This window comes from Xenopus laevis, chromosome 7L (genome assembly GCF_017654675.1).
Source record: "Xenopus laevis strain J_2021 chromosome 7L, Xenopus_laevis_v10.1, whole genome shotgun sequence".
In the NCBI taxonomy this organism is placed as follows: domain Eukaryota; kingdom Metazoa; phylum Chordata; class Amphibia; order Anura; family Pipidae; genus Xenopus; species Xenopus laevis.
In genome coordinates this window covers 133,180,331-133,240,865 of record NC_054383.1, presented here as the reverse complement: position 1 = coordinate 133,240,865, position 60,535 = coordinate 133,180,331, and the positions used below count along the sequence as shown (strand labels likewise).

Sequence of the window (60,535 nt, the reverse complement as noted above, 5' to 3'; positions counted from 1 at the left end):
AATTGACAATATGTCTAGCCCCATGTCAGATTTCAAAATTGAATATAAAAAAATCTGTTTGCTCTTTTGAGAAATGGATTTCAGTGCAGAATTCTGCTGGAGTAGCACTAATAACTGATGTGTTTTGAAAAAAAACATTTTTTTCCGATGACAGGATCCCTTTAAAGCTAATTTAAAGGTGAAGAACCCCTCTAAATCTCTTATCCACCATCTGCATAGATGCTAAAATGGCAGTGCTGCTGTGTAGCCACATGATACTCCTGCCTTTTCAGCCTGTCTGTGGGCACCACATGAGGCAATATCCTGGCTAATAGCCCATTGGAGCAAACTAAGTGACCTGCACATGGCTACCTTGTGTAAGCTACCCTTGTTTCTCAGTCACCCACTGATCGGAAAATTATTCTCAACTCAGGATGCCCTAAACGTAACGGGCGAATATGAAACAATTCACTCACTGCAAAACAACACAGTGCAGTAACCCATGAATCCCTGGCAGCCAAGAACTAAATGGCTTTAGAGTAATAATCGGCAAGTGGGCCTATAGTTGTTGTGTATGAATCTGCTTGTAAAGTAACACTGGGCGTTATAGTTCAGTAAGACTTGGGCTCATCCCTGTCCCTCTATAATAAAACATCACTAGAGGGCAGTACAGAGTACAATATCTTTTATAAGAGAATTACTGACACAAGGTGGAGTTGTGTGTGAGAAAGACATCATTAGTGATTACACAGCCTGCAGTACTGTAAAGGCATGCTGGGAGTTGTAGTTCTGTATCATCAGGAGACTGCTGATTGGACAGCGCTGATATAAAGCTGTGGGGCACACCAGGATTACCAGGTTGGCAAGTTTACAACCAAATTGGGATGTTTTTAAAACATAGTGGCGGGTTTTAAAGGTCCAAACCTGCCAACGTACAGATTTGGGCAACTTTTGGATGCATTAGAAATGGCAGCGCAGTTTTCACTTGGGTGAAAATGAAGCGCTCCGAGTGCCATCCTGCCTGCGATTTACATACTAGCCGGCGGGAAGGCTTTTCAGGGAGATTAGTCGCCCGAAGAAGAGGCGATTTGTCGCTGGGCGACTAATCTCCCCGGAATCTTAGCGTGTCACCACCTTTAAGCGATTTTGCTTGTCTATAAAATCTGTCCCAATTTACAGGGATAATGTAGAAATGTCCTCTTTAATGTAAATGTAAATTCTAGACACTTTATTGATTTGATACCCTTATTATTTTACTTTATTTTGTTTTCAGTGTACAAATTGGGCTACTTTTAAAATAGCTTTTGGCTATTTTTTTGGCTAGTTGTGAAATGTAAACCCGGCAACCCCGGAGCTCACCCCCTCCTCTCTCCCTAACTGGGACTTGTGATATCTCTATTTACACCAGTGGGGCCACGGGCAGATCCTCTCCTGGGTGCCCTATAGCCTGTGTCTCTCAGCAATCTGCAGGGCATTCTGGGAGCTGTAGTACAATCCCTTTCTCCCACATACCCTGAACAGAGCTACTCAAATACATATAAAGAATAGAGAGGACACACAGGGCATGCTGGGAGCTGTAGTACAATCCCTGCCTCCTATATCCCCAGAACAGAGCTACTGAACTACATATAAAGAATAGAGAGGATACACAGGGCATGCTGGGAGCTGTAGTACAATCCCTGCCTCCCATATCCCCTGAACAGAGCTACTGAACTACATATAAAGAATAGAGAGGACACACAGGGCATGCTGGGAGCTGTAGTACAATCCCTGCCTCCCATATCCCCAGAACAGAGCTACTGAACTACATATAAAGAATAGAGAGGACACACAGGGCATGCTGGGAGCTGTAGTACAATCCCTGCCTCCCATATCCCCAGAACAGAGCTACTGAACTACATATAAAGAATAGAGAGGATACACAGGGCATGCTGGGAGCTGTAGTACAATCCCTGCCTCCTATATCCCCTGAACAGAGCTACTGAACTACATATAAAGAATAGAGAGGACACACAGGGCATGCTGGGAGCTGTAGTACAATCCCTGCCTCCCATATCCCCAGAACAGAGCTACTGAACTACATATAAAGAATAGAGAGGATACACAGGGCATGCTGGGAGCTGTAGTACAATCCCTGCCTCCTATATCCCCTGAACAGAGCTACTGAACTACATATAAAGAATAGAGAGGATACACAGGGCATGCTGGGAGCTGTAGTACAATCCCTGCCTCCTATATCCCCTGAACAGAGCTACTGAACTACATATAAAGAATAGAGAGGACACACAGGGCATGCTGGAAGCTGTAGTACAATCCCTGCCTCCCATATCCCCAGAACAGAGCTACTGAACTACATATAAAGAATAGAGAGGATACACAGGGCATGCTGGGAGCTGTAGTACAATCCCTGCCTCCTATATCCCCTGAACAGAGCTACTGAACTACATATAAAGAATAGAGAGGACACACAGGGCATGCTGGGAGCTGTAGTACAATCCCTGCCTCCCATATCCCCAGAACAGAGCTACTGAACTACATATAAAGAATAGAGAGGATACACAGGGCATGCTGGGAGCTGTAGTACAATCCCTGCCTCCTATATCCCCTGAACAGAGCTACTGAACTACATATAAAGAATAGAGAGGACACACAGGGCATGCTGGGAGCTGTAGTACAATCCCTGCCTCCCATATCCCAGAACAGAGCTACTGAACTACATATAAAGAATAGAGAGGACGCACAGGGCATGCTGGGAGCTGTAGTACAATCCCTGCCTCCCATATCCCCAGAACAGAGCTACTGAACTACATATAAAGAATAGAGAGGACACACAGGGCATGCTGGGAGCTGTAGTACAATCCCTGCCTCCTATATCCCCTGAACAGAGCTACTGAACTACATATAAAGAATAGAGAGGACACACAGGGCATGCTGGGAGCTGTAGTACAATCCCTGCCTCCCATATCCCCAGAACAGAGCTACTGAACTACATATAAAGAATAGAGAGGATACACAGGGCATGCTGGGAGCTGTAGTACAATCCCTGCCTCCTATATCCCCTGAACAGAGCTACTGAACTACATATAAAGAATAGAGAGGACACACAGGGCATGCTGGAAGCTGTAGTACAATCCCTGCCTCCCATATCCCCAGAACAGAGCTACTGAACTACATATAAAGAATAGAGAGGATACACAGGGCATGCTGGGAGCTGTAGTACAATCCCTGCCTCCTATATCCCCTGAACAGAGCTACTGAACTACATATAAAGAATAGAGAGGACACACAGGGCATGCTGGGAGCTGTAGTACAATCCCTGCCTCCCATATCCCCAGAACAGAGCTACTGAACTACATATAAAGAATAGAGAGGATACACAGGGCATGCTGGGAGCTGTAGTACAATCCCTGCCTCCCATATCCCCTGAACAGAGCTACTGAACTACATATAAAGAATAGAGAGGACACACAGGGCATGCTGGGAGCTGTAGTACAATCCCTGCCTCCCATATCCCCAGAACAGAGCTACTGAACTACATATAAAGAATAGAGAGGATACACAGGGCATGCTGGGAGCTGTAGTACAATCCCTGCCTCCTATATCCCCTGAACAGAGCTACTGAACTACATATAAAGAATAGAGAGGACACACAGGGCATGCTGGGAGCTGTAGTACAATCCCTGCCTCCCATATCCCCAGAACAGAGCTACTGAACTACATATAAAGAATAGAGAGGATACACAGGGCATGCTGGGAGCTGTAGTACAATCCCTGCCTCCTATATCCCCTGAACAGAGCTACTGAACTACATATAAAGAATAGAGAGGATACACAGGGCATGCTGGGAGCTGTAGTACAATCCCTGCCTCCTATATCCCCTGAACAGAGCTACTGAACTACATATAAAGAATAGAGAGGACACACAGGGCATGCTGGAAGCTGTAGTACAATCCCTGCCTCCCATATCCCCAGAACAGAGCTACTGAACTACATATAAAGAATAGAGAGGATACACAGGGCATGCTGGGAGCTGTAGTACAATCCCTGCCTCCTATATCCCTGAACAGAGCTACTGAACTACATATAAAGAATAGAGAGGACACACAGGGCATGCTGGGAGCTGTAGTACAATCCCTGCCTCCCATATCCCCAGAACAGAGCTACTGAACTACATATAAAGAATAGAGAGGATACACAGGGCATGCTGGGAGCTGTAGTACAATCCCTGCCTCCTATATCCCCTGAACAGAGCTACTGAACTACATATAAAGAATAGAGAGGACACACAGGGCATGCTGGGAGCTGTAGTACAATCCCTGCCTCCCATATCCCCAGAACAGAGCTACTGAAACTACATATAAAGAATAGAGAGGACGCACAGGGCATGCTGGGAGCTGTAGTACAATCCCTGCCTCCCATATCCCCAGAACAGAGCTACTGAACTACATATAAAGAATAGAGAGGACACACAGGGCATGCTGGGAGCTGTAGTACAATCCCTGCCTCCTATATCCCCTGAACAGAGCTACTGAACTACATATAAAGAATAGAGAGGATACACAGGGCATGCTGGAAGCTGTAGTACAATCCCTGCCTCCTATATCCCCAGAACAGAGCTACTGAACTACATATAAAGAATAGAGAGGATACACAGGGCATGCTGGGAGCTGTAGTACAATCCCTGCCTCCCATATCCCCAGAACAGAGCTACTGAACTACATATAAAGAATAGAGAGGACACACAGGGCATGCTGGGAGCTGTAGTACAATCCCTGCCTCCCATATCCCCAGAACAGAGCTACTGAACTACATATAAAGAATAGAGAGGATACACAGGGCATGCTGGGAGCTGTAGTACAATCCCTGCCTCCCATATCCCCAGAACAGAGCTACTGAACTACATATAAAGAATAGAGAGGATACACAGGGCATGCTGGGAGCTGTAGTACAATCCCTGCCTCCTATATCCCCTGAACAGAGCTACTGAACTACATATAAAGAATAGAGAGGACACACAGGGCATGCTGGGAGCTGTAGTACAATCCCTGCCTCCCATATCCCCAGAACAGAGCTACTGAACTACATATAAAGAATAGAGAGGATACACAGGGCATGCTGGGAGCTGTAGTACAATCCCTGCCTCCTATATCCCCTGAACAGAGCTACTGAACTACATATAAAGAATAGAGAGGACACACAGGGCATGCTGGGAGCTGTAGTACAATCCCTGCCTCCCATATCCCCAGAACAGAGCTACTGAACTACATATAAAGAATAGAGAGGATACACAGGGCATGCTGGGAGCTGTAGTACAATCCCTGCCTCCTATATCCCCTGAACAGAGCTACTGAACTACATATAAAGAATAGAGAGGACACACAGGGCATGCTGGGAGCTGTAGTACAATCCCTGCCTCCCATATCCCCAGAACAGAGCTACTGAACTACATATAAAGAATAGAGAGGACACACAGGGCATGCTGGGAGCTTGTAGTACAATCCCTGCCTCCCATATCCCCAGAACAGAGCTACTGAACTACATATAAAGAATAGAGAGGATACACAGGGCATGCTGGGAGCTGTAGTACAATCCCTGCCTCCTATATCCCCTGAACAGAGCTACTGAAACTACATATAAAGAATAGAGAGGACACACAGCGGCATGCTGGAGCTGTAGTACAATCCCCTGCCTCCCATATCCCCAGAACAGAGCTACTGAACTACATATAAAGAATAGAGAGGATACACAGGGCATGCTGGGAGCTGTAGTACAATCCCTGCCTCCTATATCCCCTGAACAGAGCTACTGAACTACATATAAAGAATAGAGAGGACACACAGGGCATGCTGGGAGCTGTAGTACAATCCCTGCCTCCCATATCCCCAGAACAGAGCTACTGAACTACATATAAAGAATAGAGAGGACGCACAGGGCATGCTGGGAGCTGTAGTACAATCCCTGCCTCCCATATCCCCAGAACAGAGCTACTGAACTACATATAAAGAATAGAGAGGACACACAGGGCATGCTGGGAGCTGTAGTACAATCCCTGCCTCCTATAATCCCCTGAACAGAGCTACTGAACTACATATAAAGAATAGAGAGGACACACAGGGCATGCTGGGAGCTGTAGTACAATCCTGCCTCCCATATCCCCAGAACAGAGCTACTGAACTACATATAAAGAATAGAGAGGATACACAGGGCATGCTGGGAGCTGTAGTACAATCCCTGCCTCCTATATCCCCTGAACAGAGCTACTGAACTACATATAAAGAATAGAGAGGACACACAGGGCATGCTGGGAAGCTGTAGTACAATCCCTGCCTCCCATATCCCCAGAACAGAGCTACTGAACTACATATAAAGAATAGAGAGGATACACAGGGCATGCTGGAGCTGTAGTACAATCCCTGCCTCCTATATCCCTGAACAGAGCTACTGAACTACATATAAGAATAGAGAGGAACACAGGGCATGCTGGGAGCTGTAGTACAATCCCTGCCTCCCATATCCCCAGAACAGAGCTACTGAACTACATATAAAGAATAGAGAGGATACACAGGGCATGCTGGGAGCTGTAGTACAATCCCTGCCTCCTATATCCCCTGAACAGAGCTACTGAACTACATATAAAGAATAGAGAGGACACACAGGGCATGCTGGGAGCTGTAGTACAGTAATGGCAGCAGCAGACAAAAGTCCGAATCTGGAATCCCCCGAACATTGCTACATACACAGAGTATCGTACGGACACACAGTATGGTTACAGCTGTGAGGGAATAGCGCAATAATGGGCAAATATGTACATGTTAAAAAAAGGAAGAATGATTCAAACTCCCTCATCTGGTGTCAGTCATGTATTCCCGCCTCCACAGTCATTTCCGAGGCCGCTCTGCACTTAATCCCGCCTATAAATGGAACAGCCAATGCCTGCTTCCCAGAGAGACGGCAAACCATTTGCAGCCAATCGCCATCGTCGTATTGAGGGCGCCGAGTAATTATTGCATCTTAAAGTTTGTGGGTGGGGTTAATAGATGAGTGACAGGAGGTTTTACAGAGGAACTGATGAAGGGGAGCGTCACGTGGGGGTGGGTGGGCCTTGGAGGAGTCTAGTTTGGGAAGAGGCGCAGGGGGCGGGCAGATAACGGATAAGGCGTGGGCGGGATATAAAGCTGAAGAGCCTTCTTGGTTCCCGCTATTTTGAGAGCTGGGTTTGCGGGGTAGGGAAGAAAACGCTCTGCTGCTCTTTTACTCGATGTAACTAGTGAGGATGATGAGCTGGGCAGACGCTCAGGGGATTGTGTGGGAACAATAGGCGCCTATAGGCTTTCTTCTACACTCCTCGTGATATATAAGAGGGGCCTGCAGCTATTCGGATAGACGTAGTTCACTGTGCAAGGGCCTGTAAAAAATGTAGGGGCAGGCCTCGTGGTACTTGGTGCAATTAGGTGGCTGCTGAGGGAATTGGGTGCTATTAGGTGCCTGTATAGTGGGTGCTCAGGTATTCGGTTAGGTGCCTGTATAGTGGCTGCTGAGGGAATTGGGTGCTGGTAGGTGCCCATATTGTGGGTGCTGAGGTAATTGGGTGCTGGTAGGTGCCTGTATAGTGGGTGCAGGAAGTAGCTGTAACTTTTTCAGCTTTAATTAAAGCTGGATATAATAATATAGAAACAAGTACTGAGCAATTGCTGTGGAATTTGGGTGCGGCACAGGATTTCCCATACTGACTACTTTTAGCATAATAAACTATATGAGGGACAAGTGCTGAGGTGTTTGGGCAGACAAAGGAACACATCTGTCAGCTCAGCAGACATTTACACTTAGGGGCTATTTACTAAATTCTGAATGCTAAAAATTCGATATTTAATATATCCCGAGGATGGAAAAACCCGGCATCTCAGACCTGTCGAGGTTGTATATAAGTCAATGGAAGGTTCCTATCCTATTTGGAAGCTTCTGTGGACTGCGCTGGAATTGGCCCGAAAAATTCAACTATTTTGGGCTTTTTGGGCAAAAATCTGAAAAATTCTGGCATTTTGGAAAAAGACCAAAAAAAGTGAGCAATTTGGGGAAAAAAAATCCAAAATAATTTTTCCCCAATCCGATTAACTTGTGCTTTTTTTAATTATAAATACGGTCAAATAGTAGATTCTAGTTTGAGCAGACACAAAAATATAGGGACAGGCGCTGAGGCATGTTTTTGGTACAAATAGGTACCTGTATAAGGGTCTCATTTGATTCATTTACTATGAGAAAAGAGATTAGGGCCAGGTGCTGAGCTATGTCAGTGTCTCTGTTTCAGTGTTTTCTGTGTTAGTGTTTGTTTTAATCTAATTTATGGACAGACACTGATATGTTTTGGGTACAAGTAGGCTCCTGTACTAAAGTACTAAAGACTATAAAACATGTTCGTTATGGGCTCTAAGATGTTTGGGTAGAAGTAGGTTCCTGTACAAAGGGCTTCTTATACTCCTTTTTAATGTGAAAATAGAAATTCGGGACAAGAGCTACATTATTAGTGGTGCAAGTAGATACTCCCATATCTATCTGCTTTGCCGACCCTTATACAATTTATATAACTTTTTAACTAAGTTTAAAATTTGGGCAAAAATATAGAGGCATGTCTTTGGGTACAAGAAGGCTCCTTTAAAGGGTTTACTCATTCTTTTAACATGATTAAAACATTTAAGTACAGGCACTGAGTAGTTATGGGTGAATCTGACCCGTTTAGCTTCGCTGAAAATTCGTGAAAGGCAAAACTTTGCTAAACAGCTTTTTTGTTACTATACATTAGAGCCCATGGGCATTTTTTCATGGCAAAATGCAGCAAAATATTTAACTCATCAGTTGAGCGTTGAGCTATTTGGGTAGAAGTAGGACTGAAGAAGTATCTGCTCAGCAGACACTTATGGGCAGATTTTTCAAAGGTCAAATTTTGAATTTATGTGAATTTTTTTTTTACGCTCATAAATTCAAATATACTCACAACTTGAATGGGAATTTATTTAAGAAAAAACGTCTAATATTCAATCATATAGTCCCAACCCCAAAATTTGAATCGTAGTCCAATCGAGAATCTGAAAAAAACTTGACTGTCAGGAAGGCAATTAGCTGATGGTTTAATGGACCTCTACCATTGACTTGTAAATGAGCTCGACAGGTTTTAGATGGTAATATTAGAATTAGAACTGTGTCCTGGTCAAGGTGAGATAAATCTTACATTTGAATTTACATTTGAATTGGTTGATTAAAATTCAAATGTGTGAATATTTTCACCAAAAAAAATTTGAATTTACTATTCAACCATTAATAAATCTGTCCTTTAGTCTCTATACTTATTTTTTTAAAGGAGACAGACAAGGAAGGACAGGATTTGGCTGCAAGTAGGTGCCTATACAGTGAACTTTTTTTAAGCTTTTTTTTTTTAAAATGTGACAGGTGCTGAGGCTTGTTTTTGGGTACAAGTAGGCGCCTGTAAAAAGGACTATTTGGTTAATTATTGTTTTAACATGACAAGATTAGGGGCAGGTGCTAAGATATTTGGGTACAAGTCTGCATCAGTACAAATTACTTTTTTTAAATACATCTTTTTTTTAAATTAAATAATTTATATATTGTGCCTGTACCTTATACAGGTATGGTATCTATTATTTGGAAACCCGGATCTCTCATAGACTCCACTATAAGCATATAATTCAAATTTTTAAAAATGAGTTCCCTTTTATCTGTGATAATAAAACAGTAGCTTAGTAGCTTGTACTTGATCCGAAATGAGTGAATCCTTATTGGAGGCAAAATAACCTTTTTTTTTTTTTTAATGTTTACATTTTTTTTAGTAGACTTAAGGTATGGAGATCCAAATTACAAAAAGATCTCATATCTGGAAATCCCCAGGTCCTGAACCTGCACTAAATTTTTTAGCATGATAAAATAATTTAGGGACAGGATTTGAGGTATTTATATGGGTTCAAGTCGGCACCTGTAGAAAGGATTATTTTGAAACTCATTCTTTTAACATAAAAGAAAATAGGGATGGGCACCAAGGTATTTGGTTATAAGTAGGCACCAATAAAAAGTTGTGCTGAGGTATTCTGTGGGTGCAAGTAGGCAGGTGCCTGTCAATGGAGGTTTTTTTTTTTTTTTTTAAATCGGTTTATTTTAATTTAGGGACAAGCACTGATAAATATTTTTAGGATACAAGTAGGTACTTGTATAAAGGACTTTTTATACTTTTTTTGGGTGATAAAAAATGTATGGACGGGCCCTGATATATTTCTGTGAGTGCAAGTAAGTGCTCAATAATTTTTTTTAAACAATCATCAATAATTTTTTTTAAACAATCAAGAACAAAAAATACAATAAAATCACTACAATTAAAACACAAATTAAAAGTGAAAACAAAATATAAAAAAAATACAATAAAATTAATTGAATAATTATACAACAGGATCAGAAATAAGTCAAGAAAGCAAAGAAATAAAATGCCTATAGGGAAAAAAGTGTGTAAATGTGTGTGTGCTTGGCAAAGTTGTCTGTGTGTGTGTAAGTCTAGAAAAAAAATAGAAACATTCATCAAGTTTAGATGATTTTGTGGTCATTTTTGTTGTTCAGCTCAAGTTTTTATACTCCCGGACAGAGTTGGGGTGGAAGCTGATCCACTTGATTTGTTTCTTGTTTTTAGAAGAATTATTCTTTCTGTTTTCACAAGGGCATCATATACTGTACCATCCTCTTGATGTTTATATGGTCACTGTTCTCAATAGAAGCAAAGCCATAAGATTACATGTCTTTCAGATGCATGAAACAGTTAGGCGAAGGCCAACCAGCATTGTACATTGTACAATTCACAGCCTTTGGGCAAAAGGTCCATTTGACTCATGTTCCCAATCCATAGTCTAAACACCCTGCCCATGGCCTGGTAACCTCATACAGTCAGGATACAAATGTATTAGATATTCTGTAGTGGGGCTGAAAGAACCTGTACTCAACCCACTGCCTGTAGCAAATTTGCTCCATGACTCCTAGACTTTATGTTCTACATTTGTCTATCCTTCCCAGATTTAATTCCCAATATCAACACCTCATGGGGGCTACTGGTATATATCCAAGCCTAAACTCAAGTTCTCCCCCAAGGAACAGTTTTTTTTTTATAGAGAACCTGAATCCTTTGAATAGCCTCCAGTGCAACTCTTCACCATCTCAACTTATTCAGGCTTCAAATCATCTTCCTTTCAGCAATGCTTTTCTGTGCTTTTCTTCATGTCCCATACAATTTTTGGTAGGAAAATCTCAAAGAACCTTGAGAAATTATGTATTTTTTTTACAAACATGTTTGATTTTTTTCTGGAGATGTAACCATCTGCATTTTGAGAGAAGTATTTAAAAGAAAATTAAAAACAAATCAAGATATTTTGTATTCTTCTCCCTTAAAAGGTAGTCACGTTGCACAATATTAAGAGATCTTGCCTAATACCCTTGGAACGGCAAACCTTGCAGGCTCTCTAGGTATACCTTTTATTAAGGGTCAGTTGAATTTGATCAGTTTAACACTTCCCTACTATTTGGGCAACATTTTTATGAGGCATGCCTGGCACCTTCTCTTCATCTCCAAATCAAAGGACAGGGAGCAGCTGATAATAAGACTATTAGGGGTCTGGTATTGTTGCCTTGTAGACAAAATAAGAATATAAGATACAAATTTGTCAAAGTCTTGGCTGACTTTAAAAACCATAAATGTCCCTTGGCACATTGTCTTTCTACAAAAAAATAAATCCCTTCAACATATTTTTCTAATTTCATTCTCTTTCTTTTCTCTCTGACACCTGACCTTAAAAATAAAGCTAGGAACGACTCAAGTATACATTTTCTGTCATTCACTATCCCTTATTTTATCCACATCAATACTGGTTTTGGGGCCTATTTATTAAACCTAATTTTTTTCTGGTAGAGTTTTTAAAGAGGAAAACTTGAATTTTTAGGGAAAGGGAAAAGAAACTCAACATATTTTTTAAGATTTATTATATCTGAAAGTTGCTAAAAATCCAAATCCGAAAATACTCCAGTTAAAACCTGTCGAGATCATGTAGAATTCAATAGCAAATGTCCCTGAAGATGTTTCTTGACATTGTGATCTGCAATACTTTTTGTCCGATAATCCAATAAATTATTTGTCACGGAGCACGAATTTGTTGCAACCAACTTTTTCAAGAGATATTGATAAATTTAAATTGATGGGTGGGAGTTAGGTCAACTTTGTTGATTGTTAATAAAAAAATGCAATACATTTCAGTAGGTACCCCTCTTAAAATTTCTTGAATGTTGAAATTTTTTCAAGAATGTCAATCTTGGGTGATATTTGGACATTTTGTATAATTGATTGATTTTGGAAAAATTCAGTTAATAACATCATCCTCTTATTGTATGTACTTTTAGCATCAGGGTTTTCTATAAAAAAAACAAATGAATTATTTTCTATTGGTGGCAGCTGGGATACAGATGTTACAAGTGTTGAATACCTGTAAAAATTAATAAAATTGTCATGGCTCATAGGGGCCTAATTATTAAACCTCATTTTTTTTCTGGTCAGGTTTTTAAGGGGAAAAGGGATTTTTTTTAGAGGGGAATAAAACTAAAACTTTTAGATATTTCCTTTAAACCTAAACATAAACTGTTAAAAAATGTGAATTCGAAAATACTCTAAAACCTGTTGAGGTCATGTACAGAAGTCCCTGAAAACGTTTCTTGACATCTTGATCTGAGTTGGTTTTCGTATCCAATAAATTCAAGTTGTCGTGGCGACAATTCAATAAAGTCAAGTTTTCAGAGCAGCAACTTGAAAAATTTGTACGACTCAAAATGAAGCACGATTTTGTTGTGCTTCAATAATTATTGGTAAATTAAGGGGATTCAGGTTTGGGAGTTTGGTCGATTTTTTTTTGAGTGAGAAAAAGTATAATTTTAGTAAATACCCCCTACGTGTAACTTTTGCCAAGTACAAATGATTCACCTACAAGTGAAGATGTATCAACATATACTATGTCAGTATTGGTGGACATTTCCTCCAAAATTTGAAAATGTTTGGAATGTTGAGATGGAATCCCATTTTATGGGATGTTGCTGAAAGAGAAGGCAATTAGGCGGGGGGGGGGCAGAGAGGTCAACAATGATATTCTTGTAGGTTACGTGGCCCAGTTGTCATTGCTAGACCAGGAGAAAGCAAAGAATTTGTGCACATACCCTAGGCTCCTAAGAGAATTACTTTGCATGCGTGTGCCCAGAATCTCTTATTTTCTGAAATAAAAGACAGACTTTAACAGCTTCTAACTTATTTTAAAAATAATTAATGCTTAAGAATTACTCAACGAATCAAAGAATAAATCACTCATTGAAGGCACATTTTTTAACCTTCATTGTCCTTTAAAGAACAACTTATAGATTCTAATAGTTATCACCATTAGTGATGGGCGAATCTGATCCATTTCGCTTAGCAAAAAATTAGCGAAATGATGAAAATTCACCGAAATGCATTGAAGTCTATAGGCAACAAAAATGGTTTTGATAAGTGACAAATTGCGTGACAAATTTTTCATCCATTAGAGTCTATGGGCATAATTTTTGCAGCAAAACTTGGCACAAAATTTTACTCATCACTAATCACCATCTATGTCCTGTTCATCATGTAGTAATATTTAAAATTGTGATTTATGTTGAGCCACAACTCTTTGCTTCAGCATTCTATATTGGGGAGGGGGTGGGCGGAAGGAAACCATGTTGATAAAACCTTTACACATTTTAGTTAACCATCATCACTTCAAACTCCATAAAAGGTCTTCAGCGCATTGAACTCATAGACAATAGGAACAGCCCATCTTTTTTTGAATTGTGAAAAACAGTTTTTGTACCTTCAGCCTCAGTGTTTTTACATGGAACACAAACTACTGCCTGTTTCCAACCAAAATTGTTCTTCCATTCTATATATTCCAAAATGAAGATGTTCACATCTTTATTGCAGCTTATTACAATGATAGACTTCAAGAGTACCAGTATGGAAGTTCCTTGTCAGATTTTAAAGATCATTTGCTAGCAGTTTATTCTGCACAAATCTCGTCAGTCTGAAAGTAAGCAGGAGTTCATTTTTCAGCTACAAGTATTAGCATTTATCATGTTGCAAAATTGAACGATGCATTTTCTTTTTTATTTTACCATTCATGCAGGTTGGTGATGCGAAAAAATTCTTTCCATTTTTCCTTCGAAAGTTCAGCATCTTTGTTACATGTCTTTACAGACCACCAAAAATGATGTAGAATTTTGTCTATCCAAGCAGTGATTGTTTTTCACTATTTTTTTCTGTTTGAACCATGCAGTTTTATTGTGAAGGGATTTTGTGTAATGCCAAATATCCTATTGGTGATTGATGTTGCAATACTTTTCCCTCATCAATTTATGGACACTTGAGTGACGGTCTGATGAAAAAATACAATCATCTATGCCAATTGATTTTGGCCTCTTCATTATTTCAAATCCAGCTTTATTCATTCCAGCTGAGGATCCACATTGTGTACTTTGCACACCTTCTAAATCCACAATTTTATCTGTAACAACATCTATCTAACATTGTGTATAAACTGTATTTAGCATTGTGTCCGGGATAATCACATTGTCCATCACCCATTAGACAAAGAGGCTTTCCCTTCTATTTGTCTCTTGATGTTTTCTTCATTACTTTCTGTGACGTCACTAACAGGGAAGCAGAATTTTTTTTAATACAATACAATTAGAAGTTTATAAGATCTGACATGCTCCTTAAATTTTCATTAAATTCCTGAACGTTCTGATAAATTAGAGGCACTAAAAAGTAATGTGGCTGCAAGTGGCACATTCCTACAAATTTGTCAAAGTCTTGGCTGACTTTAAAAACATAAATGTCCCTTGGCACATTGTCCTTCTACTAAAAAATAAATCCCTTCAACATATTTTTCTAATTTCATTCTCTTTCTTTTCTCTCTGACACCTGACCTTAAAGGAGAAGGAAAGCTACGGAGGCATTTTATTGCCAATAGATTAGCTGCAATAGTGCAAGCTAGAATGCTATATTTATTCTGTAGAATGTTTTACCATACCTGAGTAAAAAGCTCTAGAAACTCTCTGTTTGTTTAGGATAGGAGCCGCAGTATTAATGTGGTGTGACATCACTTCCTGCCTGAGTCTCTCCCTGCTCTGGGCTCAGATTACAGTAGAGAAGGGGGGGAGGGGGGGGAGAGGAGCAAACTGAGCATGCTCTTGCCCAGGGCAATGAGGTTTAAGCTGAAGGCAGGAAGTCTGATACAGAAGCCCATGTGTACACAATAGAAGGAAAGAAATGCAGTGTTTCTTTTGACAGGAGATTCAGAGCAGCACTACTTTGGGGGTTTACTGGTATATTTACATGGACCTTTCTGATAAGGCTTACTTAGTTTTTACCTTTCCTTCTCCTTTAAAAGTAAATCTAAGCACGACTCAAGCATACATTTTCTGTCATTCACTATCCCTTATTTTATCCACATCAATACTGATTTTGGGGCCTATTTATTAAACCTCATTTTTTTTCTGGTAGAGTTTTTAAAGAGGAAAACTTGAATTTTCAGGGAAAGGGGAAAGAAGCAAAAACATTTTTTTTGAGATTTATTATATCTGAAAGTTGCTAAAAATCCAAATCCGAAAATACTCCAGTTAAAACCTGTCGAGATCATGTAGAATTCAATGGCAAATGTCCCTGAAGATGTTTCTTGACATTGTGATCTGCAATGCTTTTTGTCCGATAATCCAATAAATTAGTTGTCATGGAGCACAAATTTGTTGCAACCAACTTTTTCAAGAGATATTGATAAATTTAAATTGATGGGTGGGAGTTAGGTCAACTTTGTTGATTGTTAATAAAAATTTGCAATAAATTTCAGGAGGTACCCCTCTTAAAATTTCTTGAATGTTGAAATTTTTTCAAGAATGTCAATCTTGGGTGATATTTGGACATTTTGTATAATTGATTTATTTCTTTGGAAAAATTCAGTTAATAACATCATCCTCTTATTGTATGTACTTTTTTTAAGCATCAGGGTTTTCTATCACAAAATCAAATGAATTATTTTCTATTGGTGGCAGCTGGGATAAAGATGTTACAAGTGTTGAATAAAAAATTAATAAAATTGTCATGGCTCATAGGGGCCTAATTATTAAACCTCAATTTTTTTTCTGGTCAGGTTTTAAAGGGGAAAAAGTATTTTTTTTAGAGGGGAACAAAACTAAAATTTTTAGATATTTCCTTTAAACCTAAACATAAACTTAAAAAATCTGAATCCGAAAATACTCTAAAACCTGTTGAGGTCATGTAGTAGTTAATTGCATAAGTCCCTGAATACGTTTCTTGACATCTTGATCTGTGTTGGTTTTTGTATCCAATAAATTCAAGTTGTCGTGGCGACAATTCAATAAAGTCAAGTTTTCAGATCAGCAACTCTAAAAATTTGTACGACTCAAAATGAAGCACAATTTTGTTGCTAAGTTTTTTTCAATAATTATTGGTAAATTAAGGGGATTCAGGTTTGGTCGATTTTTTTTTGAGTGAGAAAAAGTAGAATTTTAATAAATACCCCCTACGTGTAACTTTTGCCAAGTACAAATGCTTCACCTACAGGTGAAGATGTATCAACATATACTATGTCAGTATTAGTGGACATTTCCTCTAAAATTTGAAAATATTTGGAATGTTGAGATGGAATCCCATTTTATGGGATGTTGCTGAAAGAGAAGGCAATTTTCTTTTTAACTCTATATGCACATGTTGAAATGTTTTCATCAATGATTTTGCCACCTTCTGCAGGAGATATTAGGAACCAAACTTCATTGATCTCATGTCATTTTTTATTACATAGCTTCCTAGTGTACAATGAGCTGTATGCATTTAGTGTTTAGTTGTTTTTGTCCTAATATATTCAGTAATGTTGTACTGTTTGAGGAATCATACTTTAATATGTTGAAGTGATGAAGGAAATATATTCAAGCTAACTCCAAGAAATGAGTCTTTCTTGCCACTTTTGTGATGACAGCCTTTAACAGTTCTGTTTGGCATTTTGTTTATCTGTAAAATGTGTTAAATTAATATCAATAAGTAAGGGGAATTTTCTTTTAATTTGCAGTAATTTAACATGATATGATTTGAAATGCTGCCAAAAATTCCTATACTCAATTCCCATATAAGTGTTGTTATTCTAAAGAAACCTAACATTAATTATGTGTTGTGATAAAAATACATTGATTTTTAACAGTACCTTTAGATTTTTTGGCAAGATAAAACCACCATAGTTCTGTAAAATAAAAGGTTTATTCATTTTTTTAAAAAAAAGAATTTGAAATATGGTAATATTAATACATATTTATTTATAAAAAGTACATGACTTTTACTGTCAAATTAAAGATAACTGCTTTTCAAAATGTGACATTTTTTATATGTTACATATAAAATCGTATACATAAAAGTCATATATTCAGTTATAACAAATATATAAGCGATTTTTTCAAATTTTTTCACTGTGTGATGCATTGTGCAAATATCCAGTGAATGGAATGTGCTTTAAATTGAATACTGGCACTCTATTTAAGAGGGACATGTGGGTGGAGGCACATAGGTGCAGGGAGTACGTACCAATAATGATTGTACCAATAAAAACACAGTATAGGTTAGTTTTCTACTCTGAAGTTTTCTCAGGTCTACCATAAGACCATCAACTTAATGCCCAATAAAGGCGGAACAAACAAAAATAATTGGTGAACCATTTAGCGATGCACCCAATTCAGCCCTTTTCAGCAGGATCCGAACTAAATCCTTAATATCACGTGTTTCAAAAACAAGGAAGTAAAAACTTTTAATTGCATGCTTTTAGTTTTCACCCTTCCTCGCCCTAATTTGCAAAATGTAAATTTGGTTTTGGATTCAGTTCAGTATTTGGCCAAATCTTTCACAAAGGATTTGGGATAGGGTCGATTCCCAAAATTGTGGATTTAGCTGCATCTCTAAAACCATTTGATGGTAAGCTTCTTGAGGGTGTCTAAACATAGAGACATTAAGATCAACACTTACAACAATATTGCGGTGTACCCAAGTACCTCCATCAAATCAAATGTTTTGGGGGCTTCCCGCCCCATTCGTCAGTGATATAAATATGTACACAAACATGACCCCAACCCGAATGTCCTAAAATACCCATAAACCGCTACCTCCCCCATCATGTTCTTAGCATCTAATGTCAGATGCAAACATGCAGTCCCCGATCTCCATATTGCCAACCAATACCAGATGAATGCTTCCTTCTTGACAACCGGTACTTAATGGTTATGCGCTTTGACAATCCATTTCCTTACTAGTCCAAATGGAAAAATCTGGTGATTTGCTAAGATTAGGTTCATTATATATATACAATCAGACTGATGTACAAACTTACCGTGTTATTTACATTACATCAACTTAATATAAATAACATACATAATTTTGTACATCAGGTAATGATGTACAAAATACAATACCTGGATTTAGGTCTGGCCAATGCTTTATCATTGCGGTTAGCAATAGAATTATAACCAATTTTGAAACTGAAAAATTGTGATTTATATGTTACGGAATTGAATATATGCCCTACAGTCCATCACAGGCTCAAAAAGTCTTACAGCAGCTCCACTGATTGGCAGTGTGGCCCTGTTGTTTTGAAGGTTTGACCACTTTTCTGGGGGTTTTAGGGCCATTTTATAACAGTTTTGCTAATGAAGGTGAAATTGCCCTTTCAGCTGTGAGTCAGTTCCTCAAGAGATGTGCATATCTTAAATTGTTACAATTGTATCAGTGCAAGTGCTGAATATTTACTCTCTGCCAAAAGCCTCTCAAAAGCTGTCAAAATCAGGACTTTCCTGCAGAAAGTAGGACAGTTGAGAGTTATGGATTAATGAATAAACCATGCAAATTAGAATTTCACTTACCAAGCAACTAGCCCTCTGGCATTAATCCTAGATGAAAGCTGTCAAAAAGGCGTGATTACTGCAGAATGTATGCATTATGACAACTTCCAGGGAAGCCAGAGTTAACATGTATTAACTCGTAATGCGTTGGTGGGAGTCGCAGACCACCTGCACATTTATCGAATGAGTGTGTTTTCTGTTGCAAAATTGCTCTCCGCATAGGTGAAATGGGGTGAGCTGTATGGGCCTGCAGTCTATAGCTTCCAGGCAATTAGGCATCCCACCCAAGCAGTAGAATCCAGTCTTCACTTTCTGCCACTCAGAAGATGTGGGAAAGCATATTAGATGTGAGCCCTACTTAAATATAGCATTTAATACTGGATTTAGCATTCTGGCAAAACTGGGATGACTTATCCCAATCATACATGAGGCATATGGTTGGAAATTGCCGGTAGCACAAACATTTAAAAATGAAAGCAGACTTACAATGCCTGGTATTACTTGTGATCTTCCTGTCAATGGTTCCAATTCATTTGCGTTGTGAATTCTGCTTGGAACTGATAAAGCTGTTTAAAATTCAGAAAATTCTACACCGCTCTTTTCTCTGCCCTGTCAGCAAAGGCTACAGGAACCGGAAATAATGATGGGTAAAAATAGAAATGATTTATAGGGAAATGTCCTGCCTCTGAGAATTTTCTGGCGAAAACTTATTTAACTGCCACTTCAAAGGTTGTGATAAATTGCAAATATTATGGTGACATATTTATCTTTGGGCCACTTCACTGAATAGTAAACTTTCCGCTAAGTCATTACGTTGCATTAATTCCAGTGAGTGACGATCAAATAATTCTATGACGAAATATTAGCACGTACATTTATCTTCCTGACTCCTTAAAGGCAATTGGATTTACCCCCAGCATCAATGTATTTCTATTCAATCAGCTTTTATATCCTAAGAAAGGTGAGAAGACCTCTTTGAAGCCCAGTCCAATCTGCTTCAATGAAGGAAAATTTCTTCCTGACTCCTTAAAGGCAATTATACTTACTCCCAGGATCAAGGTATCTCTTTTCAATCTGTGTTTATATCCCAAGGAAGCTGAGAAGACCTCTTTGAAGCTCGGTCCAATCTGCTTCAATAGAGGAGAAAAATCTTCCTGGCAATCAGATTTACTTCCAGGATCAAGACATCTCTATTCAATCTGTCTCTATATACCAGAAATGTGAGAAGACCTCCTAGTATTAATGCATTTCCATTTAATCAGCTTTTATATCAGAGAAAGAAGAGAAGACCTCTGAAGCTCAGAACAATCACCTTCAATAAAGAAAAAATCTTCTTGATTCTTTAAAGGTAATCTGATGTATTGGCAGGATCAATGACTCTTCATTTAATCAGTACCATTCAAATCAGTTTTATATACTGATGAAATTGGAAAGACCTCTTTGACGCTCAGTCCAATCTGCTTCAGTATAGAAAAATTTCTTCCTGAATCCTTAAAGTGATATTGACAGGTTATCGCTAATATCTTCTTTGTATAGTTTAGGCCATTTTATATATTGGTCCCAATTTTTTTTATTATAATCACTGTTAAATAATGTTTGCAATGCCTACATTTTTCTTGATTTATTTCCATCAGAAACCACGACCTCCCTAAAGCTAACAATGATGTAGACCCTACTCTCCTCTGGAGAGCCGTTGCTTGACACGCATGCAGACAGCCTGCCCTTACACTGCATGCTGCTCCTTTGAAGTCATGTGATCTTCACTTGTCTAATCAGCCTCACTCCTCGTGATATCTCAGTCTTCAGCTGTTTGAAGAAGGAGCTGGAGGACTCGTGCACTTGCTGTGGAGAAAGGAATTCACGGCACAGCCTTAAATCAAACTTACTACAAAAGCATGTAAGTTTATCTTCATGGAGGACAAGAAGAGAGGGGGTAGGTGGGGTGAGATAAGGAGCTTCATTTGCCAGCTCGTCTCTGTAGGTTTATCTTCACAGAGGAGGAGAAGGGAGGGGGTGGCGTTACAATGTAAGCCAGTACAGGCATTTCCTATTGGATGCCTATGTCACATGATGCAGCGTAATGACGTCACGTGAGCATGAAGCATTAAGGGCAGAAGCGTTTCGAGTCAACAGATGCTTCAGATTGGCTGTTTTTTTTTTTTAACCAGGAGGCGTTGGCAGCAGGAAGCATGGAATGGAAGATCCAAAATGGCTACCTCAAAGGCAAAACTCAAGATCGGCTCATATAGGTAACAGAATCACCGATTAAAAAAATTATCAGCAGAGTAGGCATACAGCATTACTAAACAACTGGCAACATGATAAAAAAAAGATAGGTGTCAGAATCGCTTTAAAGGCAGTCAGATTTATTCCCAGGATGAATGCATCTCTATTTAATCAACTTTTATATCCTGAGGAAACTGAAAAGACTTCTTTGAAACTCAGTCCAATCTGCTTCCAAAAAGAAAAAAATTCTTCTTGACTCCTCAGAGGCAATAAGATTTACTCCCAGGATCAAGGAATCTCTATTCCATCAGCTTTTATCTATTCCATCAGATAAGCAATCTGATGTATTGGCTTTTTATTTAATCAGGGCCATTTAATAGGTGTTTATATCCTGAAAAATGTGAAAAGACGTTTTTGAAGCTCGGTCCAATCTGCTTCAATAGAGGAAAATGTATTCCTGACTCTTTAAAGGTAATTTGATGTATTGGCAGGATCAGGATCATTTATTTAGTTTTTTTATATTCTGAAGAAGGTGAAAAGACCTCTTTAAAGCTTGGGACCGTAGAACAATTGGACAGGCACTCAACGGAACAATCCTCCACACAGATGTGTAAAGGAAATGTATTTAAAGCTTAGTCCAATCTGCTTCAATAGAGGAAAAATTATTCCTGACCCCTTAAAGGCAATTGGATTTACACCCAGGATCAAGACATCTCTATTCAATCTGTGTTTATATACCAAGAAAGGTGAAAAGACCTCCTGGATCTGGACCATCTCCATTCAATCAGCTTTTATATTGGAGGAAGGGGGGACAACTTATTTGAAGCTCAGTCCAATCACCTTCAATATAGGAAAAATCTTCCTGACTCTTAATCAGTTTATATATCCTGATAAAGGTGAAAAGACCTCTTTGAAGCTTGGTCCAATCTGCTTCTAAAGAGGAATATTCCTTCCAGACTCTACAGGTAATCTGATGTATTGTCAGGATCAATTACTCCTCATTGAATCAGTTTTTATATCCTAAAGAAGGTGAAAATACCTCTTTGAAGCTTGGTCCAATCTGCTTCAATACAGTTAAAATTCTTCCTGACTCCTTAAAGGCAATCGGATTTGCTCCCAGGATCAATGCATCTCCATATGATCATCTTTTATATCCCGAGAAAGGTGAGAAGACCTCTTTGAAGCTTAGTCCAATCTGCTTCAGTAGAGGGAAATTTCTTTCTGACTGCTTAAGGCAATCTCATTTACTCCAGGATCAATGCATCTCCATTCAATCAGCTTTTATATCTTGAAGTAATTGAAAAGACTTCTTTGAAACTCGGTCAAATCTGCTTCAATAGAGAAAAATTTCTTCCTTACTACTTAAAGGTAATCTGATGTATTGGCAGGATCAAAGACTCTTCATTTAATCAGGACCATTTAATCAGTTTTTATACCTGAAAAAAGTAAAAAGACCTTTTTGAAGCTTGGTCCATTTGCTTCAATAGAGGAAATTTTCTTCCTGACTCCTTAAGGACAATCGGATTTACTTCCAGGATCAAGACATCTCTATTCAATCTGTGTTTATATACCAGAAAGGTGAGAAGACCTCCCAGTATTAATGCATTTCCATTAAATCAGCTTTTATATCAGAGAAAGGGGAGAAGACCTCTGAAGCTCAGTACAATCACCTTCAATAAAGAAAAAATCTTCCTGATTCTTTAAAGGTAATCTGATATATTGGCAGGATCAATGACTCTTCATTTAATCAGTACCTTTTAATCAGTTTTTATGTCCTGAAGAAGGTGAAAATAACTCCAAAAATTCTTCCTGACTCTGTACAGGTAATCCGATGTACTGGCAGACTCCTCATTTAATCAGTTTTTATATCCTGAATAAGGGGAAAAGACCTCTTTGAAGCTTGGTCTAATCTGCTTCAATAGAGGAAAAATTCTTCCTAACTCTTTACAGGTAATCCATGTATTGGCTGGATCAATGACTCTTCATTTAATCAGTTTATAGCCTGAAGAAGGTGGAAATACATCTTTTTTTTTTTTCACAAATGTTTTTATTTTTTTCAATATGCATATAAGAAAAAAAAGAAACAAAAAGGAAAATAAAATAAGGTAAACAGTCAAGTACAGATTCGAGTGTCATAAAGCAAAGATAGACAATAATAATCTAAAATCTAGTCAAGTGATCAGGAAAAGGGGGAAATGGATAGGTATACCCCTAATTGTAGACATTGAAAGTTACTCACGATGGTATTACCTGTAGACGATAAGACAGAGCATTAAGGGAAATACATCTTTGAAGCTCAGTCCAATCTGCTTTAGTAGAGGAAAATTTCTTGCTTGCTCCTTAAAGGCAATTGGATCAATCTCCATTCAGTCAGCTTTTATATCCTGAGGAAATTGAAAAGCCTTCTTTGGAAATCAGTCCAATCTGCTTCAAAAGAGAATAAAATTCTTCTTGACTTTGAGGCAATGATATTTACTCCCAGGATCAAGGAATGTCTGAGGTGAGAAGACCTCTTTGAACCTCAGTCCAATCACCTTCAATAAAGGAAAAATTTTCCTGACTCTTTAAAGGTAATCCTACTTTATCTATTGGCAGGATCAATGACTCTTTATTTAATCAGGACCATTTGATATATTTTTATATTCTTAAAAAGGTGAAAAGACATATTTGACGCTTGGTCCAATCTGCTTCAATGCAGGAACAATTCTTCCTGACTCCTTAAAGGCAATCGGATTTGCTCCCAGGATCAATGCATCTCCTTATGATCAGCTTTTATATCATGAGGAAGGTGAGAATACCTCTTTGAAGCTCAGTCCAATCTGCTTCAATAGAGGAAGATTTCTTCATGACTCCTTAAAGGCAATCGGATTTGCTCCCAGGATCAAAACATCTCTATTCAATCTGTGTTTTTATACCACTAACGGTGAAAAGACCTCCCAGTTTCCCATTTAATCAGCTTTTATATTGGATGAAGGGGAGAAGACCTCTTTGAAGCTCAGTCCAATCACCTTCAATAAAGGAATTTCTTTACAGGTAATCTGATGTATTTGCAGCATCACTCACTCCTCATTTAATTTGTTTTCAAATCCTGAAAAAGTTATAAATACCTCTTTGAAGCTTGATCCAATCTGCTTAAATAGAGGAATATTTCTTTCAGGCTCTTTAAAGATAATCTGATGTATTGGCAGGATCAATCACTCCTCATTAAATCAGTTTTTAATCCTGAAGAAAGTGAAAAGACCTCTTTGAAGTATGGTCCAATCTGCTTCAATACAGGAAAAAAATCTTCCTGACTCCTTAAAGGCAATCGGATTTGCTTCCAGGATCAGTCCATCTCCATTTAATCTGATTTTACATCCTGAGGAAGGTGAAAATAGAGGAAAATGTAGTTTTGACTCCTTAAAGGCAATCAGATTTGCTCCTAGGATAATGCATCTCCATTCAATCAGCTTTAATATCTTGAGGTAGTTGAAAAGACTTCTTTGAAACTAAGTCCAATCTGCATCAATAAAAATGTCTTCTTGATTCCCAATAGGCAATGAGATTTACTCCCAGGATCAAGGAATCTCTATTCCATCAGCGTTTATATCCCAAGGAAGGTGAGAAGATGAGAAGACCTATTTGAAGCTCAGTCAAATTACCTTCAATAAAGGAAAAATTCTTCCTGACTAAAGGTAATCTGATGTATTGGCAAGATCAATGACTCTTCGTTTTATCAGGAACATTTAATCCGTTTTTATACCCTGAAAAGGGTGAAAATACCTCTTTGAAGTATGGTCCAATCTGCTTCAATAGAGGACAATTTCTTCCTGACTCCTTAAAGGCAATCAAATTTACTCCCAGGATCAAGACATCTCTATTCAATTTGTGTTTATATACCACGAAAGGTGAGAAGACCTCCCAGTATCAATGCATCTCCATTTAATCAGCTTTTATATTGGATGAAGGGGAAAAGACCTCTTTTAAGCTCAGTCCAATCACCATCTATAAAGGAAAATTTCTTTCTGATCTGATGTATTTGCAGCCTCACTCACTCCTCATTTAATTTGTTTTCAAATCCTGAAAAAGGTGAAAAGACCTTTGAAGCTTGGTCCAATCTGCTTTAATAGAGGAATATTTCTTTCAGACTCTTTAAAGGTAATCTGATGTATTGGCAGGATCATGACTCCTCATTGAATCAGTTTTTAATCCTGAAGAAAGCGAAAAGACCTCTTTGAAGCATGGTCCAATCTGTTTCAATACAGAAAAAATTCTTCCTGACTCCTTAAAGGCAATCGGATTTGCTCCCAGGATCAGTCCATCTCCATTTAATCTGATTTTACATCCTGAGGAAGGTGAAAAGATCTTTGAAGCTCAGACCAATCTGCTTCAGTAGAGGAAAATGTATTTTTGACTCCTTAAAGGCAATCTGATTTACTTCCAGGATAATGCATATCCATTCAATCAGCTTTAATATCTTGAGGCAGTTGAAAAGACTGAAACTCAGTCCAATCTGCAACAATAAAGAAAAATGTCTTCTTGATTCCCAATAGGCAATGAGATTTACTCCCAGAATCAAAGAATCTCTATTCCATCATCTTTTATATCCCAAGAAAGATCAGAAGATGAGAAGACCGCTTTCAAGCTCAGTCCAATCACCTTCAATAAAGAAAAAAATCTTCCTGACTACTTAAAGGTAATTTGATGTATTGGCAGGATCAATGACTCTTTGTTTTATCAGGACCATTTAATCCATTTGTATACCCTGAAAGGGGTGAAGTATGGTCCAATATGTTTCAATAGAGGAACATTTCTTCCTGACTCCTTAAAGGCATTCGGATTTACTCCCAGGATCAAGACATCTCTATTTAATCTGTGTTTATATACCAGAAGGGGGAGAAGACCTCTTTGAAGTTCAGTCCAATCACCTTCAATAAAGGAAAATTTCTTCCTGTCTCTTTCAAGGTAATCTGATGTATTGGCAGGCTCAATCACTCCTCATTTAATCATTTTTATATCATAAAAAAAGTTTTAAATGACCTCTTTGAGTTATGCACTTATATACAATTTCTAATAACATAACTGTATCTTTACAAACGTGAAATCCTTTGTTTAGATGTGCTGGACTTTCAATAAAAATATTTTCGGAAAAAAAAGACCTCTTTGAAGCTTGGTCCAATCTTCTTCAATAGTGGAATATTTCTTCTATACTATTTAAAGGTAATCTGATTGGCAGGATCAATCACTCCTGATTTAACCAGTTTATATGTCCTGAGGAAAAGTGAAAATACCTCTTTGAAGCTTGGCCCAATCTGCTTAAATACAGGAACAATTCTTCCTGACTCCTTAAAAGCAATCGGATTTGCTTCCAGGATCAATGCATCTCCATATCATCAGCTTTTATATCCCGAGGAAGATGGGAAGACCTCTTTAAAGCTCAGCCCAATCACCTTCAATAAAGGAAAAAATCTTCCTCTCTCTTTAAAGGTAATCTTATGTATTAGTAGGATCAATGTCTCTTCATTTAATCAGGACCGTTTAATACGTTTTTATATCCTTAAAAAGGTGAAAAGACCTCTTTGAAATTCGGTCCAATCTGCTTTAGTAGAGAAAACCATTTCTTCCTGACTCAAAGGCAATGAGATTTACTCCCAGGATCAAGGAATCATTATTCCATCAGCTTTTATATCCCAAGAAAAGTGAGGAGACATATTTCAAGCTTGGTCCAATCTGCTTCATGTCCAATCTGCTTCAAACTGCTTGAGGAAAATGTGTTCCTGACTCTTTAAAGACGCTTTAAAATCTAATGTATTGGAAAGATCAACAACTCCTCCCTTTAATCAGGATTGTTTTATCAGTTTTTATTTACTGCAGAAGGTAAAACTACCTCTTTGAATCTTGGTCCAATCTGCTTCAATAGAGGAACATTTCTTCCTAACTCCTTAAAATATATATTTTGATATATGTTGATAGACATGTGGAAATAAGCAAGGGACTGTAAACAAATATTGCATCAGACATCTGGCATTATGCAAAATCAATTGGAAATAAGGTAGCTGTTGCTAGTAAAATAAAAAATGGTAGAGAGTTAGCCCAGTGTATTACGCCTGTCAAAAATCATCTGTGGTGATCTACAGGTAGATGTGCGGTTTGATAAATAGTCCACAGTTGGAAAGTTAAAAGATAATAACATAGGTGTGAGCATGAAGATATTGATGATGAAATAGACCAGTGATGCCTTTGGTTGAAGAAAGGATCAAATGTTCACTTCAAATATGTGAAGTTGTTGAGAATAGCACTTTAAACATCTTTGTGAATTTTGTCATATTGGAGAATTAGATATATACCATGATAACATGCTCAAATATCGGTCCAAGAGAAACTACTATTTCATGGACAGTATGATTGCAAAGACACAATTATCCGCTATAAAAGGCATTCTTTATCGTGAACAGGCCCACCCACAAGTACTTGATGCATGATTGGAATTTGAAGCCACTGAATGGAATAAAGTAAAATAAAAAAAAGATGGTGATAAAACTGTAAAAAAAACCTGTGACTTTTCCTTTGACAAAGTGCAAGATATTGTCCAATATAAGGCTGGTGAGAAAGATTTTCCTTGGGAATCTGATGCTTCCACCATTTTGTTAACCCAATGCCTGTTTTCAAATTTATATGTATAGATATAGATATATATGACAATTGCAAATTACTAGTTTACCCTGATGTAAAGTTCAATTCATAACCCATAATCGTTATGTATGAAAATATTAAATTTTTTAATTTTTACATTTTTAATCTATTTCTTTATTGTTTTTAAATTTTTAAAATAATCAAAATATAACTTGATCAAAAGTAAACTTATATATGTTGAAATGTTAATAAAAATGACTATAAATTGAAGTTCAAAAGTTTTATTGTAATGTTATTTTTAAATGTATTTTAAAAATATTAAATAAAATATTAAATATTATTGCATAACTTTGTATTTTAATAGGAAACATACATAACACCATAACAATAGTTGTAACCCAAAAAGGAAATTAAGAAAACATTTGCATGAATCATGCTACAGAATTAAAGGGGTTGTTCACCTTTAAATTACATTTTAGTATGATGTAGAGGGTGACATTCTGAGGCAGTTTGCAATAGGTTTTCATGTTTTATTTGTGGTTTTTCAGTTATTTTGATTTATATTCAGCAGATCTCTGGTTTCCAATTTCACTGTGTTTAGAATTAGCCATTCTATAACATACAAAAATTTAATGGAAAGATGGACCACCCCTTTAACAATTATCATATGCCATGTCAATAGCAGGGTTGTACAGAGCCCAGTAAAATCCAACATATCTGCTCTCAGGATCAGGAAAAGTTTTTCTCTCAAGATTGACCACACATACTAGAGTAGGAATTCCTTTTCTCAAAATCCCATGACTCCAGACGCTGTAGGCTTTGCATGCTGCTTTTCTCGTGACTTTAAAAAACAGGTCATATACATTTAATATAAACTTCTTACTAGATATCAATACAACTGGATTAGTCCACCTTAAAGTGAACTTTACTATGTTTTAGAACAACCTAGTCTTAGCAAATTGTCTAATAGTTGTAGAATATTGTAAGAATATTGATAACTACTTTTCATAATGAGCATGTAATTCTGTATGAGTAGTTTTCCCCTGAAAATATGAAAGGCATCATATCAAGGATGTCTTTGTCCAAACACTGCATGTCCTGTTGAAAAGTGCAAGACAAATCCGTTCCTAGATGTTGATGCAGATCCTCTGTTTCCCAGCAACAAGCAGATTCAACAACAGTTGGCATTGGCTGATGGAAAATATTTACACCAATCACTGGTTCCACTCTTCCTTGGTTATCAGTTTGAGATGGTTCTATTGGAGCTTTTTCTTTTTTCTAGCAAGGGCACAATTTCACTAAACAAAAGTCCCAAAAAAGAAAATGGAAAGCATCAGTTATTTACCATGTATAACACTGTCCAAAGTGCAATCAGCACATCAGCAATATTAGCACCATGACTACTGTATGGGCCATTATATGAATAGCCGCAGGGATTCAATGCTTTTTGACTGCTGTTTCATTGTAGTGCGGTCAGTAGGATGCGTTAGAAATGTAGGCGTCCTTAATTCCCACCCCCTACCCACCCCTAACTTGTGAGTAATTTGCATGTACAAATTAGAGTGTGGGAGGAGACGCAGCCCACATTGTGGCCCAAAGGCAGGCAGTAAGGAGTGGGCTGGCCCTTCTGATGCTGGTCTCTGCTTGGAATGATGGGTTTTCTATTCAACACTCCATGTAGAGATCAACAAACAGAGGGGGTTCACGTCCTGTTAAACTAGCAGTAAGTGGCATCACTATTGCACCCCTTAGTGCTATTAAACGTGCACCCCCTGGAGTTGTAAACGCACCCTATATTTATAGAAAATGTATTGAAAAAATACAGTTTTAAAAACTTACCATATCTTCTTTGGATGCGTCTGAGACCATTTGTCCTACATCAGATTTCTCACTTTCTGTTGCCATTGTGTGTCTTTGTTAAAGCTGATGCAATGGAAGCTTATATTAATGGAACTCTTGAATAAATTAAAATATTCCATGTATATAGTAGATAATAAGGTTGTGCACTTGTAAAACAAAGACATGGAATTGCTTTATAACCAACGTGTGAAGTTGAAGTAAAAAAATGTTTTTTTTTTATTGTTTCAACATTTAAAAAGTAATTGGAATTAAGGTAAAATCAATTATGCAAAAAAAGTGTATTGAATTAAATTAAAATATGTGTCGTTTTATTTGGCCTGTTGTTACAAAAAACATAAGCTAATTATATAATAAACAAATATCTAAGGCCTTGATATGCGTGAAATATTTCAACGTGAATGTAAAAATAAGATATTTATATATTAGAGCAAAAAGGACTGGTATTTATTGTAGGGATGCGACAAATCCAGAATTCAGATTCAGCCTGGCTGAACCAAATCCTAATTTGCATATGTTAGTGGCAGGATGGGAAATCACATGAATTTTTGTCACAAAACAACTTTTTCCTTCCTCACCTGAATCCTAAATAGTGGATTTGGTGCATCCCTAATTTATTTTTATTGTTGACATTGACTTTTTTGAGAAAAATTATAGATAAATCGGTTCAGTTCGTGGCAGAGCATTTGATCGAATTAATAGAAAAAAGAGATTAATTTGAGTTTTAGTAAATAACCCCTACTTTATTAAACAAAATGTATTCATTAATAGATTGTTACAGAAAAAGAAAAAATATACAAATATTGTAACTGGGGGAGGAGGAGTACCTGTGTTAGAGAATGGTCTTCTTCCTCTCACTATATTCTGAAGGGCATAATTGCTTTGTCTTGGTTTTGCACGGTTCTAAGCTCTTGTCTCATATTCTTATTGTACAACACTGTTTCCAAAAAGTTGGGACACTGTGTAAAACATAAATAAAAACCTAATTCAATGATTTGCAAATTAATAATAAATCAAAACAGCGCACAGACAATGAGACAAAAGGCTGAGACAATTTTTTTTTTTTAAAAAAATATATGCTTGTTTTGAATTTGATGCTAGCAACATTTCTTACGTTTTTTAATAGGGCCTAGCAAAGCTTGGAAAAGTTGTACATTGCTAAAAAAAAGCAAAAAACATGTCGGCAATTAGCAATGGGTCAATAACTGTGGGGGTTATTTACTAAAATCCAAAGTTATCTCATACTTTTAATTTTAATTTTGTTAAAATAAATTTAATTTACATGTAATGCTGCTGCACTGCAGTGTTCTGAGTGCACATGGACTTTACATACATTTTTCTAGTCTTTACAGCATATTGTTGATAACGTTAATGTTTTATTTTTAACAAATGTAGATTATTTAAAAATGTTTGTATCAATAGAAGGCATAATGTAATTTTATTTATCCTTAATTTTTAACAGTCAATATGCCGAAGTGCATTGTTCGTGAATGCCTACATGGATGTTCATGAAACAGAAAACCATCTAGCATTATTATGCATGTTTTCCCAAAGGACATAAACAAAATAACATCTTGGCTAGTAGCCACAGGTCAAAACTTTGGAAATATAAATGCCTTTGCACAAAAGATACTAAGTGGCAAAAATAATGACCTATATAGACTTTGTTCAGCTCACTTTACAGAAGATTCTTATTTTTGTGAAGGTCAGAATTTTTTTTTAGAAAAAATGCAATACCGAATATATTCACAACTTCAGATCAACCATCTAACTCATCAGCAGACATAAAAGCTCTTCAAACATGTAGTCATACTCAGTCATCTACCACAGAAGCAACCATGCTTGTAACTATTTTCTTTACCAAAAAAGCCAATAGGAAAAAGAAGAAAACAAAAGGATCTTTAGACTGCATAGCAACCAAAGATATTCCAAGACCACAATGTAGAGTTTCACACGTTTCACTGAATTCACTGCAGAAGATCATGTAAGCATTAGCAATGAAGAGATGATTGATTTAGAGAATCCATCAAGTCCTGAAAATAAATCTGATAATGACATAACAGTAAATGACAAAGATGAATCTTTCCTGCCTGAAGAAATCAGTGTGGATAATACAATTGACGATGATGAAAGTGAAAAGTTAGATATTACTATTGATTTTACAGATGTTGGCGTTTCTTTAGAAAACAAAGATCCATTGGATGATAGCACCTTTTTTATTTATAAATCATGTCTGGATAAATTGTTATGGGCTGCACGCTGTGTACATTATATATCTTGTAATTCCTCTATACAGCGACTGAAGAAGTAATTTTCTGGGTCTTTTCTCTCTGTCAGAGCTGTTTGTCAATCCGGTCATCATTTTCATTTACGGGACAGCCATCCCCATAAAGGTAATTTGCATTTTGGCAACATTCAAATGGCTTCTGCAATTTTACTCAGTAGTTCTAATTACTCTAAGGTTTCTCAAACTTATAAATCTTTACCACATTTCTCAAAAAACATTTTACAGATATCAAAATACATTCATGTTTCCAGTAGTTAACTTTCATTGGGAGAAAGAACAGAAGCAGCTTGCTCAGACCTTTACCGGTAAGGCTGACGCACTCTCTGGAGACGGACAGTGCGACATACCGGGTTTTTCTGCAAAATACTGCATATACACATTGATGGAACAGACAATCAAAAAGATTATTCATTTCTGTGTTGAACATTACCTTTGACATCGTCAAACATGGAACCAATAGCATTTGCGAAATCCCTTGTCCAACTTCAAGAGAAAAATGTAATTGTTAAGATGATCTGCACTGACCGCTACTCCTCAATCCGGAAAATCATCAATGAAAAGTATCCAAGAATAAAACATCAATTTGATGTGTGGCATTTTGCTAAATCCCTGAGAACAAAACCGATTGCAGCAAGTAAAAAATAAAATACACTGACATCACAGAGTGGATAACACCAACTATAAATCACCTGTGGTGGTGATAGATGGATCTTCAATTTTTGAACAATTCAAGGAAATAATTACATACACACAGATTTCTGAAAGATCTCTCTTATTTGTCACATTTTTGCCATACTAGTGAATTGGAAGTTTATCACAGTAATTTGCTAAAATACAGATCCAAACGACATCATTATTATATGGATGGGATTATTGTTAGAACCCAAATAGGAGCACTTGACCACAATTTCAATGTCCAAAAACATTAGGCCACAGTTCATATCACTGGTCCTGGGCATGACTCAGTAGGTTCTTTGAGGCACAAATTGGAGTTCAAAAAGTAAAAAAAAAGACTGGGTTGTCAAGTCAATCTTCACTCAACATTCAAACCTTTTTCTCTTTGAAAAATACTCAAGGATATCTATTTGTTTCCTTGTTGGGACATAGATATAGAATGGAGACCAGTTTGTGCTACTTTGCCATTTAATATTGCTCTTAAACCAAGGCCAGACAAGGATGAAGCTGTTGCAAAACAGCTTTTACGTTTTAAACCAATGAATTAATCATCAGGTATGTATTTAGTATTATTAAATAAATTCCATTAAAATTAAGAATCTAAATGGGAGTTAGTGACTCACTAATTTCAATATATAAGGACAATAGAATAAACAAAATGTAATTCTAATATCCATATAAGTGTAGACTTATTTTATCAATTTGAAATAACAAGTGCATTTTAGCAGTTAATGGAAAAATTATTTAGTTATTTCTAATACTGGTGCTGTATACAATGGACATCTAATAATGATTTCTAAAAATGAAAAAGACATTTCACACAAATGCAAACTTAAATCACTGTGGACTTGTCAATTTGCTCAGATCCCTTCACAGTAAAATTACTTGTAGTCAGAGTTGTCATTTAAAAAAAAAAAAATGGCTACAATCTATAGAGTACATCTCTACTGTTTGACGACTTTTGCCCAATGCTCCACTGTATGGTGTAAAGTCGTGTTCATGCACAGAGCAAGAATTTCTGTCATAATGTTGTAGATGTACATGGGTAGGAAGAGATGACTTAAAAGTTAATTGAGATCTTGGCAACTGCTTTATTGATTTAATAAACATAATTGATTTGATATAACAGATTTTAATTTTTTTTCATTAAAGGTCACAGACGTGAGCAACATCATAATTGTCCGAGTCATTGAAGGCCACTTCAATTCCATAATATTTAAATTACTACATGTAGGACTAACTGTGGAAAGCAAGTGGTTCATCTATCATCCAAACATATGTAAAATATGTATATTAACAAATGTGAATAATACTGTATAATGAGCCAAAGGACCCAGGAAATGGAAATATATGATTGGCCCCTAAAGGGTGTAATTTACCCACTGAGAATGCAGCACTTAGATAATTATAGCTCTAGTAATAAATATTTTCTGCTACAAACTCCCATCAGATCCACTCGGCTTTTTTGCGCTTATTTATTAAATTTTCCTGAAAATTTGCTTTGCGGGGAAAAAAAACAGATTTTCCCGCGAAAACTCAGATTTTTGACTGAAAATTCAGAAAACGTCGGGGTATTGCACAAAACCCAGCGCACATCAAAAAATCATTGTGACTTCTCCCATTGACTTATATGCAACCTCGACAGGTCTGAGATACAGGATTTTCAGATTTGGACTTTTCCAATTGGAGTTTAATAAATAACCCCCTTAGTCTAAATTGCACCGCAGTAACTGCATTTTTTGCATAGTCAAGTGTCAATGCTCAGGCTATCTCAAAGGATATCGTATATCTATTCCTAGTTTTAAGAAAAACATCGGCATGCCTCACATGTGATAACTAGTTTTACAATTTGATCATGGAGACATGCCTAGTGCTGGCTTTAATACTGGATGTTTAGGAGTTGAGTATATATATATATATATATATATATATATATATATATATATATATATATATATATATATATATATATATATATACTTGTCAAGGAGATCCGCACACCAGGATCCTTCATAAAGAAACTTTGGAATGCACAGTGGAATGAGCAGCTCTCCTTGACAAGTATGTATACAATTAAGATCAAGCACCCATTATATGTGAAATGGATTAGAGTGCGGATACACACCCAAACTTTATATATTTATATAAATATATAAACATACTTTGAAAAAGGCTGGTGGTTCAGCTGAAACGTTAGTTGTGCTAATAAAAGTTATTTGTATCCTAAGACCTGCGAGTGCGGTTTCTTCTACCTTTATCTACCTCCTTTGAGGACTGCACCCAGGCACTTATCAGGACTTTTTTCAAGAGTGCCGGTACCCACTCCACTATATAAATATATGTATATTTATTTTGATAAATATATACATAAATATATTCATCCTAGTAAAAGCCCTTAATGTGGGCCAATACATCGGATGAATAAAATGCATCCTTTAAATAAAATGTCATTATTTGAATGATTTACCAGAAACTGAAGTGTGGGTCCATGTGTAGATATTGACACTGACAATAGAGATGGGCAAATTTTTTCACCTTGTTTCGCCGCAGAATTGACGCCCATAGATTTTGTTGTGTGTCAAATAAAAAAAAAAAAAAGACGCGCGTCTTAGACTTTAATGGGAGTCGGCAACAATTCGCCTGTGGCAAATTTTTGGCAAAACGAAATGGGTCAAATTTGCCCATCCCTACATGGGCAAACCCAGCAGATGCTGCATGAAAAACTTCTTGCTTATACAATACTTCCATTTGGCTATGGCAACACTGGACTGTTATTTTGTCTGAAGCTGATAAATGAAGGCTGTGAATTAGTCCCTTTGCTTGAAGTTTACGTTCACGTTAATGTCTGCACTGCACTGGCCGGGTTACAGACACAGCATATTTTAGGGATGGAACTAGTCTTTATATTTTTTGGCATCAAAATCTATTCTGTATGTCTGTACCCTGGCCAAAGCAAATATTTCTGGTACATCCATAGAAAAATGCTGAATCAAGTGTAGGCGTTTGAGTCTCAGCCTACTTTAATATGCAGGCAGAAAATCAGCTCATTGTGGCCGAAGCTATAGACCTTGCGCACACAGAGCATTGACTTCAGTGCCTATTTATTTTTTGCTGGCTGAGGAAAGTGGATAAACTTCATGCCCTATCTACCTTGATCAGCTGCTTTCACTTTCTTGCTGGCAGAGGCAGCAGATTAATGGAGCTGGGACATGGAGTGGATTCACTTTTCTCAGCCTGTTTAAAAAAATTATGCAGAGTGCAGCGAAGACAACACTTTTGTGTGGCCAAGGCCTTAGCTCCATCTTGGTGCAGTTGCATCTTTTCTTTTTTTATCAAATACAATTTGCAAATGCAATAAAACTTTGGGGTTCCTTTTATAGACCCGCGCCACCCCGCCGATGACGTCACAAAAGGGGCAGGGTGAGCAGGCGCATTGTCTATAAAAGAAGAACCCGGAAGTCGAAAGCTGGCATTTGACAGTGGCCCGTCTCCTTTGAAGAGATGAGTGCGAGGTCGGCCCGAACCCGCCTGACCCGTGGGTATCTGCTCGGCCCGCACATCACTAGTGCTTATTACAATCAATAATACTGTAGGAAATCTTACTAACATAACTTACAATTCACCAGCTTTAATAAGCTTTCTCCAGAAAAATACACAACCAATATTAGTGTGTTAATAGTTTAATTTCTCATAGAACTAAAAAAGTTTACATTTTAATTACATTAGTATGTCTAAAGAACACACGAATTACAGAAAATTTGTAATTTATAAATTTTTCAAACTGAATATCAAAACATTTAAAAATCAAAAGCCATGTCAATGGCAGGGTAATCATTGGCTCAGAAGAATCCTATTTACTGTTGTTGACGGTCTGGAAACTTCTTCCTAATTAAGTCCACCATACAGGATGGTACCGGTATTCTGTTTTCTGGTCCAAGGTAACCATGTGTCCATGTTGGGAAGGCCCTGTAAGCTGCCTTTCTGAGGATCCTTATAAAAAAAATTATTATAATATACGTTTATAAAATGACTAGATGCTTTAAATTATATATTGATACACTTCCTTTACTACATTACATATAATACATTTGGAGCCAAACATATTAAGTTCTATTTTGCTGAGAACTAACCCCATCCAAAGCCCCCCTCAACCTGCCTCCATTGCCCCTAGTGATATGCGGGTCGGTATTTCCCTGACCCTAACCCACCCTACCTGAGCCCGCATCCGACTTCCGGGTTGCTTTTATTGACCCGATCCGACCCAACCCGCCGATGACGTCACAAAAGGGGCAGGGTGAGCAGATGCAGCGTCTATAAAAGATGAACCCGGAAGTCGGCAGCTGGCATTTGACGGTGGTGGGCGGGAAGAGCAGGAGAAGAGCGCAACCCGCACCCACCTGCCACCCACAGAGAAGAGTGCGAGATCAGCCCGAACCTGCCCGACACTCAGGTCTCTCAGGTATCGGCCCGGCCCGCACATCACTAGTACTCATTACAATCGATAATACTGTAGGAAATATTACTAACATAATTCACCAGCTTTAATTCGCTTTCTCCAGGAAAATACACAACCATTATTAGTGTGTTAATAATTTAATTTCTCATAGAACTAAAATCAAGTAATAATTTTAATAACATTAGTATGTCTAATGAACACACTGGAATTACAGAAAATTTGTCATTTTTAAATTTTTCAAACTGAATCAAAACATTTAAAAATCAAAAGCCATGTCAATGGCAGGATAATCATTGGCCCAGAAGAATCCTATTTAACGTTGATGGTCTGGAAACTTCTTCCTAATTAAGTCCACCATACAGGATGGTATCGGTATTCTGTTTCCTGGTCCAAGGTAACCATGTGTCCATGTTGTAAAGGCCCGGTAAGCTGCCTTTCTGAGGATCCTTATAAAAAAATTATTGATTATAATATATGTTGATAACATATGTTATGACATCACAAAAGGGGCAGGGCAAGAAGACACAGTGTCTATTAAAGATAAATCCGGAAGTCGGCAACCATCATTTGATGGTGGTGGGCAGGGAGAGCATGAGAAGAGCTCCCGCACCCGCCCGCCAAGAACAGTGCAAGACCTGCCACTCGCAGCCTTTGACAAAGCCTTCAAGTTGCAGGCGAAACCCGCGTCAGTCACTATTTTAGCTTTGGTAAGGTAGGGGGTTGGGCATAAAGGCAGACTACGGGGCATCTGTAATCCTACGGATTGGGAGGGGACTCTCGGAGGGTGAAGGGTTTGACATGTTTTATTAATGTATCACTCGTAGGGTGTGTTGGATGTGATGGATGGCAGGGTGCAGACATATGGGTCATTTCTTTTTTCCTTTCTTTCTATATGTTTAAACTACTTGACCCTGCACATCATCCTCTGGGGTGCTCCCAAATCTCTGTTCGTTATAGTCTGGAGGAACTACAAGGATATATACTATTCATAAACATTCTGAAATATGGTATCTAATAGTGTAAAGTGAAAAACAACTGGACTTGTTGGGTAATCTTGAAAATGTATCATCATCTTATAGAATGCCTTCTTTCATCAATAGAAATCACTCTAAACAGAAATTCAATATGGTTTTTACTTAACACTGCTAGATACCATGTGAATAAAAATGCTTCTCCTCACCAATGCACTATTGTGCTGTTTTAAAAAACACATCTGTAATTTGGTTAAGTATATGCTTTTTACTTTGATATTTAGGGGGTTATTTATCAAGATCCGAATATCCGAACCTCGAATAATTCGTAGTTATCGGAGCAAAAAAAAAAAAAAGTCAGATGGTCTAAAAACTCCGAATCCCTGGCATCTAAAAGCTCTTGAGGTCCTGTTTACGTCAATGGGGAAGGTCCCAGTGTCTGCGCTGATGTCCGTACCGGTATCTGATGATTTTGGAAATTCGGAGCAGAAACTCTAAAATTTAGTTTTTGTGGAAAACTCCAAACAATTCAATTCTGGGGGAAAAGCTCTGAAGTAAAGGCCGACTATTTTTTCGGCTTTTTTCTCATAAATAAAGTCCATTCGGGAATTCAGAGTTGCTCGGAGTTAGATATTAGAAATACTGAGATAAATTCGGACCTTGATAAATAACCCCCTTCTTGACATATCTAATACCCCATTTTTCCCTACAACATATGCCTCCTGCTCAGTAGCAAAGTACAAAGGCCAGATAGTAGAACTGGAGTAGAAAATTGGTAATTTTACACACTGTGGGGTCATATTGTTATAAACATTGTTGAGACATGTCATTACACTATTAAACACTATCCATTAATAATTTTTATTAAAAGGACCGGATTCGATCACGAGTGTATGCTGCTCTCGAGTAACGGCCACTCCATATTATCATGAAATCCAGGTGATTTTCTTCCATGCACATAGTCAACATATCATTCACAGTGGTTACGCAAACAACTTCACCGTCAAAATAATGAGCTATAGCCTGGATTTCAGTGCAGCAGTAGAACTCATCTCTGTTTGGCATAGGAATACATTTTCCACATTTACACCATACAGTGTTTTCCCTTTTCTCATCTGGAGGTGTATTTTGTTGAGAAACAAATTCCTGCTCGCTCCACTCTGGGTCATCTTGAAAACGGGTCATTTAAACTATCACCAAGCATATTTTGAAGGTCTCGCATAAGCTTATCCTCCTGTTACAAATGAAATAGATAAGAAACTGTGTTTTACATTTTTTATCAAAAAGCAACAATATTGTTAAAAGACTAGAAGTCCTATTTACCAAGAGCAGAGCAGGGAGCAGAGTTTATGAACTTTGTCATTGTCTTACAATTTACATGACCAGTGCAGGTCATATTGTATTGAGTATAGCAATGCTCTGGGCAGAAGCTTGGGATAAATAAATATTAGTGGAATAAAGCCATCATATCACATCTTACCAGTGCTTGCTCTTGGTCATCCACGACTTTTTGAACGATGCCTCCCTCGGCCATTTTTAAATACTAATAAAAGTATAAACTTAAATGAAAAATACTTTACTACTTGAAAGAGACAAACAACATGGTAAGAAAAAAGAAAATAATTGCACTTGATAAACGAATGCATCAGTATCTGGTTCCATTGAAGTTGTTGCTATTCTCAGTGAATTTTCAAGGTGCCCATAAGATAATTTGGTTTTAGTTTTACTCTTAGGGGCACATTTACTAAGGGTTGAATATCGAGGGTTAATAAACCATCGAATTCGAAGGATTTACCGCAAATCCTATGATCGATCAAAGGAAAAATGAAATCCTTCGAATTAACGATTCGAAGGATGAAAAATGAAACGAACGATGAAATCCTTCGAATCTAACGATTCGAAGGATTGTAATGGATCGATCGAAGGATTTTCCTTTGATCAAAAAAACCTTAGAAAGTGATGGGGAAGGTCCCCATAGGCTACATTGTACCTCGGTAGGTTTAAACTGCCGAAGTATGTAGTCAAAGTTTTTTTTAAAGAGACAGTACTTCGACTATCGAATGGTCGAATAGTCAAATGATTTTTAGTTTGAATCGTTCGAATCGAAGTTGTAGTCGAAGGTCGTAGTAGTAGTAGCCTATTCAAGCTTAGTAAATGTGCCCCTGAGTGTGCTTCAAAGTTGCTTACAAATGTAGGTGCTGCCAAAAAGTGATGCCATGAATAAGGCATGGTTGTGGAGTGAGGGATATTTATCTCTGGGAAGATAGGACCTATAAAAAGTCCAGTAAAGACACATGATCAAATTTTTCCTTAAGCTGGATGTCAGATTGCAGCTCTATGCATTCCATTTGAAAATTGGCAGGTAACATTTATGTCAACTGAAAATGGAGTTGCAAATAAACCAAAATATTGATTATTTTCCCTGAAATCTTGAAAACGGTTTTCAAATTCTTGTATCAATCAAAAAGCAAGGTTGAAATGCATACAATTGTTTGCCTTAATTTGATCTTGCTGTAATTTAAGTTTAATTTAGAATGCGGTTATGCCTTGGAACATGGTGTTGTTAAATTGGTTTCTACCTTGAAGATGAGACGTCAAATCCACTAAAAATGCTAAATCTGTAAGCCAGTTTTCATCATCAAGTTCAGGCAAACCTTTTGCTTTTGATCCCATAAATGACTTGATTTCATGTAGCAAATCATAAAAACTTTTCAAAATTTACCCTCGACTTTTGACTTCTGAGAAGTAAATGACACCACCACAGTCAGCTTCTATACTTCTAACAAATTCCTGGAACTGGCGATAATTCAATCCCTTGGCCTTTATGAAATTCACTGCCTTGATGACTATTTGCATGATGTTATCCATTTTTAAAGCTTTTGCACATAATTTTTCTTGCAATGATACATCATTAAATGAGTTTTTGCAGCAATTGCATTGTTTTCTATTAATTTTAAGTCCTTCTCTTCTACCTACCATCGCTGGCGCACCATCAGTAACGATACCAGATATGTTTACAAAGGACAGAGAAAATCTATTTAACACATTTTTTACTGCTTCGTATAAATCTCTTGATTTAGTTGTGTCTTTTAATGGCACTAAAGTAACATTATATTCATTATCAATGGTAATAATTTGACTACTCAAAACGTAGCCAAACACTCAGAAAGGTTATAGGAGGTCCCCCATAGGCTAAACAGCAATTCGGCAGGTTTAAGGTGGAAGTTTTTTTAAAGAGACAGTACTTCGATTTTCAAATGGTCGATTTTGTGAAGTATTTTCAATTCAAATCGAATTTTTGCCTATTCGATGGTCGAAGTACCCAAAAATTACTTTGAAATTTTAAGTTTTTGAATTCGAAAATTCACTTCGACCCTTAGTAAATGGGCCCCTAAGTGTACTTCGACTAGGGAATAGTCCAAATTCGAATCAAATTTGAAAAAAATTAGAATATCAAAATTTATCATGTACGGTCTCTTTAAAATTCTGACAAAAAAGCAAGCATTTCTGCTAAAGAAATAAAAATAAGATTTTATTATTTCCACCTCAACTATCCATTCAGAGAATTTTATTTTCGCGATAGATCCCCTTTAAGTATACACTTGGGCATAAAGAAGGAGAGAGGAACACCAGGGGCAGAGACGTGGACGCCATTAGCCACGTGGTTGTCGCAGTAGCGTGACGTCAGACACAATTTCAGGGTATCAACACAGAGGGGTAGCTTTGATTTCTGGGTCTAAGGAGCGCCATGACCCATGTGATCTCCACAGAAGGGAGGAGTCAGACCTAGCGCCGGGTACTAATGCAGAGGAACCTTGTTGACTTCCGGGTCTGAAGAATCCAAGGAGCACAACCTGACCACAACCTCTCTGAGCAAGGCATCTTTTTTACCCGACACAGGTGCACACAATGAGGGCAGCAGAAAACTCTGCAATGAGTAGACAAACTGGGTTCCTCCAGAGCACAGATCCAAGAGGGCAGAGATTATCCATTGAGAAAAAAAAGAGGTAAATGACTTAGTAATTAATAGGGATGCACCGAATCCAGGATTCTGCCTTTTTTAACAGGATTTGGCCGAATCCTTCTGCCCATCACTACCACAGAGTATTCATTTAAAAAATGTAGGATTGATTTACTTCATTTAGGAAGTCTGGCACTGAACACCACTTCTTGGGTGGTTGTCATCATCGTCGTGGTATGCTTCATTTATTCACTAATCCTCAAGACGGGAGAGCTGAGTTGACACCTTTTATATATGACTTGTTTAATATGACTATTTTGTTTGATATATCAGCTCCTTCTTTAAATATTGTAGATGTAATATGTATCTCATATGGCGTGTATTTGGGGTTTTTCAGCTTTATATTTTAATTTCCTTGCTATATTCTCAAAACTTAGGACTATGTTGTAATTGGTGACAATAAAAACATTATTAAAAAATTCTCACAGGCAAAGGATAGAAATACAGTATTCATAATATTCTATTATTATTATTTATCTGATTGAATGATGCTGACCACCAAGATTTGGAACATTTGGTTTACAATAACTGAGTTCTGTTCAACTGAGTGATAGTTGTGAGGAAAAGACATCCTGAACTGTCAATTTTTCCAGTGTAGTGTTTATTTTATACAGTATTTGTAATGTCTGAATACCTAGGAAAAGGGTTCAGTTTGTAAGGAACTGAAGGTTTCATTTCCCTTTATTCAGGCAGTCCCCTTCTGTTTTAGACACCAAAGTGTGGTCCTAAGTAGAGTTGGGAAGCTATTTCCTTTTCCTAAGTTAATGAATTTTCTTAACAGTTGAGTAACTGTCCAGTAGATGTCACTGCTCTGTCAACATCTACTCTGCCTCTTTGGATTCCACCTTCCTGGAAGGTGGGTGCAGGGTAGGATTGGAGCAGAGAAAGGCTCAGTAGGTTAAGTAAGTGTGAGAATAGTTCTGTAATAGCTCACTCCAGGACTGATAGATACCGTAGGTTCAGGTTATCTAGTGAGCAACTTGAGCTCCACTGAGGGCAGTCAGGAGGATTAGAGTTCTTTGTGTGTCCCATGGAGTAGAGACTAAGACCTCACCTACATTCCACTTGGAGGGCCTGATACTTGGGATTGGACACAAAACTATCCAGCCCAATTAATTCCATCCAAGATGTGGCATCCTTGCAACAGGATCTTGACAAACTGGCAATCTGGGCAGCTAAATGGCAAATGAGAATAGAAGAAAGGAGGTTCCGGCTAAATATTAGGAATATCAGTGAGAGATGTGATTATGTGGAATTCTCCCCTGAATCAGGGGACATGTCTTTTTTCAACCTAAATTACTATGTTACCAACAAATAGACGGGGGCCCATACCATGGATTAAACGTGTTTGTTTATTTGTATTCTCAATGGATAGTTTTTGAAGTACTGCACTTCCATTTACCTATTGGGTTTCAAATTGTACAGCAAAGGTGAAAAAACAGTGCACCGTACTATCTACTGATCAGAAAATGGAATAAAATCACAAGGAATGAGGTATTACAAAAATCAAATAATTCAAAATGATTAAGCACTAATCAGTGCACTGGAGTGCAAGGACAGCTAATAATTACACCTTCCTATTAGCTCTATCCTAACATATCCGGATAACGTTACATTTATTTGACATATTTATAATACTGAAGAGATCATAAGTCAGCATGGTACACCTACATGAACAATAAGAGTAAATGCAAAAAATCAGCTCTAAAACTCTTGCAGGAAAAAAATTATTAAACTTAATATTGTTATTCTCAAAATTTTCTATTCTTATTCGCAGTGAGCATATTAACTGCAGTTCTATTTTGTAACTTCGCTAAACATAGCGTGACTTCAGGAACCAATGATGTATTTTGAGCAAAAATTTTGAAAATTGTACTCAACAGTTCCATCTTGTGTCTATAAATTAGAAAGACACACAGCATGCATGGAAGAAACCTGAGTGCTGTAGTATATTATTATACGTCAATGATAAAATAAGCATACTGCAAAACACCCCTTATGAATTCCATAATGGTGAATGTGAATAAACAATCAATAGAAAATAAAAACTATTTTATAACTACAACCGGGAGCCTCTATTTACAGTAAATAAACTTCCTCAAGTTTCCACAAACTGAAAAAAAAACTAACTGGAAGTTAACAGGAATAAAAAATAATTTGTACATAATTTATCAAAACAGATTATTTTCACATATAGGGGCAGATTTATTAAGGTTTGAATGGTAAATTTGAATTTTCAAATTGTTCAAAAACTCAAATTCAAATTTTAAATCACCAACTTGAATTTGAATTAGAATGTGAGATTTATTAAACCTCGACCCTGGAAACAGTTCTTGATTTGAATATTTGCCACATAAAAGTCTGCCGAGTTCATTTACAAGTCAATGCCAGAGGTCTGTTAAATCATTTGAGGATGTTAATTGCCTTCCTGACATTTGAGTTATTTTCGATAGGAAAACTCGTTTTGATTCAAATTTTCAGATCGTTCGTTTTCAATCGAATATTAGACTTACATTTTTTCATAATTAACCTGCCATTGTGATTACAGTTGTGATTACATTCGAAAATTCATATTACTTTGAAATTCTGCCACATAATGTTATTAAAATATTATGGGGCCATTTATGAACATTCAAATTTCAGTTTTCACTGCAATTAGAGTTTTTTGGCTCCAAAAGCTGAATTCAAGTTTCTGACACTCGCATTTTCAATATCTATGAAGCACAAAAAACTGGAAAACTCATGTAGAAATCAAGAGTTGTTATTAGCAAAATTCGAGTTTTTGAAATTTTAAATTTATCAGACTTATTGAAAATGATCGGTACAATGTAATTTTACTGCAGCTGAAGTTTTTTTTGTGTTTTTACACAAATGAGTTCTAGGGTTTTTCAATAAGTTAAAAGTAAAATAGTTTCCTTACTGTAGCATGGCTTATGGGAAAAGTAAGTGAATGAAATAATGGAACAAACTATTTTAAAATACAGGATTTTATTGTATATTAAATATGTTATATGCATTATAAAAGAGCACAGGATTATATAATTTTTTTTAACAGATTGAACAGAATTATGAATAACAGTGAAATTAAAAAAAACAACCTAAATGGTTACATTCGTAGAAAGAAAAATTCTAATTGGAGACCTTCCATAGGGTCTTCACCTTCCTCTGGATCAACCAGAAGTAAAGGAGAATATATATGAGAAGAAGGTTGAACTTGAATTCTTTTCAATCTCAACTAAAAATATTTAACCATCAGAAAATTATCTGCATTTCCCAGCAAACTCCCGGAACATTTAGCTTCCAAGTTCAGAGGTGACAAGGGTGTATAATTGCATGAAATAATTGATGCATCACAGTGTATTTTTGGTGATGCTTATACAGGTGTGAAATATAAGCATTAATTATATCTTAGTTGGGATCAAGTACAAACTACTGTTTTATTATTACAGAGAAAAAGGACATAATTTTTAAAAGCGCTCTGTAATTCAGAGCTTTCTGGATAATGGGTTTCTGGATTACAGATCCCATACCTGTATTAAACATAAGTGGAATAATGTAATGTGTTATTTCTTCTGAAATTCAGTAGAATAAAATTTTGGCAAAATTAGCCTTGAACACTCGTTAGAAATCTGGCCTTAAATCTGTAAAACAAATTATCAGTGAGAAATCAAATATGTTTGGGCATGTTCTACCACATAACTATAGGCGTCTGCTACATTTCCCCAATTTTAACATGCCCATGCCATGAACCCAAGTAAAACTTTTTTTTTATGAATGTGTTTAACAGTAGATGACACCTGGTCATACGGTTCTGATAGTAATCTGATGTCCCAGATCATTGCAGTGTTATACAACTTTTTGTCCTTGTGGTGGATCACAGACCTAGAACTAAAAAACACAAAAATCATCTATTACACTGGAAAATCCAAGTACCCCCCCCTTCAAAGTGAATGTAATATTTGGATTATGTTTAAAATCTTGGAGTTATGATTTTATTATACAGGTATGGGACCTGTTATCCAGAATGCTCAGGAACTAGTGCTTTCTGGATAAGAATTCTTATTAAAAAATAATTAATACTTTTTTCAAAATAAGGGTTATTATATCCAATAAGGGTCAATTATATCTTAGTTTGGATAAAGTACAATGTAATGTCTTTACAAAATGTTTGATTATTTAGATAAATGGAGTCTAAGGGAGACAGCCTACCTTTAATTCAGAGCTTTATGGATAATGGGTTTCCAAATAACTAAAACTTATATTGCAATGTTTAAAAATGTATTCTACATTAAAAACACTCCTTTTTATAATGGTCTTGTGAAGAATTATTTTACTTTCTAAATCCCAAATGATGAACTCATCAAGCACTATGCTTGTACTGTATAAAATGTATGGAAAGTAAGAAAACTGTTCTGACCCGAACCTGCCCTTATGAAAGTACCAACGTGAAGGTATCATAACGCTCATCCTTATGTAGGGATGTGTAAAATAGCCATCCCCAGTATTATTTAGCAGGCAGTCCCCCAGTGTTATAGCCACCTAACTGGGTCCTAAAATACAGTTAGGAGGGGGAACTGTTTCCTATTCCTGCTTTAAGCTATGCCCCTTGTTGTTGCTCACAGTGACCAGTAGAGGGCACTGTGCTAAAGTATAAAAGCCTCTGAAGCCATGCTTTTAGGGTCCATCTTGTGCTAGCTCTAGCCTGAGCAGGAGGCAGAGCTCGAGTGGAACCTAGACAGGTCAGGTCTAGTAAGGATAGGCTACTCACATTCATAGGTCACTCTAAGGGGCAGATTAACTAAGCTCGAGTGAATTTTCGAAGTTAAAAAGGTTTGAATTTCGAAGTAATTTTTTGGGTACTTCGACCATCGAATAGGCAACTAGTCCTTCGACTTCGGTTCGAACGATTCAAACTAAAAAACGTTCGACCATTCGATAGTCGAAGTACTGTCTCTTCGAATTCAATACTTCGCCAATTTAAACCTACCGAATTGCATTATAAGCCTATGGGGACCTTCTACAAGCATTTTCTAAGTTTATGGCATTGAATAAAAATCCTTCGATTGATCGCTGAAAATCGTTTGATTCGAATGAGTTAATCATTCGATCGATCGAATGCTTATTTTAACGCTAAATCCTTCAAATTCGTTATTCGAATTCGTAGGATTTCAATTCGATGGTCAAATTCAAGGGTTTTAATCCCTCGAAATTCGACCCTTGATAAATCTGCCCCTAGGAGTGACAGATAGTCAGGATATTTATCTGAGCATCTTGAGGCTCCTCCGAGGATTGTTAGAGGGATTAAGATCCCGGATATTAATTACCCAGAGTAGGGACTAAGTGTACAGACCTAGGGTAGACTTTCCCCTCAGCTTCCACTTAGGGAAAAGGCTGAAAGCTGGGTATACCTCCTCAAGGCTACATTCATTGTTCTCGTTCATGAGGGAACTTGTATTGACCAAAGGTGCTGTGAGTATTGCCTATCCAATGTTGATGTATGTGGGATCTTTTATGTACGCTGCACTGAGGATTGTATATGACCAATAAATATCTTCTATGGTTAAGTTATAAGAACCACTGGCGCCCAATTATTTGCACCCTGAATACAGTTACAGTTGCACTAAACCCTGCTTCCACACCGCTGCGAGGGCTTACTCCCTAAGATTTTAAGGTCTCTTCCGGAGCACATTTATTGGGAGAGGAGCTTATAGTAGAGTAAGGTGCACTCAATTTACTATAGCGCTACATTTTGGCCTATTTATGTGAATATCATTTGCTAAAGTGACAAAATGTAGGTACGTGTGCGATACTCCGCTTGACTTACCAGCTAGTTTAATGGTGCCCATCCCCAGGATCACAGAACTTACTATCATTTGCACTAAAATGAAAGAGGGACCAAATATAAATGATACAGCTACTTAAATTATGTGTCCGATTTACCAACATTCAAATTTATATTTTTTTCCACAAATTGTAATGCTCTAAAAATGTCTTGTTAAAATTGCTCTAAAAATCATATTGTGTAAAAAAAAAAAATGAAATACACCAAGTAAAACTAGTCAAGGCCTTCTATAACTAAGTCAAGTGGAGCTGTGCTGATCCTATTGGACCTTTTTTTTTTATCCATTTAGAGTTTGTTTGCATTTCTTAGCACAGCATTCAGTGTTTTTTTTTATATTTTATTTTATACTTTTTATATTTGGATCTTTTAATAAATGATGTGACAGAAAATTACTTTATTTGTGGTTTTAAAAACCTCTAAAACCACTAAATGAGATTGTTGATAAATGGGCCTTGCTATAAAAGAGACACCATCCACACATTCCTGCTCAATTGTGCTTAGCATAGAGTAACATGCTGGAATTGTTTTACCACATCTCTCTGTATAGGCTGTTAGCTCCCTAGGGTTTTATTTCAGTACTTTCAATTCCAAGTTGGATATACTGTAACATAACATTAAAACCCAAATTTCTATGCCAAACCACTTGTACTTTCTAGGGATGGGCGAATTTGACCCGTTTTGTTTCGCCAAAAATTCGCCGCCGGCGAAATGTTGCCGACGCCAATTAAAGTCTATGGGCATCAAAAACATTTTGCCGCACGTCAAATTTTTTTTTGACGCGCACCTTTTTTTTTTTGACGCAAGACGCCATACAAGTCTATGGGCGTCAATTCTGCGGTGAAACAAGGCGAAAAAATTCGCCCATACCTAGTTATGGGAAAACCATAGGAAGGCTACAAAGCATTAAAGAGGCTGCTATGGAATTGTAGCCTAAGAACAGATGGACAAAAATAACTGTACATCTGCCTTTCTTTCATTTGGGATTTAGCTAACAAAAATGAATGGATTTTACATATTCCTGGTATTAACTCTGTTTTTTGCATGGTCCTATTCAGGCAAACCGTGTGTTTTCTTTCCCATATTTAATTTTTTTTTAACATTAAAGCAATACATTGGAAAGGTAAAATCAGGGTTCTTACTATATTGCAATATTTGTGGTTGTGACTGTAGCCCATGACATTCCATCAGAAGACCTGCTCTGGTTACATTTCAGGGGTAACTTGTGACCTCCTCTCTCAGCCCTGTAAGTATGCAACTAGGAACATATACTTTTGACTCAGTGCTTAAAAATATTGATTAGAATATTACTTGAAGGCTAAAGCACATTGGTGCAATGTGCAGAGAATATTCAGGTCTACCAATGGTCCAAAGCATTTACTTGCATAGGTTGATCAAGAGACCAATTAGGAACAGACGTTATTTAAAACAAGTTTCTCTGAGCTTCTGACCATAATAACCGCCCATTCATTATTGATTATGTGTGTATTTTACTCTACTTATCATTAAATGATGATCACTCACTGGTGCTGATCCTTATTTTGGAGTCAATACCTGCATTCCAAGAAACACATATTGTAAACTGAGACACTCTCTAGGGCAGGACTGCTAAACACTTTGCTGCCCAGTGATACTGAAACCCGTATACAAGATGACCAATCAGCGGGTAATAATAGTCCACATTGGACTGATCAGCATGTGGGCTGAACGAATAAATATTTGGTATGGCCTCCTTTCTATTCATTCAGGATGACTTTTTACTTATTTATGTGCCATACACTTACCGACATGCATTAGCATCTTCAAACATCAAATTTTCAAAGGGGTGTTAAGGGATAAGATGTTTGGATTCACTGCATATCATTATACTATGAGTTTGTGCCAGCATGGTTTTATGTGTAATAGATCTTGCCAGACTAATTCAATTGCCTTTTATTAAAAGGTGATCAGGAACCTTGACCCTGGGATGGCAGTGGATGTGATTTACTTAGACATTGCTAAAGCATTTGATACAGTGCCACACAGAAGGTTAGTGGTTAAATTAAAGAATGTTGGCCTGGAACATAGTATTTGTACCTGGATAGAGAACTGGCTAAAAGATAGACTACAAAGAGTGGTGGTAAATGGAACATTTTCTAATTGGACCAGTGTTGTTAGTGAAGTACCGCAGGGCTCTGTACTAGGTCCCTTGCTTTTCAACTTGTTTATTAAACTCCTAACACACTACCATTTAGTGTATAACTTGCATTTATATTATTTTTGCCAAAGTGCATAACCTGCATTTATCAACGTTGAACCTCATTTTCCAGTTTGCTGCCCAGTTTCCCAACTCTGCAAAGTGGCAGCATCCTGCATGGAACCTATAGTTCTGCACAATTTAGTATCATCTGCAAAAATAGAAACAGTACTTTCAATGGCCACCTCCAGGTCATTAATAAACAAGTTGAAAAGCAAGGGACCTAGTACAAAGCCCTGCGGTACTCCACTAACAACACTGGTCCAATTAGAAAATGTTCCATTTACCACCACTCTTTGTAGTCTATCTTTTAGCCAGTTCTCTATCCAGGTACAAATACTATGTTCCAGGCCAACATTCCTTCATTTAACCAGTAACCTTTTGTGTGGCACTGTATCAAATGCTTTAGCAAAGTCTAAGTAAATCACATCCACTGCCATCCCAGAATCGAGGTCTCTACTTACCTTCTCATAAAAAGAAATTAAGTTAGTCTGGCAAGATCTATTACGCATAAACCATGCTGGCACAAACTCATAGTATTATGATTTGCTATGAAGTCCATTATCCTATCCTTTATTAACCCTTCAAAAAGCTTTCCTACCACTGACTAACTGGCCTATAGTTTTGAGGCTGAGAACGGGATCCTTTTTTGAATAGAGGCACCACATTAGCAATTCACCAGTCTCTCTGCACTATTCCAGATCTCAATGAATCCTGAAAAATTAAGTAAAGAGGTTTGGCAATCACAGAGCTAAGCTTGCTAAGTACCCTGGGATGAATACCATCTGGCCCCGGACCTTTATCAAAGGGTGAACTTTCACTTTCACCCGTTGATAAATACTATTAAAAATCCCAAAGAAATGAATGAAGACTGGCGGAATTTCACTCTAGAGAACTGTGGCGATCTCTAACTTCACTCTTTGATAAATATACCCCAGTGAATATACATGATAAATATATATCAGACCTGCCCAACCTATAACATACTGAATAAATGTTCTGTTTATTAACCTTTTCTCAAAAATATATTTCAACATGTGAGAGAGTAGGTAAATATAAGGAATAAGTTATTGCAAATAGGAGTTAAGGTGCTGCTTGTAATATCACATTTTTTCCTCTTGTGGCGATAAAATTGCGGCAGACTTGTATTTTTGATATGTCACATTTTTGTTTGAAACAATCAATAAGCATCACCCCAAAGCCTTCCTTTGACTCAGACACAACAGGTGCTATCTTTCAATACATGCAATGTTTCTTTGTGAGCTAAACCCTCCATACAATTTGCACAACACTGGATTCTGGGGAGAACACTTCTAGTGGGCAGAGTCTGAATACATTTGTTTGAACCATGGGAACAAATATATTTGTGTAATCTAATTCATCTGGGAGGAGTCAACATATTTAGCAAATGAAACACAGATGATGTTACATAAGACTCACCATTTGCACATGTAGACTCTTCAGCCCCTAAAGTAGAAATGCAGTTTTAGACCATCACATAAAATTAATCTGTTTTTATCATCATTTATTTATATAGCGCCGACAAGATACGCAGTGCTTTACCTTAGTTATAACAAACCGGGAATAAATGGAGGATAACAAACAAGGATTACAGATACAATAGGATTAGAGGGCCCAACAAATTAGAGTTTACAAAGTAAAGGTTAGGGTAAAATTGAAACATTAGGATTTTAGAAACAATTTTGTGATTTATGATACAGCAATGATTGATTAATGAAGGTACATTGAATAAGCTTCTTTAAACAGGTGGGTCTATGGAAACAAACATCATAACTATTGTCATTTCCCATCCAATTGAAAATTTTATACATTAAAGGTAAACTGTTAACTACTAAATTCTAAGTGACCTTTATTTTACATTACAAGGGACTGTTATCTATGCACATCTAAGGATATGGGTGTGAGTTGCCGTTTTCATTTTTCGACCAATAGTGGTGGCATTTTTCAGTTCAAGGCACACATGGAAGTCCAATGTTTTGTGAGGGTCTTCCTTAGTTTATAAGAAGGTTATATAGAAACATTGAATTAACAGTCTACCCTGGGCATAAATTAGCAGTTACCCCAAATCTCCCGTTAAGTGGCCTTCAGACTGGGTCCCCTTAGCTCATAACAAGGTTACAGATATATAGAAGCATTGGGGTGTCACCCTGCTATAGTTCCAGGGGTACCCAGGGCACATATAAGCACTCACCCCAAATCTCCCCCTAACTGACCTTCAGACTGGCTCCCCTTAGCTCATAACAAGGTTACAGATATATAGAAACATTGGGGTAACAGTCACCCTGCTATAGTTCCAGGGGTACCCAGGGTACAAATAAGCACTCACCCCAAATCTCCCCCTAACTGACCTTTAGACTGGGCCCCCTTAGCTCATAACAAGGTTACAGATATACAGAAGCATTGGGGCTTCACCCTGCTATAGTTCCAGGGGTACCCAGGGCACAAATAAGCACTCACCCCAAATCTCCCCCTAACCTGCCTTCAGACTGGGCACCCTTAGATATAGGAAAATACAAGTCTATCAGTCATTGAGCTAGTTGCTAGATTATCTATTTTCACCCCAAACCCCACCGTAGTTGACATTTATGAGGGACATATTGCCATTTGGGCTGAGATCCCCTCTTCTAGTCCTCCAAGCAGGACAGCTTGAGTAATTATGATATAAGAACACAAAAATTGACACAACGGACTCACTATTTCCCATCTGTAAACTGTCACAATCACCTAGAGAAGAAAGGAAACGTGACATTATTAGAACAGATTTGAAGAAAAATATGAAGTTTCAGTTTCAAACAGAAACCCACTAATAAGCTTCAAATTTTAATGTCTAACGGAAAATAAACCACACAAGAAATGAGGGCATAACTGTACATTGCTTTCTGCAGATTTTATTAGTGTCATTTGCAGAATGCCAGGAATAAAGTTCTTTGAAAAAATACAATTTCAAATTATTGTATTTTTGTAAATATATATATATATATATATATATATATATATATATATATATATATATATATATATATATATATATATATATATATATATATATATATATATATATATATATATATATATATATATTGTTTGGCCTGCAGCGCAACAAAGTCAGCACACATGATTCAACCAATGGATTACACATGATTGTTTATAAATTTAGGGGTCACTGACCCCCCGTGACTAAATGAAAACATATCAACTTCAGCTTATAGCTATTCTTCCTTTTATATAGCTTTTATTTTATAGACAATATTACTATTCATCTTCTGATCTGCCTTTCAAACTGGTACTTGGTTGCTAGGGTAGGTGCAACTGGCAGCAGTTAAAATTCCATACCAGAGTCTCTATCTTATTTTTAAGCATCTCATCAGGGAAGATAAAGAGGTAAGTACTAACGTGAGAAGGAACTTCATTTAAGGAGGTCCGTCAGTTGTAAAAATAGACCCAAATAGTCATGGAAGATTGTTTATTTTAACAATGCATTTTTTAATAGTCATGGAAGATTGTTTATTTTAACAATGCATTTTTTAATTAATACTTTAATTAATATTAAATGGTTTATGATATGTGTTCTATATATATATATATATATATATATATATATATATATATATATATATATATATATATATATATATATATATATATATATATATATATATATATGTTTATTAGGTTATATATTTGTCTTAGATGTTTTACATGTCATACATACATACAGGTGAAGCCAATATGGTTTGTGTGTTTGACACAGAATAACTAAACCCAGATAATTATCCAATTTAACACAGAAAATTGTCACAGCATCCCATGTAATTAAAGCTTTCACCATTGTTAACAATGGTACTTTGGTATGCTAATGAAAAGGTTAAATGCATTACATGAGTTAAGATGACTTTAGGTAACAGTTAATCCCGAGTCATGACGCATTAACACACAAATCCAAGTGGCTTCATCTGTAGTTACATAGTTAATTTGGTTTTAAAAATAGACACAACCATCAAATTCAACCCCTCCAAATGAAAACCCAGCCCCATACATACACCCCTCCCTACTCTCACATAAATTCTATATACCCATATCCATACTAACTATAGAGTTTAGTATCACAATAGCCTTTGATATTATGTCTGTCCAAGAAATCATCCAAGTCCCTCTTATAGTCATTAACTGAATCAGCATCACAACATCACCCGGCAGTGCATTCCCCAACCTCACTGTACTCACTGTGATGAACCCCCTACTCTGTTCCTTTAAATGAAACTTCTTTTCTTCTAGTCTGAAGGGGGGGCCTCTGGTACGGTGAGTCTCTTTATGGGTAAAAAGGTCCCCAGCTATTTGTCTATAATGTCCTCTAATGTACTTGTAAAGTCTAATCATGTCCCCTCACAAGCGTCTTTTTTCCAGAGTAAACAATCCCAACTGTGACAGTGTCCCCTCATAATTTAAAGGAGAACTAAACCCTTAATTAAAAAAACCCTACCCTGCATAGATCCCCCTCCCTGCTCCCCCCAGACTAGCTGTTACCCCCTGATAAATGCCCCTTTTTATTTACCCATCGATGCACTGAATCTGCACCGGAGTTCACCGGCGTCATCTTCTTCTCTTTGGTCTTTTTCGGGAAGTAAGTCCCATATCAGCACATGCGCAGTTGGCGCAGTCTTCGAGTTTTTGACAACTGCGCATGCGCCGTAATTGTTGAAGCGCCGTAGGAAGACCCAAAGATTACTGAAGAGAAGAAGATGGCACCTGTGAACTCCGATGCCCTGAATCAGCACGAGGGGTAAATAAAGAGATAGGAGCATTTATCAGGGGTAACAGCTAGACTGGGGGGAGCAAGGAGGGGGGTCTATGTAGGGTAGGTGGTAGGGTTTTTAATTAAGGGTTTAGTTCTCCTTTAAATGCAATGACAGTCTCTGCACTCTCTCCAGCTCATTTATACCCCTCTTAAGGACTGGAGTCCAAAACTGCCCCCCCCCCATACTCCAGATGAGGCCTCACCAGGGACCTATAAAGAGACAATTATGTTTTCAACCTTTGAGTTAATGCCCTTTTTTATACAAGACAGAACTTTATTTGCTTTAGTAGCCACAGAATGACACTGCCCAGAACTAGACAAATTGTTATCTACAAAAAACCCCTAGATCCTTCTCAGTTTAGGAAACTCCCAACACACTGCCATTTAGTGTATAACTTGCATTCATAACCTGCATTTATCCTGCATCCTGCATGGAACCTATAGTTCTGCACAATTTAGTATCATCTGCAAAAATAGGATCAGTGCTTGCAATGCCTCTTAAAAATATTTTTTATGTAGAAAGAAAGTGATGGCCTACAGAGTTTGCTCCTGAGATTAACAGTCACCTTAAGTGTTGAATGTGGTTTTTTACATTATCACACCTCTGACATATATATCACTGAGAAAAGTATGTATGTCACAAAAGTGGTGCAAATAAATCTGGAAAGCATGAACGGCCCACACAATTTCTAGTCTGTGGTTTAGCAGTTTGATAAATAGGGGCTAATTTCTAAACCACTTTAATGTAGAACTGGTTTTTTCCCCCTATCAATTTGCAGATGTCCCTTTACTAAAATGTTTTTTGCCTCAACCTTGGCTGCTTTTCAAGCAACATATCTGAAAGCATTTTACGGTCGGCTCAATTCAACTGTCAGTTAAAATTGTAAATTATATACAATTATATATTATAGTTTATATTTGGGGTGTGCAATGCTTGGGGCAGTGGTAGAATTATGCCACACTTATTTCCTTGAACTTCGTCCAAAAATATGTCTCGGGTTCATCTAAGCATATTTACATTTCAGATAGGATATTCTTGGGGTTTTAGGAACCAGGTTCTTTTGTCCACCCTACTTAGAAGACCATTAAAATGCAACTGGATATGGTTGTTCCATATGTGTAGAGGAAGTATGGTGATGATAGTATGATGCTTCGGGAGCTGCCTCATCTTTCAGCATAACACTGATCCCAAAGAACTACAATGGCACAGTCAGAACTTTATCTCAAACCAGATGAGGATTTATGACACTATTGGAATATTGAAGTTCTTATGCATGATCTTACTAACTTGAACAACTGGACTTGCTGAGTATCCTGATAGCTGTCATTAAGCCATTTGCTGTTATCACACCGTCCTGTGAAAACATTAATCCTGTGACATGTTTACCCTGATCCTGAGTTCCTCGGTTTCCTTGTTCTTGTGTCTAAGCCCGGTTCCTTGTCCCCAGCCTTGTTCCTGACCTCCCGTACTTATCTTTTCCCTATTTTGATGGATTCCCTGGTTCTGAATGCTGGCCTGTCCCTTGACTCTGTTTCAACTGACTGCTGTCTGCCCCTGACTATTAGCCTGTTACTGGATTTACCTCTGTCTAATGATTACTACTGTGTTTCCAAGTATATTCATGTTACAATCTGTACACCATAGTTGTTATCTCACCCAGTTCATCCATCATTTTATCACTGCCTCGGACCTCAGTACTGCTGTATCTTTGTTACACCCCCGGTAATCCATCTTTTAGGCTCCCAACCTCCAGCATCTCCACAGCGACCCTACATAGTGGTTTTGACATAATGTATCTAGCCATAGAGGTGACAACTAAAATTTACAGAGGTGCGAATGCTGTGTAGTTACTGTGATAGGATTACCATTGTGTAATGCAACTCAAAGAGACGTGTTATTTGTGAGAGCTGGGTGAATGGAGGTGTGACGTTTTGGGAAACCACTGAGGTATGTAGCAGTTTAACTGAAGAAGCTGCTCAGATGAGTACTGAAACATCTTCAGTGATTACTCAGCAAGCCCAGTTGCTCTAGATTTACTTCTACTAGATATACCATGACCTGAATGAATGAAAACCTTCATAAACATCTTACTAAACTGAAAAATGGGCCATAATCACTCCTGAACATTGTTCAAAGCTACTATGTACTTGAAACTCTCAAAACTCTCCCAGCTGTAACTTCAGCAAAAATTTGTTCTATCAATTTGTTTAATTAACTTGTCACAATGAAAAAAATAAATCAAATTTAATCTATTTTAATTCCAGGTTGCAGCACAACAGAAAAGAGCGATGGGGTGGTGAACTTTTGTGCAAGATACTATCTTTTTAAAAGAGAAGTTTAAGTTCTATGTCCCCCACCCCTAAGGTAAATATAGTGGGTATATATTTCAATATTTTGTTTGAAAGAGACTCCTGTGTGTTACAATCACTCACATTAGGGAGAGGGAGCAAAGACTTGGGCCCAAAAGCTATGAGCAGAAGTGAGCTTTGATGACTTAATTTGTACAGCCTCTACCCCTGGCCTTTCTAGTAGGGTAGAACTCTTTACACTGCTATACACATCTAAATTGGCAGGTTGTTCAGAAATTGCAGAATATGAAAGAATATGTAACAGTGTGCAGACATAGGCTCTTAATTGCATGCACTGTCCCATAATGAGAGAATAAGATATTGGGGTGGACCAACTCCATCATTTTGGGATTGGGAAGAATCCTTAAGAGAGTCAGCCAAATTAAAATCTCAACCATACTTTGCTTATTCACATCATCGGGTCTTTGTTTGTTGTGGTCTAATTGGAGGCAAAACAATACTATTGGGTTAATTTAATGTTTAAGGGGGTTATTTATCAAAGGTCAAACGTTAGAATTTTTTTTTATACCTCGAATGAACTCACAACTCAAACGGTTTCTTATTTAAGAAAAAACTGTAATGGAAAAAACACGATTCCGTGAGTTCAGGTTACGAAACCCAAAAACTCAAATTAAACGAGTTTTCTGCGGAAAAAAAAACAACTTTTAATTGCTCGAGTAGTTGGACAAAACCCTCCAAAAAAACTCAAACATCATGATGGCTATTAAGATCTTCATATGGTTCAAGGGACCTCTGCCATCCACTTCTACATGACCTCAACAGGTTTTAGATGGTGTATTCTTTATATCATACTAAAAGTTAATTTAAAGGAGAACTGAACGCTAAAAATGAATATGGCTAATAATGCCATATTTTATATAGTGAACTTATTGCACGAGGCTAAAGTTTCAGCTTGTCAATAGCAGCAATGATCCAGGACTTCAAACTTGTCACAGGGGGTCACCATCTTGGAAAGTGTCTGTGACACTCACATGCTTAATTTAGCCAAGATTTGCTGCAGGATTGTTATGTTTTAGATTTATTGTACTAATAGATATTGATTGTATCTTCAAACCGTACAGTAGTATAGCGTATATATACACTGTACAGTTTGCACACAGTATTTGATCTTTATGTATTTTAGGTGAGTTGCTAACTGGCAGTAGTAGGGGTTACACTTCCCAAAATAGCTATAAACCCTCCCCCCCCAATCAAAATAGAAATGAATAGAAATGGGTTTCTGTATGCACTAACCAGAACTTTCGCCTTGGTCCATCTCTCTTTCGTCATCTTGTTGGTCCCCTGAGCATCCAGCACATAGAAGAACTTGATGAGGGGGATAAAGGAACATGGGACAATGAAAAGTGAACACAGGAGAAAGGAAGAAGGGTTATGGGTGCTGTGTAGGTTGGAATGAGGGTGCTATTCATTGCTGGACTTTTGGTCAACAGATGTCATACAAATCAATTTCTTTGGGGTATTGGAGGCAGGACAGAGTTAATGGCTAGTGGCTAAGTAGGTGGCACTATGAGGTGCCAGTCACAATGTACAAGACCTCCAACTAGAAGGTCAATAGATTCTTCATACTCTAAAGTCTACAGACTTGAGTTCTTACAGTGGTGTGACACCCCCCTATGGTGCTGACTGACTGCACCACCAACTGAAACATTGCACAGAGCAAGCCGGCAAATGGATAGGGCTAAACCTCTTCCCACTCATGGTTTCATAGACCCTCCTTCTATCAGTAGAAACTCATGAGCAAAAAATGTGGAGAATAAATCACACTGTCATATGAACCTTCTTCCCATCTATAGTGGTTTACAGGGGTTGTTCACCTCTTTTAGTAAGTCATAGAATGGCTAATTCTAAGCAACTTTTCAACTGCTTTGAAAAGTTTTTTTTTGTAATATCTGCCTTCTTCTGACCGTTTCCAGCTTTCAAATGGGGGTCACTGACCCCATCTAAAAATAACTGCTCTGTAAAGCTACAAATGTTTTTATTGCTTATCAATTGTTTTTATTACTCATCTTTCTATTCAGGCCTCTCCTATTCATATTCCAGTCTCTTATTCAAATCAATGCATGGTTACTAGGGGAATTTTGACCCTAGCATCCAGACTGCTAAAATAAAACAGAGCTGCTAAATAACAAAAAACACAAATAAAAAATTGTTTCAAAATATCACACTCTACATCAGTGATCCCCAACAAGTAGTTCGCAAGCAACATGTTGCTCTCCAACCCCATGGATGTTGCTCCCAGTGGCCTCAAAGCAGTTTTTTTGAATTCCAGGTTTGGAGGCAAGGTTTGGTTGAATAAAAACCAAAGTCTCAATGTAGGTTGACAATCCACATAAGGACTACTAAATGGCCAATCACAGCCCTTATTTGACACCCAGGAACATTTTTCATGCTAGTGTTGCTCCCCAACTACTTTTACTTCTGAATGTTGCTCACGGGTTCTAAAGGTTGGGGATCCCTGCTCTACATCATACTAAGGGGGTTATTTATCAAAATCAGTTTTTTATTATTATTAAGTAAAATAAAGTCAGACTAAACTGCAATGCGCGTTTGATCTTCTTTATCACTGAAAAAACTCGATAAAATCAGTTTGGAAAAAAACCAGAAAAATTTGTGTTATTGCGAAAACCCTCAATTTTTCAGGTTTTATGCACAACACACAATTTTTTTGTGAAATCGATTGAAACCCCCAACTCAGCGCAGACCATGATATTTTCAAATTTGAAATGGGACCTTTGCCATTGAATTCTACAGGACCCAGACAGCTTGAAGATGGAGTATTTTCGGATTTGGACTTTTAGCAGTCTCGGGGTAAAATAAATCATGACAAATTCAATCTTTTTTTTTTTCCAATAAAAATTCTGATTTTATGTAAAAAAAAAAACCCAAAAAACAAATTTTTTGATTTTTTTAAATAAATAACCCCCCAAATGTTAATTTAAGTGAACAACCCCTTTAAGTATGCAGTGCTTAAAAATTAATACAATTATTGCCTTTTATTACATAGTGTATGAGCAATGTCAGATTTACATAATTATCTGTTTCCAATTTACTGTTGAAATTGTGTGGGCTAAAGCACCCCAAATCAGGTGTGCCCTTAAACAATGGATTGCACAGGCAAGGCAGAACAAGGCAGATCACTTTGCTCACAGCATTCTTGAGTGAATATATTACATTAAATTACTGTGTTCCAGAGACATTATTTCAAG

General features: G+C 37.3%; 2 long non-coding RNA genes across 2 annotated transcripts; both read left to right on the top strand.

The window, feature by feature from the left end:
• The first annotated feature begins 6,457 nt into the window (after positions 1-6,457).
• On the top strand, positions 6,458-8,184 carry LOC108696907. The gene is made up of 2 exons (XR_001932343.2): positions 6,458-7,536; positions 7,578-8,184. It is a non-coding gene; the product is annotated as an uncharacterized LOC108696907 (long non-coding RNA).
• A 7,538-nt stretch (positions 8,185-15,722) lies between these two features.
• On the top strand, positions 15,723-34,099 carry LOC121395678. The gene is made up of 3 exons (XR_005962619.1): positions 15,723-20,860; positions 21,132-21,212; positions 31,121-34,099. It is a non-coding gene; the product is annotated as an uncharacterized LOC121395678 (long non-coding RNA).
• Positions 34,100-60,535: the final 26,436 nt, after the last annotated feature.